Source organism: Dipteris shenzhenensis, chromosome 5 (genome assembly GCF_047967505.1).
Source record: "Dipteris shenzhenensis isolate YYH24624 ecotype China chromosome 5, Dip_SZ_1.0, whole genome shotgun sequence".
In the NCBI taxonomy this organism is placed as follows: domain Eukaryota; kingdom Viridiplantae; phylum Streptophyta; class Polypodiopsida; order Gleicheniales; family Dipteridaceae; genus Dipteris; species Dipteris shenzhenensis.
This window is the reverse complement of record NC_141600.1, coordinates 47,504,627-47,576,715: the sequence shown is the minus strand read 5'-3', so window position 1 is coordinate 47,576,715 and position 72,089 is coordinate 47,504,627. Positions and strand designations below refer to the sequence as shown.

The 72,089-nt window shown below is 41.3% G+C and overlaps 2 protein-coding genes across 3 annotated transcripts; one reads left to right on the top strand and one right to left on the bottom strand.

Moving 5' to 3' along the window:
- The first annotated feature begins 16,882 nt into the window (after window positions 1-16,882).
- LOC147902109 (Nucleic acid-binding, OB-fold-like protein) lies at window positions 16,883-36,209 on the top strand. 2 transcript variants are annotated; one of them, XM_087375082.1, is made up of 6 exons: window positions 16,883-17,193; window positions 17,278-17,352; window positions 17,656-17,744; window positions 18,271-18,355; window positions 24,898-24,979; window positions 36,026-36,209. In XM_087375082.1, the coding sequence occupies exons 1-6, from the start codon at window positions 17,044-17,046 to the stop codon at window positions 36,082-36,084; spliced, it is 540 nt and encodes a 179-aa protein (XP_087231208.1). In that variant the 5' UTR covers window positions 16,883-17,043; the 3' UTR covers window positions 36,085-36,209. The 2 variants fall into 2 exon arrangements, with proteins under 2 accessions (XP_087231208.1, XP_087231209.1); XM_087375083.1 differs by lacking the exon at window positions 36,026-36,209 and adding an exon at window positions 35,628-36,011 and having other exon boundaries at window positions 17,006-17,193.
- Window positions 36,210-53,248: 17,039 nt separating this feature from the next.
- Window positions 53,249-55,244, bottom strand: LOC147902108 (putative L-type lectin-domain containing receptor kinase S.5). Its single transcript, XM_087374423.1, has one exon. The coding sequence runs from the start codon at window positions 55,202-55,204 to the stop codon at window positions 53,249-53,251; it is 1,956 nt and encodes a 651-aa protein (XP_087230549.1). The 5' UTR covers window positions 55,205-55,244.
- Window positions 55,245-72,089: the final 16,845 nt, after the last annotated feature.

Below are 72,089 nucleotides of genomic sequence, written 5' to 3'. Positions count from 1 at the left end.
CCTTTACCCCGGTTATGTACAATACTCAAACACATATATAAATGAATGAAAAAGAAGATTAGGGTGGTTCTGCACCCACCAAAACTTGTGTGGCTCTCTGTCTCTCTCTCTCTCCTTCTTCTGTTCTTGCTTCCATTGAGAGCACTCTCAACTGGTATCAGAGCCCGGGTGATCTAGCTGAGCGTGCGTGAATGCTTGAAGCTCAGCAGCTCTGTGGGAAGAAGGAGGCTCTGTGGGAAGCTTTGTGGGTGACTTTACTTGCATCTGAGTGTGCAGAGATTGTAAAGGAACCTTTGGAAAAGTCACTTTGGCTTTGTGAAGTGGTTTTGAGAGCCTGTTAAGAGTTTTTTCAAAGAAAAAGTCGTTTTTTGAGCTTTTTCCTGTTCCGTTCAATGAAAGAGACTCCATATTGACTTGTAGAGGCAACTATTGCTTGCTTTTGGTATCCACTTCACTTCAAGAGCTTGGAAACACCTTCATTCTTAAATCTGGGATCATTTCATTGGATTTCTGACTCACTGTGTCAGTTTTTGCGTTTTTTGCCCGGGTGTTGGAACTCAAGTTTGGAGCAACCATTTGCAGATCTGTCAGTTCCAGTGGACTCAGGAGTCCTAAAACTTCTATGTTGCTCATCATTTGCACTTCGGTGGAGTTTACAAATAGCTCTATTTCCAAAAACGTTTTTCAGTCCGTGTGTTGGACCCAGTGATTGAGACCACGGTTTCTAAAACCGTCTGTCCCATTGCGTTCCGGACGCCCAAAAACCCTACCTATCAGTCCTTGTGCGATTCGATGGAGGATTTTCAGAGTTATAGATCTCTGTGTATTCGATTTCGTCTCTCTGTTATGCATTTTTCATTCTAAGGTTTTGAAACCTTAGATTTATGCCACATGGCAGTGGATAAGTGTTGACTCCCATTTCTCACTCATCGGTTGGGATTTTGGAGTTCTGGCAGAAGAGAGATATTTGCAGATTTTCTTGCTGAGTCCGATTATGCAATGGCGCCCATGTTTTAAGCCATCTCAGGTTCTATTTTCAGTAGCGGTCATTACCATAGGACTATGATTTCTTGAGCATACCTTATGCAGATCACTTTGGTTGCAGTTTGAGCAGTGTGCGCTCATTTGTGGTATGCATTGGGTTGCAGTGGATGATTTATACGCCATTTGGATGCATTGCAGTCCTTATTCGATGCACTGATAGGCCCAAATTGCCTTGTGGGATGCTATTTTTATGGATGCTTTGCACATGGATGCTATTTTATGATGAGGGACAGCTTTGACACATTGCAGGTGATGCACTGATAGTGCTATGCTCTCTTGGATGAGATATTATTGATGCATATGCCAGTGGACGGTGTTTATGCTTGAGTCATTTGGCACTTATTGGCATTTTCTTTTGGGCCAGATTTGCTCATATGGATGCATAGTATATGCACATGAGTCAGATGCTTTGAGACATGAGTTTCGGTGATATTTCACTCTATTGTGGCATACACATTTGGGTGCACTTAGTATTTGGTGTGATTCTCTCTTGTATGCACTAGCATTTGGGATTTTTGTTTTATTTGCATTATGGCATCCTCTTCCATGTCTGAAAAGGAGCTTTTCAACATTAAAAAGTTTGATGGGACAAACTTTTCTCTGTGGAAAGAACAGATAAGGGATGTGCTTATTCAAAAGAAGCAGATTAAACCCTTGGCAGGGATTGAAGCTAAGCCTGCAAATATGTCTGAGGATGATTGGAATGAGTTGGATGCATTAGCAAAGTCTACTATTAGACTTCATCTTGCAGAGTCAGTTTATTTCACAGTAGTAAATGAGCAGACTACGGAAGATTTGTGGAAGAAACTGTGTGCCACTTATGAGAAGGAAACTGCCTCTAATAAAGTTTACCTCATGAAGAGGTTGTTTGAGCTCTGCAGATGAAGGAAGGGGTCTCCATTGCTTCTCATTTGAATGAATTCAATATTATTTTCAGCCAGCTTCAGGCTCAGAAGATGAATTTTGATGTGGAGACTAAGGCAATATTTCTCTTATGTTCATTGCCATCCTCATGGGATACCTTTCATATAGCTGTCAGTAACTCTGCACCTGGTGGAGTACTGAAATTTGATGATGTTGTGGGTAGCTTGTTGGCCGAGGAGATTAGACAGAAGTTTATGGATGGCAACAAGCAGGATGCAGCCTTAAATGTGCAAAGGGGCAGATCACAGTTTAGGGGGAAGTCCCAAGAAAGAGGAAAGTCTTGTAGCAAATCCAGGGCACGGAACATTGAGTGTTACCACTGTGGCAAGAAGGGCCATATGAAAAAGGATTGCTACAAGCTGAAAAGAGAGCAAAAGGATAAGAAAAAGAATGCAAATTGGGGTGCAAATCAAAAGGAAGAGAGTCCAAGGGAGGACAAAGGAAAAGTGAAGATCGAGGAGATCAATGCAGTCACACATGATAGTGACAATGATGTTCTCTTCATGTCTACTTCATCTGCAGAGTTGCTTACCACTTCAGATGATGCATATTCCCAAGATTGGATTTTGGATTCTGGTGCTTCATTCCATGTTACTCCCCATAGGGAATGGTTCTCCACATGACAAGTGGAAAGACATGTTGTGTGCATCTTGGAAATAACTATGCATGTGACATAGTGGGAGCAGGTGACATAAAGTTTTCTTTTGCAAATGGGTCTGCATTTATTTTGAAACATGTGAGACATGTGCCTAAGCTGACCAAGAGTCTTATTTCAGTGGGTCAGCTAGATGATGCTGGTTTTCACACCACTTTTGGCTTTCAGAGTTGGAAAATTTAGAAGGGCTCTATGCTTTTGGCCAGGGGTGCCAAGTGTGGAACTTTGTATTCCTTACATGTATCAGGGGTATTTGATCATGTTGTTGCAATAATCGAGCAGCCAAGCACTTCTTTGTGGCATTGCAGGTTGGGGCACATGAGCCAGAATGGAATGAAACTCTTATGCCGTTTGGGTTATGTACCGCATTTGAGTTTCTCTGATTTTGAATTTTGTGAGCATTGTCTCTATGGGAAGCAGACTAAATCAGCCCATAAAAGAAGGGGAAAGAAAGAGTTTGAAATGCTTGATTTGGTGCATTCAGACGTATGTGGTCCCATGCCTACATGGTCATTAGGCGGGGCTGAATACTATGTGACATTCATTGATGATGCAACTAGGAAAGTGTGGGCTTATGCTATAGCTCGGAAGAGTGATGTGTTCTAGGTATTTCAAAAATGGCTAGCCTTGGTTGAGAATCAGTCAGGTAGAACGCTTAAATGCCTATGGACTGACAATGGTGGAGAGTATCTCTCTCATGACTTTCAGCATTTCTGTGATACACATGGGATTAAGAGGGAGCTCACATCCCCTCATACTCCAGAGCAAAATCCAGTTGCAGAAAAGATGAACCGTATTATTCAAGAAAGGTTGCAATGCATGCTTTCCAATGCAAGTATTTCTGGTGGTTTTTGGGCTAAGGCAATGAAGACTGCAGTGCATGTGATCAATAGATCACCTAGTAAGAGTTTGGATGGTGGTATTCCTGAAGAGGCATGCAGTGGCAAGAAGCTCTCTTACTCTCATTTGCGCATATTTGGGTGTGAGGCATATGCACATGTGCCAAAAGAGCTTCGAAAGAAGCTAGATCCTAAGTCTAGGAAATGCATCTTTCTAGGTTATGGTGAAAGTGGAGAGATGGGCTATTGTCTCTGGGATCCAGAAGCAAAGAAGATCATATGCAGCCATGATGTAGTCTTCAATGAGAAGAAGATGCATAAGTCACCCATGAGGGATGTGGAAATGAGGAGAATCACTTTCCAGGATGTGAATCCACTTGCATATGTTGATAGACAGCAAGCTGTCCATGCACCAAATGTGCAAGAAATGGTACCACCAAGTACTCCCACAGGTATACAATCAAGGGTAGATGATGAATCATCTATTGGTGGAAATAATGAGCCAAATGTGGCTGATATGCAAATGGGACAGAAAGCTGAAATGCCTTTGAGAAAATCATCTAGAGTGTCTAGACCACCTGATAGGTTTGTTCCAGGGGTAGACTATGTGATGCTTACTGATTGCGGGGAGCCTTCTTGCTACAGAGAGGCTATGATGCGTGAGGATCAACGCAAGTGGGAGTATGCTATGCAATCAGAGATGAGTTCACTTATGAAGAATAAGACTTGGGACTTGGTTTCTTTGCCACATGGAAAGAAAGCATTGCCATGTAAATGGGTCTACAAAATGGTCACAGGTGATGACGTGCCTAGGTACAAGGCCCGTTTGGTCGCTAAAGGATTCAAACAAGAGAAGGGTGTGGACTTTGATGAGATATTCTCTCCGGTTGTGAAGATGACCACACTTAGATGCATGCTTGGACTAGTGGCAGCAGAGGATATGGAGCTTATGCAGATGGATGTCAAGACAGCTTTCTTGCATGGGGATTTGCATGAGGAAATTTACATGGTTCAGCCGGAAGGCTTTGAAGAAAAGGGCAAAGAGCATTTAGTTTGCAAGCTGAAGAAAAGTCTGTATGGTCTTAAGCAAGCACCTAGAGAATGGTATCAGAAGTTTGATGCTTTCATTCGGTCCCAGGGTTTTAGAAGGAGTGAAATTGATCACTGCCTCTACACTAAAAGGGCTAAGGATAATAGCCTAATAATCTTGGCACTATATGTGGATAATATGCTATTGGCTAGTAAGAATACTTATGAGCTAGATGCATTAAAGGCCAAGTTGCATGAGGCCTTTGATATGAAGGATTTGGGATTTGCAGGTCATATTCTTGGTATGTGCATCACGCGTGATCGGAGTAGGAAACTCCTTTGGCTTTCACAAAAAGAGTATGTTACAAAAGTATTGCAGTGTTTCAATATGGAGGGGGGGAAGGTAGTGAGTACTCCATTGCCTCCATATGTGAAACTGAGTCATACAGATAGCCCAAATCAGATGAGGAAAGGGCCATGATGGCCAAGGTTCCTTATGCATCAGCAGTTGGGAGTCTTATGTATGCTATGATAGCTACTAGACCAGACATTGCATTTGCAGTGGGAGTTGTTAGCCGGTATATGGCTAATCCAGGAAAGAGGCATTGGGAGGCAGTTAAGTGCATCATGAGGTACATGAAGGGTACTAAGGAGATGTGCATCTGTTTTGGTAGAGGAGACATGCGTGTACTTAGGTACACAGATTCAGACTATGCAGGGCATGTGGATAGTAGGAGATCCACTTCTGGTTATGTGTTCACCTTTGCAGGTGGTGCAGTGTCGTGGACGTCTCGCGCACAGAAGTGCATTGCTTTGTCTACCATAGAGGCTGAGTATGTTGCAGCCATAGAGGGTTGCAAGGAGGCTATATGGCTTGATCGGCTAGTGGGAGATTTGGGGATTCATACAGGTGTACCGACATTGCATAGTGATTCCATGAGTGCTATTCAGCTAGCACGGAATCCGGTCTTTCATGCATAGACCAAACACATTGAGGTCAGGTACCATTTCATCAGGGAGGTACTTGAGGACAAGCGCATAGAGCTTGTCAAGGTTCATACAGATGATAATCCTGTAGATATGCTGACGAAGAGTCTACCTAGTCAGTGGTTTGAGTATTGTCGTGTATTGATGGGCATTGGATAGTATGCTCATTGGTTGTTCTCCCTTAAAGGCACATTGTCCTTTAAGTGGGAGGTTGTGGGGGTTAAAGGTCACTGTACCTTTACTCCGGTTATGTACAATACCTTTTGCTGTACCAATTTATGCTAAGTTGATGTATTAGCTTGAATTAGTTTTCGGTATGAGCACTATATGCTTTATGGGTTTGAGCAGTGTTTTCATTAATTTTTCAACAAGGAATTTCGGAAAGGATCTTGTCTATACCTCCTTCCCTTCTTATATGCTTATTACCCTTCATAATTTTCTTATAGGATTCACTTTTCTCCCCTTAACCACTCCCTAGTCTTACCTACCCTTTACTTAACCACTCCCTAGTCTTACCTACCCACCTACTAGTTGCTCTGATACCCACTGCCACCCTAGTCTTACATACCCACCTACCACTTGCTCAGTTACCCACCGCCACCCTACCTTATTGGTCGTGATTGCTCCCAACGTGCTTACATTTCCTCCTTAAGTGCTTGTTTCTCATCCTTAAGTGCTTGCATCTTCTCACTTGTGGCTTGACTCCCTTGCCTCTCCTCTATTCATTTTTCTTGTGCTTGCCTTGCCTTGCCTTTCCTCATGACTCCCTACCTTACTCTACTACCCTTCGTAGCTACGTGAAGACTAAGTTGGCTGGTCGTACCTTACTTGCGCCCATAAGCTCGCCGCCTACCTTCCTTGTATTCGACTCCCTTTTACTTATAGCAAAGGTGCCTCTTAATTTCTTGCTTTTTCATTTCCTTCGTTGCTCCCTCTCTGCAGTTAAACTGTGTGCTCTCAAGTTCTCAAGGTAGCTTCAACTGTAATTGTTGCGCTTTTTGTTCAGCTCAGGCCTGCATAAGCTTTGGAGTGTTGCAACTGTGCCTCCATATTCAATCTCATAACTAAAGCTCACAAGAAAGTGTATTTTAAGGCACACCTCTAAGTGTTTTCTTTGCCTTTATTGTTACGTTACAAGACCTAGAGCTTCTCCCTCAAGCTCAGGTTGCCTATGACACTCCCTATTTAAGAGCTTGCTACTGTATTCTTTCTTCTCTTTTTGATTGGTAGATGATATGCTTCCTCTTCGTCTTTCAAGCTACCTTCATGGCTACTTGTTTAATATTCTTGTATTATTTTCAATTGCTTCTCTTTCGGTTAAGATGGATTTACTTCTCTCTGTCTAGCTCCATTATTTGTTTAAAGCATTGGCTACATGTTTTCTTGGGCTCTCTTTAACTTGCGGCTCTTTTATTTACTCCGTGACGTCGAGGCAACTCCCTGCTCCTAGAGCTAGCTACACTTCATTCTAGCTTTTGTTGACTCTCTTGATTGATCTCCCACAGGCAACTTTGCAGCTATTTGATCATTCATTTTGCTTGATCAGTTACAGAGCCCCCTCTTCTTTGTTCCAGCAATCTCTTCATGCTCCTTAAGGGAGTCTCCAATCAACCTACCGTCCCATAAGCCGCGCAGCTCTCCTTTTGCGGGGTTACTCAGTCAGGATGCAACGCCACTCTAATTGCTTTTACTTTGTTTTTCAACGTGTTGGGTCGCAATGCCACTCTATTTACTGTCGCTTGATCTCTTGTCCAAGTTCTTGACTTTATTCAGTTAGAGAACTTGACGTACATAAGCAAGCTTGTTTCACAGCATATCATCCATGACAAAGCCTCCAACATGGTTATTCTATGGTGGACTACTTCTATGTTTCGGTGGCTTATTCTATGGTAATGATGTGACTTGGAGTCTTATGTTTTAGTGGCTTATTCTATGGTGGACTGCTTCTTTTTATTACCTCTCTACAAGTCGAATTGGACCTTGTTCCTAAGTGATTTTTATGCACTCCTTCTTCTAGAAGTATAGAGGCATTGGCTAATGATTACGCTTCTTATCTAGTCCATTGGTTGATAATGGTTTTTTGTGACCCTGTGCGAAATACATACCAGTAGTTTACTATGGGCAATTCATCATTGATGTAAGTAGCTTTGACCATTATGGGGGTCCCTTTGGAGTGCCTAGAGATGGATTTAGGCTCTGACGTATCATGTCTTCTGCATGAACATCTCTTGCTACCTAGTGGCTTGACAATGGCCTGCATTACCTTTCAATAGGTCCACATGCTTAGGACATATGAGATGTTTCTTCCTTATTGACTAGATATTTTGAGGTCCACTTCATAGGCTTGAAGTACACTTCCACCTTATAGAGACATTTATTATCTCCTACACCTTATGATCTAACCACAAAGATGACATGGCCTCTTAACTAATTTATTTTCTCAGTAAGGGGACCTTCTTAATAAATCTAGGCAATGTGACTCCCCTAGTGATGCTCTTATCCTTAATAGCCTTTTAACTTTAATATTTTCCATCATAATGTAATGGTACTTATAATTGTTTATGAGCTCTTTCTATTTTAGCTAACAACTTCTACCCATGACAACTGTGTTTTCTTTTTATAACTTTTTTCTTATAGGCTCTCTCATATTAGTGATGATCTGATCATATTTAGGGCATTATTGGCTACATGCTTCCTACTAAGCACAAAGCCCTTCCAACCCTCAATGTTTTTATGTGTTACTAATATTTTTTGAACAATGTTCTATGGTAATATGTCCTTTACATGATCCTAATATGGAGTTGGATTACCCTCCCAAGAATAATCTTTCACACGGCAATGGATTTTACTCTAAGACACTTATAATTTCTTACACATTTCATTTTATTACTTCAAAATCAAGATGGTGGTTTGGTTCTTTGGTAAAAGCGATAACAAGCTGGGGTAAACATGCATTACCTATCTACCCAATTGAAACTATGTTGTTCTAACACATAATTTCTCTTGGATGGTGGCAGGCAAGTGAACCTTGACCTTGGAGCCTGGACTACCGGATGGATCTACACTTTTGTAAACCTACCTTGTTTGGTTGTAATACCTTCAAAATAAAATTATATCTCATTTCTTTTAAATGTTTAAATCTTTATATTTGAATTATTTTTAAATTTAATTGTTTAGTTTAAGGCCAATCTATGATTGAATCGATTGTATGGTTCAATTATTGAGGGGATAATGAATTCTAAACACACACACTGCTCTCCCTACTAGCCTTTGGTCAGGCTAGTATCATACAATTGTTTTAATTAAGTAATGGCTTCTCTTTGCTTTGGTATCTTGTAGTTTCTCTTGTCCTTTTTGTACAGGGTCGGAATCATCTTCTTACCAAGAGATATTTAGTTGATTCTCCTGTCCCCTTATTTAGGGTTGTAGTTGTCTCCTAACCAAAAGGTATCTGGATAACTCTCCTGTGTAATAATATAATTCTTAATGATTGTTTAATAGTTTGAATTCCCTTATTGGGTTAGTCATATGACATCTTATGGTGATTTTTATTACTTGATTTACTAACTATTGAATTTGATGCACAAAGCTTAGATGAAAGTACACTTCGGATACCCTTCTATCAAGCCCACTTATGACACTTACTTCATCATCTCCTACAAAACACTTCTATTATACTAGGAAATGTCTTGTAATTTCTCTTGTATTGATTTCTTTGGTGGGGAGCAAGTCCACATGGTGGGCTTACTCCCCACCATGTGGTCTTACCCTCTGGTGGGTTGGGGGGCGGCCACACAGACACACACACACACACACACACACACATTTTTCTGATAAGAAATTTCCACCCCCTTTCCCCTTTTTTTCGCATCTATGTTTAGTTCTTGTTTCAAAGTTTTTTAAACGTAAATTATTAATTTTATTATTCCCCCCAACCCCCCCACACCCTTGTCAAATGTTACACAAATTATCCCCCTTTCTTCCCTCCCCTTATTTTCTTTTCTTATACTGTACCAATTTATGCTTTAACACGCACACACACACACACACACACACACACACACACACACACATACACACACACACACACACACACACACACATGCACACACACACACACTCTTTAACTTTGTCTCTATATGTTGAGCTTTCTCTTTCTTTCTTTAACTTTTACCTGCTTTCCCTTAATTTCCTAACTACCTTATCTCTTGTCGCACTTATCAAAAATTTAGGCACTTTTGTTCTATCTTTGTTGTGACCTCTTATGGTGCCATGGAGCTTTCCCCCAAAAATATTTGGGGGAAATTGGCCATTTTGGCCCCATGTGCATATGGGCATGCAAATCGGCCAAATGGCATTGTAATTTGTTTTGGGGGGGAATCGCCAAAGTTTCTCTTTGTCTCTTATAAGTTAATTGAATTCTTATATATTTATTTTGGTCACAATTTTTACAAGTTAAAAAATACAAATCTACTAGCACATGTTGCAAAGCCATTGATATGTAAGAATTCAAAATGCTTCCCAAACCAATCCATAGTCTAGCTTAATAGTCCACATAGTGCATAGTTTATTTTATCGTTCAAATCCTCTCTCTCTCTCTCTCTCTCTTTCTACTCTCTCTCTCTCTCTACCATTGCATAACATATAAATTCATAATTGAAAAAAACAATATTTGTGACTCATAGTAATCCCAATTTTTTAATTCATGAAGAACAGATACATTTTTTGTCAGATATATCTTAATGCCTTTGAAATGGTGTCAATACAATCTATAATGATGGGTTGCAAATGCAAAATTTCACTTTCTCTCAATGAAAAGGTAATTCTACTAATCAAGCCTCCACTACCTCTTTATTTTCTTGGGGGTGTACATTTCTTACAAAGGATCATTGTCTCCTCCCTATGTCTGGCCTAAATATGGAATAGTACATGTTTGTTGCTTTCTCAAAATGCCATATAAAAAAAAGAACATCCTTCTTAAGTTAACCTTACAACTATCAAGTTTGATTAGTCTTGTGGGGGGGTTATTTTCACCACATCCACTTCTTGTTGTATGAATCATAGGGTCCAACCCTCTTCCACATCCAACATTAGGTCTATATGCCCATTACTTGAAATAATTACATGTACTAATGGAGTATGGCTCCCATATTGCAAGTCATCATCCATAGCTTCCCATGAAAGGCTTTTCCATAGCCACCTTGCAAAAAATTTGGCTTCCAATGAAGTACCTAGTCCCATGCAAATTTATTAACACTTGTCATCATAAATCATTGATGTATTGTACGAATAATCGATTACTTATAACTAAATCTCATTTGAATCTTATATCTATATGCTTGCTCAACATTCTATCAAGTCTTTTGCATTAAGGATTCTAATTTTCCATCCTTCGTCAAACAACTCACTTAGCCAATCCTCATATATGCCCTTGCAAGGGAATGTTATTCTTATTTCTCTTGATTGCTTACATTTGGCAAAAGAATCTACAAAGAATGGGGATGGTAGGGGCCAACTCAGCCAAACATTTCTCCCACCAATGCTTGGTTTCATGGCAAATCACACATCGTGTAATATTTGGGTTCTATAAGCTTCACTCATCTATGTACTAGGAAGTGGCCATTTAGGACTATCAAAGATAGGCAAGGGAACTTGTTGTGATAAAATAAAATCCATTTTTCTTCAATTCTAATGGAATAAGATCTTCAAAATGAAGCTTCCCTAGCTCAACATGAGTACATGCAATAAAATAGTTAGGCATCCTCCAAGTTCCCACCCTAAATTTTTTGGCAAATATAGATCTATAACACACCACACCATTCATTGCTAGCAATAAGAACAAAAGAAGAGACACGCTCAATCATTACCATCTTAAATATTATAGTTGGGTCTGCAATATGGAAGGGCTTCATTAGGAGAAAAATAAATATCTGAATGTGAGAAGACGTGCTAAATATAAACCTTGTTTAGTATAAATATCTTTATGTGAGAAGACGTGCTAAACATAAACCTTGTTTAGTATTTTGTCTCCTAAATTCATCTCAAAGTCTAGAATTCTCCCCTTCCAATGCATTAAGGTGTTATCTGAATCCTTTTTCTTAACTTTATAATAGCTTCAAGTAGTGGGTTTCATTGTGACCCATGAATACTTTTTGTATACTTGGGTAATCCATTCATCATTGTCATTTTTATATATTGTTCAACACAATAGATTGCAAGCTACCTCCATATTGCTCATTTTTAAATTCCATATTACTTACTCCTTAAAAAACAAGAAAGAAGGGGGACACAGTTGAGAGAGCTAACTAAGAGTTCCAGGGTTTAGAGGGGGTTGCAAGGTTTAGGAGGAGTCCAAGTTTGAGGAGTGGAGAGCTAGTCTCCTTCAAAGATTCAAGGGGTAAGGGTTGAGGAGGAGGGACAAGGAAGGAGGAGGAGGAGGAGGGAGGAGGAGGAGGAGGGAGAAAGAGGAGGGAGGAAGGAGGACGAAGGAGGAGGAAGAGGGAGTAAGAGGAGGAAGGAGGAGGAGGAGGGAGGAATCCTTCACGGATTCGAGGGATAAGGGTTGAGGAGGAGGGACAAGGAAGGAGGAGGAAGAGAGAGGAGAGTGGAGGAGGAGGGAGGGAGGAGGAGGAGGAGGAGGGAGGAGGAGGAGGAGGAGGGAGGAAGGAGGAGGAGGAGGAGGAGGCGGAGGGAGGAGGAGGAGGAGGAGGAGGAAGGAGGAGGAAGAAGAGGGAGGAGGAGGAGGAGGAGGAGGGAGGAGGAGGAGATGGAGGAGAAGGATGAGGGAGGAGGAAGAGGAGGAGGGAGGAGGGAGGAGGGAGAAGGAGGCGGGAGTACAAGGGTAGAGAGTGCAAGGGTAAGGGCATGCTAGAACACGATAGTGTAAGAGAGCATGGACGCAATGGAGATCAATCACATGAACACAATAGTGAGCTTGAACACTGAACCCCAAAGAGTGGGAGCTTCATTCCATTGAGAGATATTTATACATGTTGGTCTCTACACAATCCGTAGGTATCTCCGTGGTGGGACCTCTTGGAGACCTTTTGGACAGGAGTCCCTCCACTTTTGGGGGGGACCTTTTGGGTCTCTACACAAAGTGGGGGGACCTTTTGGGTCTCTACACAAAGTGAAAGTGTAGGCTTTTAGTCTTTCTCTCTCTAGATCCTGATTTTGCAAGATTGGATCTTTTCTAGAGAGGATTTTGGCTATCCTCATCCTTTAAGATTTATCATACCATCTTTCAGGCTCAAGATATTACAAGCGGAGCTTTGCCGCTACTCTACACACACAATGCTCTCATAGTTGTTGTCCTAGATTGCACTTCTGGTTTTTGTTGCCCCACAGGGTTAACAATGGATTAAAACGTGATGACTTTTATTAAATATGAGGGCTTGTAGGTCTAAATATGAGGGTATGCATTAAAATGTGGTGACATCTATTAAATATGAGGGCTTGTAGGTCTATATGGGACCAAAATCCATATGATACTTGTTTGCATGCCTTATAGGTACTTACAAAGTTTTGTTCCATTTGGATCAATATAGCCCAACTTGCCCTTGATGCACCCCAATTGCGAGATATGGATTAAAAAGCGATATTTATTAAAGTGTAAGACTTTGTTAGTCTAAATAGGACAAAACTCACTAGGATATGTGGTTGAAGTATCTTCTCTATCTTTAAGAAGTTTCATTCCATTTGGAACAATGTAGTCCAACTTGCCCCTGGTGCACCATAATTCAGTACCTAGGCAGGGTATGGATTAAGAAGTCACCACATCTATTAAAATTTGAGACTTTGTAGGTATGAATGGGAGAAAAGTTAGTAGGTTCTTCGTTGAACTATATTCTACATTCTTACCAAGGTTGGATCAATGCCCAACTTATTATTGATGCACCCCAATTTAGTACCCAAGCAAGGCATGGAATTTGGATTAAAAAGTGATGCCATCTATTAAAATGTGAGGCTTTGTAGGTCTAAATGGAACCAAACTTGGTAGGATATTGTTTTATACTATATTGTATATTCTTATCAAGTTTTTCTCCATTTGGATTGATGTAGCCCAACTTGCCTTTGATGAACCCCAATTTAGCAACAAGCTGGGCCAGCGGCAATACAGTGTTGAACACATTTCCTCTTGCTCAATGAGGCTCATGACCACTTGACAATGGCTGGATGTAATCTTTTGGCCTTCTAGATGTAATGTTTTGGTCTCTAAGGCTCTCCGCAATTGCTAAGTTTTTATTACATTTATGTAATCTCTTTTTGAACTTTACTAAAATGCGACCAAAAATAGTATGAGGCTTGGTTGCACTATCTTCTAGATACTTGACAAGTTTTGTTCCATTTGGGTTAATATGCCAATGATGCACCCCAATTTAGTGCCTAGGTGGGGTTGATTAAAATATAGCCAAAATTGGAAAGATGGTATAGGTAAAAAAGGCTGCACCCCTATCCAAATAAGCACCCATCACATAATCATTACCATGATCTTTGTGCTCTAACTTTAGGAGTCAATTTTCAAGGTATACCTACAGTAATCATGGTGAGATATTGGATTAGTTGGCATGGAGCTTTGCCTTCCAAAGGAAGCATTTATGTTTTGACTTATTGTATGGGGGATAAATTGTATGCAATTTGGCTCTTTACTCCTCTTTGATGCACCCTTTTTGCACTAGTTCTACTCTATTCCATTGGTGAAATGCTGGCACTCATAAAGAACCACTGTTTGTACTAGCATTGTATATAAAACCTTTCTCATCTCCCACTTTTTTCATTTGTTTTAGTGGGGAAAGAAACCTTCATGGCTTTCAGGATTGTCTTCTCAACAATAGATATGTTCCATTTGTAATTAAATTTGAATTGTAGGTGAATATATATTGTATAATAAAATGTTCTCCAAATTTTGATTTATTCATGACCATGATCTTGTTTTTGTAATGTTTACTTGCATGCTAGAAAAGTGGAAGCACTTGCTTAAAATATATAAGTATTTATCTAGACCATGTTCGCCCTTTCTAAAGAAGACATATCATTTGCATGTAACTTCAAAAGAATTGTAATAGCTCCTTGATTTTGTAACATAATCAATGCATCTAGTTCTTTTATAAATGAATTAAGAGAGAGAGAGAGAGAGAGAGAGAGAGAGAGAGAGAGAGAGAGAGAGATAGAGAGAGAGAGAGAGAGTATATTAACGTCCATGGAAGACCAATAGGTCTATAGGACAAAAAAGCCTCTCTAATACATTTGCTTAGGGAGGGCACACGGCAGCTCCTAGAGAGTGCAAAGAGCAGCTCCAATTATTTAGACTACTTACGTTATAACTTGAAACACATAATCAACCATACATCAATTTAAGATTGAGAGTCTTTTGGATTAGATATAAATTCCTTAATGATTGCTATGCCTCTACGATATACTGCCCGTTTTCCATCCTTCCTAGCAGCCTTGACCTTAGCTAATTTTGTTGCCTTATTTTCTAGTTGAGCTCGGGTAAGTTCCTCAGCTATCCATATCTTAGTCCCTCTCAATTTATAAGATTGTCAAAGAAGCTTGATACGTAGACTGTGAGATTTGAGTTGGTCTGGCTTCATCATCATTATCAACATCATCACCCTTGTCAACCATCCAATCAATGTTAGGGATGGTTGCTTTGACATGTGCTAAAGTGTCACCGAAAGAGTCCTCTTCTTTATACCATCCTTCAGGAAGTCCCCCTATTCTTATCTTCAAGGCATTATCACGTCTAGTTATGTGTTCTTTAATCTCTTCTTGAATGTTAGCTTTATTTACTTTGGTATCAAACTCCACATTCACTTCCTTCTTAGCGGTCTATACTTCAGTGCGAACTAGATCTTTGATTGTAGAGACTAGCTGGGGTAAGGGGGGGAAGCCTTGCAAAACTTTACATCCTCATCTTATTGCCTGCTTTGCCAGGTCCTTCAAGAACTTGAATTCTAGCTATTGCATCTGCCAGTTGCATCTTTAACTCTAGGACTTGCTGCTATAGATAAAAAACTTGTTCATGGTGCCCAATTATGGGTCGATCCAGACCTCCTCATACGTATGTGTGAGCATACGGTGAGGGTGTCTTGGATGTGGCATATCCAGCTTGCACATAGGGCCTTCCTGGCTGATGCTATTGGGGTTGAGGGAGGGGATTTCGAGGAGAGGCTCGGCCATTCCTTGCTGGCCATGTCTACTGCTACATCGGGCTAAACTAACCCCCCGGTTGGGCTAGGGGTTCAACCCAGTTGGGGTTAGACACCTCTCAGAACTATTGGTTGCTACAACCTGTTAGGTGTACGGAGGACTAACTAATGGGTGGAGAAGAAGGTATGTACGAGCTGTCCGAAGGTTTGACGGGGGATGTACTGAGGTTTGACGGGAATGTATGGCGAATTGTACGGACGATGGATGACGAGCTTTACGGACAACAAGTCGAGAGGACCGTACAAACGATGCTCACCCATCACCAGACTACAGTGAGCAACCCAAATGTGCTACGCCGTGATACTGGCTACTACCTCCCACACGCTATCCTCCAGAGGAGAATGAGGATTTGGGGCTCCATCCCTACTTCTTTTGAGTGTTAGTGCATGGTGAGATGGGAATATACCTTTTTACAATTCCCATCCTATTTTCCTAAGACCCTTAGCTACTATACTAATACAAATGCTTCCAATACTTGCTACTAAACTCTCAACGAGTGCTTGTGAGCCATCCTAGAGTAGAGCTTTAGCTTGGTGTGATATTCCCCATCTTTTTTGTTACCACTGCCTCATAAGAGGTAGCCCTCTAATGGAGAATTGGATTCTTCTTTGTGAATTTCTTTGTGATATAGGAGGCACTGACCATGCACACTTGTGCACTCTAGTGTATTTTAGTCTTCACTATTTGATCGGTTTCATCCTCTCTCTCTCTCTCTCTCTCTCTCTCTCTTGCAGGATATCATCTACGCCCTACGCTCCACCTGGAATCATGGGACCTCGGGCTTTAGGGCGACTGTCGTGAGGCGCACACGTTTCTGCAAGGCTTGGCCTGCAGGGGTTTTCTACATATTCACTCCGCGAGGGATTTGCTAGTTGTATAGACCCCCCACCGGGCTGTCAGTCCCTGTACCAAAGATCCCCTAGGCAGTGAGCTGAGTTTCTTTGGAGCGGGCTGGTTTTTTCTTCTTTCAACCTTTATCCAGTTTTTCCATACTCAGCACCTTTGGGATCGCTGTTTTGTATGAAGTCTTTTAAGCATTAATACAAAGTTCCTTTCTTTGCAAAAAAAAGTAGGGATGGAGATTTCATGTGTTTAAGAATTGGGGACAAGGACATGTCATCATTCCATGTTTGGAAAGGGGATCCCGTTTTGGTCTCGTGACATGGTCCCACGATGAAAGAAAGGCCAATTCCCATCCTGAACCAATACTAAACACCAATATATAGCCTTGGCAAATGGACGCTGATGGAGAGATGGTTATAGTAGGGGACATCAAATCTTTCGACGCTTTGCCCTGGTTAAGAATGATTGCTTGACCTTGGTGGAGTTGTGCGTCCTTTAAAGCTTGTCAGGATGGATTCCTACAAGACGCCTGGAGAGGTTCTTGGCCGAGCTTCCGACTATTTAGCCGGCTCTGGAACCTACGTTTGGCAAAACAAGATTTATGCTTCTCTTGTTGGTGTCCAGAGGCTTTTGGAGCCTCCCCAAAATACGCAAGATAAGGTTTCGAAATATTTCAGCTGCTTTTAAAGTTTCTCGACTCCATTAATTAGCATTGAGGAAACTGAGGATTTAGTATGCTTCCAGAGACCGACTATCGAGGTAACTCGAGAGAAGCAACACGGAGCAGTTCCAGAGCCAGGTCTTCTTGTTACAGCAAAGGTATCTTCGTAGTTCATTTAGCGTTGCCTTGATGTGAAATTTGTGGGACTTGATAGAAGCTTCGTTTTATTGAAAAAGAACGTAAAAAAAGATCTGTAAGATCAATAGAGTGCTTCCTCAGAATTTCTTATATGCCAAAGCTTTAAAATGGCATGATCGGGAGTTCCTTTTCTTGGGTGGTTTTGTTTTGGAGCATATTCAAATCGGCTTTAAGCGTTTACTATGTCTTTGACTGCTAAGGTCCCCCCATTTTTGAGGGTCTCCCCTTCCTCTGCCTCAATGCTAAGCTGAATCTTCATGCAGGTTGCAAAAGTCATGCAGAAAATGGCACAAGTTGACATAATATGTGTTGGATCAAGGGCAGTGAAGGAGAAATTCTCAGGATTAGTAAGGTATTTGGTTTTCAGGGAACTCATTTGCTTTGCATCCCTTGCTCTAGATTGAGGGTATTGGATATGTGAATGTATGTAAATGCCTACATATGTAGATATTATATTTTTTATTGTCTTACCTTGAAGTTTACCCTTTCGACTTTTCATGAGTTAGCATGTGATCAGCTTCTGTCATCTCCCGTTCACCTCCAAGTACATGATAGAAACTTAGCTTCTTGGTCAATGTTTATGTGATGTATAGTGAAGTCGACTTGTTTAATGCATATCACGTGGTCTATCTTGTTGACAGATTTTATAGCATGTGTTCACATTATGTATTGGTGAAGTTTTATGATTTGAATCCTTGTGAATGATCCCTCACACTGTAGACTTTGTTTGTTTTTGTGAATTTGAAATTAGCTGGCGCTGCTCATAGATATCTATATGCATACAAGAAAAACTAGAATGTAAAGCACTAGTCTAAGTTTAGTGGTTTCTTTTGCAAGTGGCTACCGGTTTCTTATTTCACCTTTGTGTTTCATGCAAGACAACAAGATGTCCGGGCAACCGAAATCGATAAAGTTGATATGTTTTCTTCGTACCGAGCAGGAGACATAATCAGGGCGGAAGTAGTAATATTCTGAGCTTCCCTTTTTCACATACATATCATTGATTTTTTTTCCTTTTCTTTTTTTTTGGCAAGAAATAGACTTTATTAAGTATGAATAAAACCCGCAAGAGCAAGCTCAAGGTGGAAATACACCATGCAATGCATGAGAAAAAACTCCTCAAAAAGAGGTAGAAAATAACCAAGGTTGAGGCTGAAAATGCCACCTCAAACTTGTGGAAGTCTCAGAGAAGAAGGGGGAGCTCCTCCATTCCATGAGGAAAATAGCCCTCCTAGCAAAAGCTACGTGACAGGATCTCTGCATAATCGTCCATATGGCCATCAATGTATGTATAGTGTCTGTCCATACACTGGCCAAAGTGTGGGAGGGGTGAACGTGGAATCCATCCAAATGCTGTGGAAGTCTCAGAGGAGAAGGGGGAGCTTCTCCATTCCCTGAGGAAAATAGCCCTCCTAGTAAAAGCTACGTGACAGGATCTCTGCATAATCGTCCATATGGCCATCAGTGTATGTATAGTGTCTGTCCATTTACTGGCCAATGTGTGGGAGGGGTGGACGTGGAATCTGTCCAAAGCCTTTGTGCATCTGGCTCTCCAAATATGCCATATTGATATGCTCACCAGTATCTCCTAAGAAGAGTCCATCGAGGCATGCACAGTCCTGAAGGGTAAACTAAGAACGTTGTCCAGAGAACATGATTCGACCAAGCGTCGTCTAATTGCTAGGGCCCAAGATGAGTCATGTCTCTCAAAAAAGACCTGAGGCCCCGAAAGAGAGAGCCAAGCAACTGAGTAAGAAGGGGGATAGAGCAAAAGAGCTGAAAATCCTAGCAATCCCCTCCCAAATAATCCTCACCTGTTTGCAATCCCATAAGCAATGCTGAATTGTCTCCATGGCAAAGATGCAACAAGGACAGGTATGATCTATGAAGTTCCAAGCTTTTCAAGAATGCAAATGTGTGCAATCATGCAAAATTTAAATGCCGATCGACCCTCCAATGGGGAAGAGCGTCCTCGTGAGAGTACTTGTTTCTCTTTCGATCTACATGCAAGGTGGGAGAGAGAAGGTGGATGAATGCAATGTGGTAGAGAGAAGGTGGATGAATGCAATGATCACAATGAAGGGGAGTACCCCTTTATTGATGTCCTTTGAGATCACTCAAGTTCCATCTTCCCATTTAGACCTACCCTTAACCTATGACTCTTGCACCTACCATTTAATGCACTCTAATGCACCCTTCCCTTTCCTATTGCCCCTAGGACATAGACATGTGTGTGTACATCTTTATTACTAATCATTGGCCAATGTTACATAGTTTTGCGGTACTATTTACACCGCTTGATCAATCATAAATACAAATATATAACTGCACCATCAAATTGGTGTCTAGCAATAATAAGGTTCCAATGACTATTTTTTAACTAAATAATCATTTCTCGTCATGACACTCCTTCTGCTTGGATGATCAGACGTCCTCTTTTGGATCATTGCTTGTCTCTTCCTCTTGCGTCATGCACTTTCTCTTATTACTTCTGCAATTGCATCGCCTCTTTATAATCAGCGAATATCTATGGAAAATCTGTAAAGAACTCTTCTTCCATCCATTGTGCATCACTAGTTGGCTGGTTTTTAAACTTCAGTAAATACATATCTCTCTTCTTTCCATGCACGGGTAATCTTCTCGTTATGGTTTACAATCTGTTCTAGAGTAAGACTTCAGTCCCATCTTCAAGTTCAGGTTCTTCTTGATGCTAAATGTAGAAGTATTGCCATGGTATCTCTTCAAATTGTTCTCATGAAAGATATTCTTCATGCGCCAGTGGGCTGGTAACTCATACGCTCTGGATCCTTCTTCTGGATATAAAGCTGCTGAAATCTGAAATGGACCATAAAACTTCGGTGCTAACTTGACATATTTTGTACTTCCTCTCACTGACTTGATTCTTCTTTTATCAATCTTCAGTAAAACCCAGTCATCCTCCTTGTACAAAATTTATTTTCTTTTCTTATTGGCTGCCTTGGATTGTTGAACCTGGGCCTTCTTAATATGTTCTTTTACCTGCTCAATAACCTGTGACATATCCTCAACAAACTGGTCAGCAGCAAAAATTCGCTCCCCCAATTGTGTTATTGGAGTGGGTAAACATTGCCCATACATGATTTCGAGGTGGAAGTATGTACAGTGTTATTATAAGCAAACTCTAACAATGGTAAGAATGTTGGCTACCTTCTAGGTTGGCCATGGACATAAGCTCGAACTTTTTTCCATCACCTTGAGGATGGAAGGCTGTAGTAAATTTCTGTTTGGTCCCGAGATTCTCTAATAGGGATGTCCAAAAGTTGCTAATGAAACGGCCATCATTATCAGATACAAGACATTTTGGTAACCCCTGTATTCCCTAATGAATAACTTTGCTGTTTCAAGAGCAGACAACCTTTTTGCAGGGAATAAAATGAGCCTGTTTACTCAGCCTATCTATAACAGTGAAAATCTGCTCAAACTGACCAACCTTGGGGAAACTTGACACGAAATCCATTGTAATGTGTTCCCAGCTTTGAGAGGGAACATGCAAAGGCTGCAAAAGACCAGCAGTCTTATTGGTGTTAGATTTAATGCACTGACATATGTCACATTGTTGAATGAAGGCTGAAACTTCTTGGCGAAGTTTAGGCCAATGGAAGTACCTCTCAATATAATCAATTGTCCCACTAATGCCTCTATGTCTAGGATATGGACTGGCATGTAACTCACTCATGACTAGATACCAAAATGTTTTGGGTACACATATGGCACGTCCCAACAATAGGTATCCATCCAATAGGCCTCTCATTCCCCAACCTCGTTACGCTGAATCTTCCCATAAATTTCAGCGAAGTCCTCATCTATATGATAAGCTTCAACCATCACTCCTAGTGATTTCTCCTTAATCATAGAAATGTGATTAACTTGGGGCCGTCTACTCAAAGCATGAGCTAGTTGATATTCAATAATTGGTTGCCCAAAGGATTGAATATATTCAGCCCATTTGATTTGTCTTGAATGTATTCAGTCCATTTGATTTGTCTTGAAGAAACAATGGGTTGAGAAAACAACTTCTTGATACTTTGATGGTCAGTCTTAATGTTGAAAGCAGAACCATATAGATAATGCTTCCATAACTTCAAAGCATGAATGACTGCTAGTAACTCCTTCTTGTACGTGATATATTTCAATTCAGCCCCTCAAAGCTTTCTACTCACATAAGCAATGGGTTGTCCTCCTTGCATCAACACTGCCCCAATCGAGGTACTCGCATGCGTACATACAACAAAGAACTCCTTGTCCATATCCGGAAGTGTTAATACTAGTGCAGTGACTGATGTTCTCTTAAGCTCTTTAAAAGCTACTCGGTGAACCTCTTCCCACACTTACAAGGAATGCTTCTTCAGCAAATCTGTTAGTGGAGAAGCAAGACGTATAAAATTTTTAATGAATCTGCGATAATACTACACATCCCTAGGAAGGATCTCAACTCATGTATATTTTTGGGTATTGGCCATTCAATTATGGCCTTGACCTTTTTGGGGTCAACCTGCCTCAGCAGACACAATTTGTCCCAAATACTCTATTTCTATCTTGAAGAACTCACTCTTCTTGGTATGTAGGACAATCGATCCTTCCATCACCTTAGCATGGTGATCCTTATGCTCTTCCTCAGTCGGGCTGAAAAACTAAAATGTTGTTAAAGAAGACTATGAATTTTTCCAAGTAGGGTCGCAAAACCCTTCTCATCAACCTACTAAAAGTGGTTGGAGCATTAGTTAGGCCAAAGGGCATGACCAAAAAATTATAATGTCCATTGAGAGTGTGAAAAGCAGTCTTATGCTCATCTCCAGCTTTCATCCGAAGTTGATGATAACCAGATTTCAAATCCTATTTGCTAAAAACTTTAGCACCTTGAAGCATATCCAATAAATCATCCACTCTTGGAATCGGATATCGGTTCTTAATCATAAGTTTATTCAAAGCACGGTAATCTATACACATACGACATGATCCATCTTCTTCTTGACCAATAATACAGGGCTCTAAATGGAGAATCGCTTGGTCGAATCAGGTCTTTTTGCAATCGATCTTCAATTTGTTCCTCTATCTCTCTCATGTTTCATCCTGTATGGGGCTCTACATGGAGGAGAAGTTACCGATTCTAAGTTTATGGCATGATCATCTTCTCTCTCCATAGGTAATTTGAATGAGTCATCTTTTTGAAAATCAATCCTCATAAGCTCTAAGGAACTCATTTCTCTCCTGATCTTCTTTTGAGATATGAAGATCTGGTGAATCTCGTATATACACAAGATTACAATCTACCCCTCTTTTTACCAATCTTTTTGCTTGGGTAGGAGTAATCAATGGAATCGTATACACGTCTCGATCCCCTATGATCCTTATGTACAAAGCAACGATGATGAGTATGAGGATGAATAGTAGTGTTAAAATCATACAGCCATGGTTTACCTAGAATCATGTCAACGTCTTGTAAAAGAGCTACTAGAAAATCCATTCGATCTCTATATTTTTGTATATGAAAAGGGATATTCCGTACTATGGATGTGTCTTCTTCATTATGTCACCTAAAAGCTCCTGAGAGTGACATGTTTTTTATAGGTTCTGGTTTAAGATGGAGTAATTTTTACGAATCTATCACTCACTAAGTCATAATTACATCCATCATCTAGGAGAACCACTATTCTCTGTCCATACGAACCCATACATCTTAAAAAGATCATGAGGTCCAAAGGTATTGGCTGAATGGACAACATTCACTATTGGCTCAATAGTCACTGTAGATTTCAAGGATTACGAGATAGAAGCCTCACCCTCCTGCTTGGATGCCTTGGCTTTTCCTTTTATCGAATTCATCTTGGCAATTTTAGCCAAGAGAATAGGACACTTATGCCATACATGCCCCGGCTTAGGTTTCTTACACCCGAAACATTTTCCTTCCTTAATCAACTTCTTCTTCTCTTCATCTGTCATTAGAAGGAAATGGCATCCATCCAGGGCGTGATTGGCTGTTCACATTCCTTACAAGAGCTTTACCTTTCCCTTTATTATTCTTAAATCGGTTTGGTTTCCTAAAAGTGGGTATGTTGTTGGTCTTAGATGTTGACCCACTGTCCTTATTGAAGGGTTTACAAGGATTCAATTTTCTCTTAGCTATTTCAGCCAGCTTAGTGAGGTCCTTAAGCATGGTTGGGTTAAACATTTCAACCTCATATCTTACTTTTGGGCTTAAGGCTGCTAAATACTTTTTCCTTCTATCTTCCTCACTCTTTTCAGGTAACTCTAGAGAGAGTTTCCAAAACCTGGCTATAAAATCCACATTACTCTCATTATCGAATTGCCTAAACCTTTCCCAATGAAAGGTTAGATTCTTTTCATGCCTCAGTGGCATGAAAGTGGCTTTCAATTGCTTCACAAACTTAGCCCATTCACGAATAGGCTCTTTTCCTATTTGTGACAAAGACCACCACATTAGAGCATTCTTTTGCAGATGCAGTGTGGCAAGAGCAAGCTTCTCTTGCTTGGTCTTGTCTTGATGGGCAAAGTATAGCTCAAAATATTGAGGATTTGTCAGCCTCCCTTGCCCCATCATATTTGGGGAACTCGATTCTCTGCTGCGGTTGGAATTTGGATCTTTTAGAAGGGGTACTCAACTCTTCATGCCCAAAGTTACGTTTTGGGTTTGCCCTGAAACGTTTTCGAAACCCCAAAACACGTTTCGAAACTCCTTGCCTACTATGGCGATGTGATAGAATAGCCCTGGAGCACTTTTCCAGCTTGTGACTTGCCTCTCCCTCTTCTTCTATGGTCCAAAAACAAGCCTCAAAGCCAATTTTGACTTTTTGCCTTGTCCCACAAGCCAACTTGCCAAACGTTGCCATAGGAGCCCAACTTGCCAAACGTTGCTCTTGGAGCTATTTTTAGTTAAAGGGAATTTTACCCCTGTCTAACCTTCAGTTCCCTTGCCTTGGCGCCCATGGAATTAATTGCACTGAAGTGTCCTTTGGGAATTGTTTTAATCAGTTGGAGGCTAGGGTAGTCACCATAAATTCCTAAAGCTTAGAAATTCACGTCCCCGTGACAGTTGGCAGTTGCTAGTCTAGACTCTAGGATGTAAACTCTAGAGACTTTTCAATTGTTAAGTGTCAAACTTTGTGTAAAAATGTGCAAGTCTTGAAAATATCTGTACCATCCTTAACATATTTTTAAAGCACTTATCACTCGTTTTAAACCAAACATTACAACTTTTATAGATTAAAAAAAAATTTTCCATTTGGCAGTAATGGTGTTGAATCGAGGATCCAGGCCTATGCAATGGAAGTAATTTCTTTTGCAAGGCTTGTTGCTTGAAGCTCTTCCCATACTTCCATGTATGCAATTTTGCCTTTCAACTTTTAAATTCTGTTTCCTTTTTGGCTCCGATTCAGGTTTCTTAGAGCAACAGAAGTTTGAATAGAGAGAGAAGGATACACTATTTACAAGTCTTTTTGCTTCCATAGTTATCACTTGGAGATGCAAGGTCGTACTATTTATCAACTGCAAAGAATGAACTTGGAGTTGTTTCTGCGATAAGTGTAGCTGGTAAGTGTCTCTCACATTGCTGATCATGAGAAAGTTTCATATATGCATTTGTTTTGAGGATTCGATGACTGCTTTGTAAGGCTTGTTGGCTTGTATTTACTACTCAACTACTGAATGTGCTTCAGAATCTTATGACTTAATGCGAAGAGAATATTCCATTAGTTTTCTGATTAGGTGCTAGCCATCATCATGACTGAATTTCTCCTTCACTCTGAAGCTTTGCTAAAGGCCCTTGACAGAAGCTTGCTGCAAAGACTTGTGTGTTATATGAGCAGTTTATGGATGACATTAGTGTGAAGACCTTGGCAGTTTTCCAAGATGAAGGCGGTGGTTTCACCTAGGAGTAAAAGATGAAGTGTATAATAAACAAGCAGGATAAAACATGAATCAGAACACACATTTGAAGATTCGAGTCTGTTAGAACTTATTGTTGAAGATAGTTTGGTGTTTTTCTTCTACAATCTATGAGGGATTGGCCCTGGTTTGTATAAAGCTACCAGCCTTACCTTTGGGAAGATTCTAGAGTCTAGACTTTGCATGCTCAGATGGTTGAGCACCTTGCTACTTGCTTCAGCTATTGCGCGTAAGCAATGTGAGTGAAGAATGTTGAGATGAGTGCTCAGCAATCACACCTTGGTGGAATGACTGAATGCGTGACACTCGTTAGCACCTCATTTTACTCGGCAGAACTTACAGATAACCAATATTTTGATGCTCTTGAGGAAACTGGGCGTGCAAAGAACGAGGAGCTTGGAATAGTAGAGCCAAGGAACTTAGTAGAGAGAGAGATATCCGTTATCATTCCTGTATCATGGTGGTGATGATCAAAATTTATAGGTGCGTCAGTAGTTGGGATTTGTCAGTTGGCCAGGCTTGATGCAGCAATATGTATTGTCTGAAAGATGGACCAAAACCAAATACAAAATGTGTGCGCAGTGTGCCACTATCTAGCAGCAGGGTGCTGTCTAGATATGGACCCTTCTGACTCCAGGACTGTTCTTGTACCTCCTTGTGGCACCTACAAAACTTTCTCAGCCTGTATACTCTCCTAGAGCTTCAGTGTGCTGCGTACTGATGCCCCCTGGACACTCCTTGCCATAGTTGTCAGATACTTCAGGTACGAAACGTTAGGTATGTTTTAGGAATGAGTACCTAAACTTTAGAAGCTTTAGAAACGTATAAATAAATAAATAAATAAATATAAATATATATATATATATAAGATATCTTATTAGTTATTAGTAATTTATAGTAGATACTGAGATGCATCATGCTGCATGTGCCATGGCCCATGCACATTGCACTTATTATTAGAACATACATGATACATCATACAATATACTACATGGAAAATTTTAAATTTCAGTCCTTTTTACAAATTAAATTTAGAACTTCAAAGTATTGCAACTGATAACTGAAGTCTCATAGAAATAATGAATGATGAATCATAAATCTACTTAGTACTTACTACTTACAAGTTACAACTATCAACATTCAAAGTTAAAACTTAAAACTGAAAAGTAAATAGATATTAGATATTATACTGTAGTACCAAGAATCATACATGCAGCATGCTGCATGATTCATAATAAAGAGTAAAGTTAAAAGTATCAATACGAATCATGACTTAGAACTTAAAAGACATGTGTTAGAGACTCGGGTCCTAACAATGAAAAGAGAAGGGCTAAGGCTGAAGCGTTGAAATCAGACACAGCTAGTAGAAGATTGCGTTGAAATTGACGTAGCTTGTAGGGCTCTCCAGCAGGGCTCCACAAACTCCAAGGCAGGTACTCAAAAATTTGCTGAGGGCAGGCTGAAAAGCACACAGGGCTCCAAGATCGACACAAGCGATTGCAGATTTCATGCCTGTACCAGCTCGAGGCGTTGGAAATGGCGCTGTACGACGTACGGCCGTTGACCTTACCCTAGATGCAAAATTTGGGCAAAAGCCCTAAACTTTAAGGTAGGTTTCTAAGGTCTCTAAAGCTTCTAAAATATCTAAACGTTTCTAACGTTTCTAACCTTTAGATACGCGTATCTATCCAACCCTGCTCCTTGCTGATGCTCTTCTCGATGAAGACCTATAGATGAATGCTCCAACGAACCTCATATGTGTGCTGCTTTGGAACTGCAGCCAACCTGAGAACTTGTAAATCCAAGTGTAGGGTACTGCTTTTCCACCCTGTAGGTGATTTGCAGAGTGTACACCTTCTAGGTAATCCTCAACCTCTCTGGTGCCTTGGTCGACAGCCAACAATAGAGGCTTCGTAGAATAGATACACCCAAGGATAGGGGTCCTTTTACAAGGCTGGAATGCCCCATGCCCTGGAAAACACGCGACCAAGTCTGTTGACTGCCCAACCAGTCTGCATTGGCCCGGCCACTTACTTTGCCCAAATTTGCTGCTGTGATGTCTGTGTCGTGTTTTCGCATGCCTCCGACCAGAGCTTTTACCCTGACCAATGTTTGTTCTTTGCGCAGTCTGTTGCTGCTAGTTGCAGCCTTCTTGAGGGCATGTTAATTGGTGTTTAAACATAGCTTGATAATAGCACCAAATCCATCATGTTCACCCTGCCATGGCTAGACTAAAAGTAATTCCACATCATGTCTAGACCGGTTAGGGATTTGAACCTTGAGACAAAGTAGAATCTACGGGCTGATTTAAATTGAGAGGCAGCACCATCTGACCACACCCTATGTTGTTTTATATTTTCTGCATTGGGAGTTTCTTTTTCAGCCATTCCCAATGCAGTAGAAAACCATGCTGCACAAATAAGGTGTCATGTTTCATGTGAAATATAGAAATGGTATGTGCGTTGCACTGAACTGGGCATCAATCGTAGAAGAATCAAGCAAATGATTATACGTGATATGCACAAGAATCGTTATCTGCTTGTCGTACCATTGAGTACTTTGTATCTCATCTTGTTCTTGAAATGAATAATTTTCAGCGAAATCTATATGATAGAGACAATAGTGTCATGAGGAAAATTGGCAAGGCACATCTTGATTTACTTATCTTGCCAACTGGCGGTGAAATTGTGATGTACATATTTTGGGATGGATTGAACCATGTGACCTATAAGCTCCCTCGGCTGAGTGCTCTTATATGATAGTAGCCATCTCGTTTTATCGGATCCTTCAACATTGGTAGGTCCAATCTTTCCCACCTTTGAGTAGCCTTTGCTGCTGGCCCTGGTCATAGCTCTTGCACCATTTGTGGGTCCTTCTATCCATAGTTCAGGGCTTGTGCTACCCTCTGACAGTAGCCAGGTATTGCTTCTTATGCTGCCTACATGGCAGCTTGCATGCTGCTCATGTGGTAGCTCTGTATATGCCTTCAGATCTGTCCGTGGCATATCTAAACCCCTATTGGTACACCTTTCTAATGTCCTCGTCCTTTCGCGGGCTCATAGGTGGGGAGATGACATCGATAAAGGCAACAAGTATGATCATCTTTGTAGGTCAATCTGATTTTGGAAGACATGCTGAGAGCATATGTCTCCCAAAGGCAGTTTGATAAGGAAGAGTCCCTCCATTGATGGAGTTTGCTTACAATTGTGCTAAGCATTCAGCCACTTGAATCAATTCACTCATGCTGATGTATGGATACTAGCCTAGAGCCCCATGGTAGTTGGCTTGCAGAATGTGACGGTGGCACTTAAGCAGATTGATTGAAATAGCACCAAGATGTGTTGTAGTTTGCTAGAGAAGCATAAATAGTGCTCAAGATAGAGCACAATTTTGTGCCAACTAAAAAGGGTCACCCTGAGTTCTCTTAGAGGACCAATGGGATTACTTGAGAATCCCAAATGATTATCAGGAATGATACTTGGCTAGGTTTATATGTCTTCAAATTTGTGATATGATTTCGATCCTTTGAAAGATCAGCGATGTGGCTTACAATGTAGTCACCCAATGGAATTTGGGTACCCCTAGTCTTTTATGTCAGTAGATTGAAAGAGAGCCTAGGCACGAGATAGTTTGGTCTCTGAGAAAAAGTTTGTTAGACGATATATCCATTATGTGCATCATGATCTAGAATGTCTTCTAGATTATGGGGATTGATAGTTTGGGAATAAGACTGCTTCAGAGTTGAAGGTCAAGCGGAAGGATTGCTTAGAAGAGAATAGCACTTGTGAAGTCTTGATTCTCTTCGAGTCTAAATATTAGAGTTTATATCTCAAACCTTCTTTGAATAAAAGGGAGAGTGTGTTACTTTCACGTTTGGACACAACATGGTTACAATTTGGGGAGGCGAGGTGTAGAAAAGGGGTAGGGGGCAGATTAGAGAAAGTTGATAGGAGAGTGAGAGAACGAGGGGAAGAGATAGGGAAGAGGTAGGGGAGAGAGAGAGAGAGAGAGAGAGAGAGAGAGAGAGAGAGAGAGAGTAGGCTGCAAGTAGGAGGAAGGAGGAGGGAGAGTAGATAGGATTAGATGTCACATCAAACGTACATTGCACATGAGAGGAGGGCAGTGTATAGAGTAGGCTGCAAGTAGGAGGAAGGAGGAGGGAGCACAGATAGGATTAGATGTCACATCAAAGGTACATTGCACATGAGAGGAGGGTGCTTAAACAGTACTTCTTATTCCCTTTTATCCCCTTTGACCTCTCTATCTTGCAAACCCCCCAAGTACTAATAATTGTAAGCCCACTAACTTGACCAACTTTTGGCCTTCATTACAATTATCCCTGCATAATATAATTTCGCCCTCAAAATTGCAAGTGATGGTGGTTAAACTCCAAAATTCTTTTTGTAGAATAAACATGCTCCAACATACAGGACCCAGGTCACGTGGGTCAAAAGGAAAAGTAGGATAGTTCTTTGCCCTAGATGTTGTGGGGCCTCCTGGGTCATGTAAGCGTTGATCCCACCTAGCATGCTCATCATCAAGCTCCACAATCACATAGCCATTTCTTGTCTCCATGGAGCCTACTTTGCACACCTCTTCTATGCCTTGCTATTGGCTTTAACCTACATTGGGATCATTCATTGCTTTTCCATATATCCACTGCATCTCTGGCTATGTTGTCTTGCCCAAATGCAGTAGATTGAAAATCATCTTCATTATTATTCAGGCCAAGACAAATGCAATAGACTGAAAATCATCTTCATTAATTCAGGCTTAAACAGTTTAAAAAATTCTTCAACATTCCAGGGATCTTTAGTCTTCACAGCCTTCAACCCTGGGCTGTACCGCTGTAATTTCCTTCTAACCACCATGACACCCATGAGGTCTTTGAGCTGTGCATGTGTAGGGCTTGCAAGATGAAATCCTCATCTTCAGCCAGATGGTGGCATGGTGCATGCCATCATAAAGAATCTGAAATTCCATTCGAAATGTGGGAGCCATTCTTGCAGCTTATGGTTTCTCTTTCGAATTTGTGGTTCGTCAAAATATTTCTTACGTGTCTACCACACTCTTGTCCAACCAGGCCCCTAGCATAATGCAAGAAAGAAAAATTATCTGACCTCAGATGGCAGGCACATGTAAGCATCGTGCAGATTTGACAAGGGAGCATCAATGTCGTCCGCAAACCCATGTGCATATTGGGCATATGCACATAAATCTGCTCAGGCTGCATTTGAGGTGCCCTAGACTCCCTCCTGTCTGATTGAGATTGAGGCCAACTCCTCTTATAGGCATTGTGCTGACACAGAGATGAGAAATAAATAAATGCTAGAGGCACAGGCTCTTCCAAAAGCATCCACACGAGGCAATAGTGAAGAATGGCCTCTAGGATATCACCCCTGGGAAGAGTCACTGGTGGAAGCCTCTGGCTGAAAATTCCCATGGGCAAGATCTTAATGGACTGCTCACTAATAGGCTTCCCATAGATGGAAGGATCTGCCTGGTTGTTTAATAAATACTCTACCCAAAATGCACCTTGTGTGGGTCGCTGTAAAATCCCCATGCATTAGTGTACATTGGTGCTCTACTGACAAAGGATGTAGCATTATCATTCCCTATGAGATCACGAAGGAAGCTGATTGCTTCATGATTCTCAACTTCTGTTGTGGCAAGTTTGCCTCATCCCCAACTATAGACTTACCTTGGTCTCCTGCAATAGCACTTCCATGTGCACCTTTTCCATCAAGTTGCATATCTGCATTATCTTGCTGCTGTGCACTAATGTACCGCTGAGGACAGTAACTACTTAGACCAGTGTGGTTGTACAAGGGCTCCTCGCCATTTTTTAAAGTGTCATAACAGCCATCTTCCTTCTGCTGTCAATTGTCATACTCCTGAATGTGTTGTGACGCAGCTTTTGGATTAAAACTATCATGCATATCTTGTTCTTGCTGCACAAGCTACTGCTCCTCATTGTGTGTAAGGTTACTTTGACATCCTTTGCTATCATCTGTGTGGTCTTCGATATTTTCTTCCTGTACAGAGACTGTCACGGGCATCCACAGCCCGTGGATGCTTCCTACAAGATGCAACGCCACCAGGAAAGACATAACTAGTAAAAAAATAAGCCAGAGTTGACATGTGTTGACTTTTGACCAACCTAGTCAACGGTCAGCGTTGAGCAGGCGACCAGGTCAGTCAATCTGCCCTAAAAGCCTTTTAGTTGGTCCTCATTCGGTTCAGTCCGGCACATCAGTATTTAGTTCTCTCTTTTGTCATAAGGGTTCTCCCTCCGTACAATACTTGTTTCTTCATAGCTGTATTCAGCTCTCTAGGCCAGACATTGTTCAGTATTTATGTTAACGAGAGCGTAGTGCTATGGAGGAGAAGGAAGAATGGGATCGGCAACTCCTCATTTCTCTACTCCGACCACATGGGGAGGAAAGGGAGAGAGTCCAACCACGTGTCAAACTTTCTTTTCCTGGGAAGCTCAACTTCACTCAGTACGATGGTAAGCAAGAACCTTTAGTGTTGACTTCGTGGCTCAATCAGTTTGAAAGTTACTTTTCAGTTGTGCTTACGAACGACGACGAGCGGTTCATCCTAGCATCCATGCACCTCATAGGGGAGGTGGTCACCTACTGGTGGCTGACGTAGACGAGGAGGCACCTCTTTAAAAATGGGTGGAATTCGTGAACATCTGATCACAGTTTTTGCCACCCTAGTACTTAGACATGCTTCAGAGTCAGTTCTACGAGCTACGCCAGGGGGACACTGAGACGGTGAATCATTACGCCAACATGTTCACTCAAGTGTTCATATAGTTGTAGCTGGAGGAAAGTCAGAAGATGAGCAAGTTTCTCCATGGGCTGTATTCTGACATCTGGTGGTACATACGTAGTTTTCGGCCACAGGATTACGAGTGTGCATACGAGCTTGTTGAGAAACTCGAGCTCATGCACAAGGGTTAAGGATCCAAGCAAGTCAAGAGTAAGGAGCCCTAGGATTCCACGTTAAGAGATGGTGGAAAAAAGTTCGGCAGTGGATCATAGAACTGGACATCGTAGGACAATGGCTATGATGCGTACTTGGATGGAGTAACTCGAGCTACCTATGTCTATAAAAGCCGATGCTTCCATTGTCATGTGCAAGGCCACATCAAGCATGATTGCCTGCACTTTAAGAAGCTCCAGGCAGAGGGGGCCACACTAGGTGGTCATCTAAAGCTTTGACTCCTGCCAAGACCATCTTAGTGGTTATAGAGGAGATCGAAGTTCAGTAGAAGTGCAAACCTCAGCAGTTTCCCACTATTTCAGTTCTACAGCCAGATCGATTGCTAGAATGTCCCTATTTTCGCAGATTCGGGGAGTTCTGAGGACATCATTTCCACCAAAGCGCTTAGCAAGCCAAGTTGACTCTCACTCCCACAAATACCATTGCCCTGAATGGGGCATTCACGAGATGGCAAGTAGGAGGCAACATGGTGGCCGTAGGAGCCACTCTGAAGATAGCAGAGTGGGCAGATACCCGAATGTTTAGAGTTGCAATGACTCAGTTAGGGGACATCGTATTGGAAGCGCGATGGTTGCAAGTTCGACCCGACTCTATGAACCAGGGTTTGGACCTCAACATTTCATACCATGGGGATAAGTTTATCTCTTGGCTCAAGGGCACTTTGCCTCACCCTTTGATTTCTGCAATCCAAATGGCATGAGAGATTCGTCGGGGAGGTGAGGTGTGCATAGTCTGTTGGGATATGTGTGATTAAGGGCTTGCTAGGTGCATGTGTGCATCTACTAGCAGTCATATGGTTGTGTGTGTGTGTGTATAGAAGAGGCACACTTAGTGCCATAGACTATGACACACGTGATGATGTAATGCAAAGGCCCCCACATGGGATGGTGCCTATGATTGTGGAGTTCCTATGATTTAGGAGTTACCTCCTTTGATGTAGGAGAGGTGCCATTGATTTAGGCCACCCTCTCTCCATTTCTATAAAAGAGGGACTTCCCTCTCAAATCAATAGAACACTCATTTCAGTATCTTATGTGTTCTCATTGAGTCTTGCCACAATGCATCTATCCTTCCCCAAGTTCCAACATGTGGTATCAGAGCCATGGAAGCCACCATAGCTCGGGAATTCTAGCTAGGTCGTGCTGCCACGTGGCATCATCCCTACCAAACTCACCTTCTTCCTCATCTTCTTCTTTCCCAATTCGTGCTGATCTTGTCAAGCTCCATACACACACTCAGGGCGACATTTCTCCAAGCCCTCCTGGCCAGAGATAGCTCTCATATAGGCGACCTTTGAGCCCAGAGCACTCTCCAACATTTCGTCCCTGCTGCCCACCATTGCGACTTCTCTACCTGTGACCTCTTCACGAAATTCGTCATGTGTGGGGCACATGTCAACATTTGCTTCTAGCTTTGCTTTAGCAATAGTATGAGCAAGCTGCTCATGAATTCTGAGCTCAAATCGTGAAGAAATTGTCACTTTTTCACTCAGGAATGGCACATCTTTGACGGACTGCTGCGGGCTTCATTTCGCCCATCGTCTCTGGTGGACCTTGGCTACAGTAAGGGCATTGCTTTGCCTCCAAAAGCCCTCTCCAGGTGTGCTCGTAACTCCTCAATTCTGCCCTACAGCTTTCAGCTTCTCAAATTGGGGGAAATTGGAGAAGTTCAGTCAAAGTTTGACTATTCAGATTTCAAGTCTCCAAGTGTCACTAACACTTTGGAAATTATGCTTATCATGATGTATGAGATGAATTTACATTTCAATAATTTCTTTTTGCCATACATTTATGAGATATATGAGCTTCAATGTACAAGAGTAGACACTGCCCTTGTTTTATCAACAAGTGGTAAGACCCTCTTCAAATTTGGTTGCTTTGAAGGTATATGGTATGCATTTGAGCTTCTATCCTAGAGGCATATCTCATGGAGACTAAGGAGATTGATCAAGGTGATTACATCATCTTGGCAATCTATGCAAATAACGTAGTGATTTTAAAGACTAGAGAACTAGAAGCTGAGTACATTAGAAAGGAACCTTGCAAATTTTGTGGTTTGACTGTACACACTATGGAGAACTATTACTTAAGAAAGCTATCCCTTGATATGCTTGCTAAGAGACAAGCTGAAGAAGATGCCATGAAGGACAAGGCCTTGCGGGAAAAGGAATGCAAGCATTGTGGAAAGACCAAGATTGCTACAAGATCAATCCTTGCACTTATTGTGGCAAGAAAAATCATTCAGAGAAGTTTTGCAATGAGAAGAATAAAAACATGGTAAATCTGGTTGAAGAGAGAACTCCATCAACAAATGAAGAATCAAACTTTGTGGTAGAAGATGAAGACTTTGCCTTTTGAGCACATTGAGGTTCTTTGCTTGGAATAGTACTCAAAAAAGAATGTTATGTGTTTGTCTTTTGTAAATCACCTGTGGTCACCATATGATGTAGGTCATGTGATATGTGTTTACTCCCATGGTACCTCTTGCAGACATGAGAAACTAGGTTCACACAAAGGCCTAAGATTCATCCTTGTACATGCAAGGGAGATAACCATTTGAGGGGGTCTATCTCATTTTTGTAAACCTTGACCCTTGGACACCCTTGCTAGCATGAGATCCTAGCCATAGATTTATCCTTGACTAGATGTATCCTTGACATAGCAAGAGGCTAACCCTTGAGGGGGTATGTTGGGATATGTGTGATCAAGGGCTTGCTAGGTGCATGTGTGTATCCACTAGGCTCTAGTAGTCATACGGTTGTATGTGTGTTTAGAAGAGGCACACTTAGTGCCATAGACTATGACACAGGTGATGATGTAATGTAAAGGTAATGCAAAGGTCCCCACATGGGGTGGTGCCTATGATTGTGGAGTTCCTATGATTTAGGAGTTAACCTCCTTTGATGTAGGAGAGGTGCCATTGATTTAGACCACCCTCTCTCCATTTCTATAAAAGAGGGACTTCCCTCTCAAATCAATAGAACACTCATTTCAGTATCTTATGTATTCTCACGACATCTGATGCATGTTTAAGAGAAATTGTTTGGCGGCTTGTACCCTTTCCTTTTCAAGCCCTTTAGATGGTGGAGTTTTTGTGGATCTCGACGTAGTCAAGTGAAACTATAGATTAATTGATAGTCTCTACATTCTCTCTAGTTGCAATTAGGGGTATTCCTAAAGTTAATTTGACATGTGGTATAAGCTTTTTTAAATCTTTGACTTATTGAGGTGGTCTTTGAGTATCTGCTCCTATTTATTTTTTTTGTGTTGCCTTTTAACAGGTGTGAAAATGATTCCGATCAGTTGGCAAGAAATGCTATGTCCACTTACAAATCAAAAAGAGCTCCGTAAAGTAGCCAAGGTTATTTCTAGTTGAAACAACCTTGGCTTTGCGAAATTTTTAATGGCCAAGTAGGATTTAGAATATGGATGGTAGCCTTAAATTTTTGTAGCCCTTAGTTTCTTAAAGTGCTAGAAACTATTTGATTCATCAAGTTGGTAAAAAAAAAGTAATGCTTATTTTGAAAAACTTTTTACGTTAGGGTAGGTTGTGTGAGCTTAGTTGTCTTTTTACAATCACTTTTCTTTTAAGCTTTGTATTGTCTTTGAAGAAAGAATAGTGTAAAGCTGCAATAGCCACTCTTTGGGGTGGTCCTAAGAAATGATGCTTTGTGGATAGAGGATGTGCAAAGGAAATCTTCTATTTGGATGCAACTCCTTGATGTTGCACACATGTGATTGTTTTCCTCCCCTTTTAAAAAATTGTAGACATGTAGGTGGACATGCCAATTTCCTCCCCTTGAGGGGAATTGTTTTTTGAACTTCTATGAAGTACAATCAAAATATAGAGTCAAGAAAAAAACTTGTGAACATGTCATGAATCGCTAGTGAGCTCCCATGATTAAAACCAAGCTAAGTGGATTGCATAAAAGAGCGTCGCGTGTACAAATGAAAGCGATTTGACGTTTTTAGGGTCTTCGGGGGTTCGTTTTTGTAGGGTCAAAAGTCTTTCTAAGAGTTTTACTCACTCTGGATGTGTCGGTGATGTCAGAAATACCAAATTCTGCACTGTATGTTAGATATAATAAAGTAGCTCAAGTATCATCATTGAATGCTAATGATACTTTATTATCATCATAAAGTAGCTCTAGACCACTTTATCATGGAATCAGAGTATTAGGTGCTCCCAAGCCCTTGCTTCTTATTAAGGCATTAAGCCCTCCTTGTGCGAGGCATCTTTCATCTTCGAGTGAGAGTTTAGTGGCTCTCCAAACACACGACTCAGCGGTTTCATGAGCAGCTCCGCCATCACAAATGACTCCTAGCTTCGACTTTCAACTTTCACGAATGACAAGGCTCAGTAGTGCTGGAGTTGCTAACTCTAACGATGCTCCGAATGACGGAGTAACCATCTTCACAGATTCGCCTCCACACTGTAAAACGCCTTCATCGACTTAGAAGACAATGGAATCTCGGAGCACTTAGAACATTTCGGTCAATTATGGAATATTTCGATAGCTTCTCTCCAACCAAGGATTGGCCACGCATGCGACACGTGGCACTTAGACACACCTTATCTTATCCTACCATGCAATTTGAGCCATGTGGCATGCCACATCATTACTCCTTGGATGTTATGCCATTCTTGACCTATGCTACCACATCATCACACTTGGCCCTACTTGCCACGTCAGCATGTATACATCATCAACACCGGCCTACTGTCATGTCATCATGCTACAAGCTCAGCCCTAGGTGCCACGTCACCTAGTACAATCAGCAACTTGCCATGCATCTGCATAGTTAGATGCCACATCAACAGTGACTCCTAAGCACTGAGTGCCACATTGGCACACCTTTTGCAAACACCATGTGAACAAATAGTGTCATGTCACCATGTGCCACCTAAGCACATAGTGCCACATAGGCTTACTGCCGTGACCATTTATTGGAGATCCATTGTCACATCATCATGTGCCATATTATCATTTTGATCACCCTCTTGGAATCAAAGTTTGGCCATCCTTTTAGGAGCCATAACTTTTGATCCATGTGGAATTTGCAGGTAATCCAAAAAGCAAAAATGATCGCCAACATATCATGCTCTATGCGCAATGCACCCTACATAAAAAATGAATTAAGATAAAATTCCTTTGCTGCATTTCGCACTTCGATGTGTAGTGTAGCTATAGACTAGCACCGCCATAGAGGAGATCCGACTCCACCAAGCCAAGTAAGCCATTTTCATATACCTGATTAGTTCCCAGTGGTGTCATTCCCATTGGATCTATTATCGGTGTACACATTCATACATTTGACACCAGTTTAGTACTCTCGGCATTCGGCAATTCATTAGTTCAATGTGACACTTGGTAGAGTGATCTTCCTCAGATTTAGGATTGTTGCACATTTGCGCACCCACATGCCACCCATGTAATTGTTGACTATTTTTTGGCATTGGTTTGTACATGGATACACATCAGCCTTGTACGGCCTCTTGGCTACTCTTGACATATAGTTGTCACCATTATACTATAGGCTTAATCCTTGGCACACAACTGTTCTCAGATGACTTGGTTTTGACCATTTAGTGTAAGGCCCCGAGTGGCAGCTCTCACACAGTGTTCTCATGTGTAGACACTCTTGTCGGTACACGGGTAAGCCTTTTGCACAGAGCACGAGACCACCTCCATCATGGAGTTATCCACATCACATAGTTGATGATACACCAGTCATGACTCTAGCCTCGATCTGTGAGTGGAAAAAGAGAACCTACTTCGATCATTCATTGCCACAGGGTATGTACCAGTTTACGACATTGACTCGAGCCTCGTTGGTCTCGAGAGATTAGATGCAGATGTTCTAGATATTAGCATGGATCAGCCCACACTTTTGATCATGCATATTTGTCGGTAAGCCTTCAGCACGAGGCACATTTGATGGGAAGTCCTCAAAATGAGGCACATTTCTTGATAAGCCCTCAGCATGAGGCACATTTGATGGTAGGTCCTCAACATGAGGTAGTCCCATCTACGTCTGCACAGTTTGATTCCAGTGATGTACAACCATCACATTAATGCATGGATCCGACTCCGGTGGTCAAGTACAAAAATATCATGAGAACAAGATCGGAGTGCCGACATTTGGCAAAGTAGGAAAATGCTATAAGAGTGAGCTCAAGGTGGGTCTGGCAAGAGGAGAATGACCTAAGCAGAGGGTGTGGGTAGAGGAGGTAGGGGTCATGGGACATGCCAAAGGGAAAAACCCCCGTTCAAGGCACATGGCTCCAACCTTCAATTCAAAATTCCAATCCCCCTATCCTCAAGTCTCTTGCCACACGTTAGCCTCATCTGCCCACCACATGGCAGTTCCAAATAAGAAAGATAAGAAGATGAGATGGTAAGATCTGCAAGATCAGCCCAACTTTGGAACTCTTCATAGCTTACTACCTGTGAGCAAAAGTGAAGGTTTGTGCAAGCCCCGATGGACAAGGAGGAATGATTTCCAAGGACTATCACCCACAAACAAAGTGACAAAAGAGTCTTCAAAGGCATGCCATTTCATGAGAGCTTGAGTAAGAGTCATGTCTAGATTGATACCCTTGTCATCCTCTCCATATCGCATGTGGGCTTTGGTTGTTCCACCAAAGGGGAGAGCACATTCACAACATGGATCATGTCGGGGTGTTAGTAAGACTCTAAAGCTACACAATGGTTGGTTATTTTGGCTGTTGTGCAGATGCTTTGGGTGGGTCTCATCACCACCTCCAATGCAAAATCTATCGATGCCTCCTTATTTACCATCAATCGATAGAACTAAGCTAACCAAATGCATACTTTCTTCAAGTTGACTCTCCTCCAATTCCTTGCAGCCAACCATGAGCTCTGTGAGTACCACCTAAGCTATACACATTTCAATTCATGAAGTTTTAGGGGCAGTACTCCGGGTACCCAAGTGATGATCATAGATGGGTTTAAGAAGAATAGAAGCTATTTAGTGTCACAATGACAATAATCAACCAAAGATGAAAGTGAAGGAGCAATCCGTGATCCTTGGTTAATGGGTAGGCACAGAAGCATCCAACCTATGTAATTCAAACATGGTTGCAACCTTTCGCATGAAAGCACCATACAAATGGGAAACAATACATGTAGGTGGTGGGTCCTCCTGCAATAGCAGCTCAATCGAACTATTCCAATCCTTCGTCCATGCACACCCATGCTTTCGCAAGCTTCACGATGCTAGCTTTTCTTGTGGTTCATTCATCCTTGCTCTCGATAATGCAAATCTTGTTGTTACAACTTAGAACCCTAATCACATTAATACTGAGATTAATATGATCCAAAAACCCAAAAACTCACCATTTAGTCACAAACCAAGGCAATCTAATTTCAATATATACCTCACTTGGAAGCTAGAACAATAAGATCAAACAATCAAAATGATCTGCACATTCAACACTTACTAGTTGCAAGCCAAAACAATAAGATCAAACAATCAAAATGATCTGCACATCATCTAAAGTTGCAGACAAGAACAATGGCTCAAAAATTCCAAACATTCCACATTTTGGGCCCACATACAGTGTTGCACTGGAGACCTAGTAGCACTGGAAGTGGCAACACCCACAAATGTATAGGGATGAAACAATCCATCAGGCTCCAACTCGACAAAGATGTGGTGGTAGTAGGTGGGAAGTTTGCAAATTTGCAAGGGGCTTTGAGTCATTGGTAGAAGGATTTAAAGCCAAAGAAGGTAGTGTATTTTGGTGCCAGTAATGGCTAGGGGAGGGAGGCTGGGAGTTCAAGAAGGGAGGGCATATGTGCAAGGGGGCAAGGAGAGGCCAGGGGAGGGAGCATTTGGACAACTCAAGAGACATTAAGTAGGAAATGGTGCAGGTTTTTGGAAGCAAGACTATTGGTCAAAAAAATAGTAGCCTTTGAGAGAGCACAATCGACGAGACATCCAAGGGATTGATGTGTGGGGATTTTTGTGACTCAGGAGGCGAATGGACGAGTGCTATAGAGGCATGCCACATGGGAGGAGTGCAAAGAAGAGTTGCCATGTGGCATAGGCCTTTGAGCACCACATGGCACCTTTGAAATAAGTAAACATAGATAAATAGATAGATAGATATAGAAGAGATAGGTCACTTAGTCTAGCCCAATTTCTCAACATAAACCTTTCCAATGTCAAGAAATTAGCATCAAAGGGAAGCATAGATTGCATGACAATCAAGTGGAGAGTATGCAATCCCATGAAATAATGGATGGCCTCGCGAGCCATCTTATAAACAATCTCTGGTATCACTTTGATATGAAATGTTTTCAAGGTGGTAAGTGTATCAGCTATTGCCAAAGTCTTAAGGATACAAGAATGCCATAGCATACCTTCCATGCGAAGGTCTTTTCACACCACATATGGGGCAATTGCCAATCCACAGGTGTCAAGAATCAAAGTTAACACAAACCCATGGTGATTATAGTAATGTCATCTACAATCAGACATATTTATGTTTATACCTCCCTTATTACCAAGGAATTATCATTCCATCTCTTTTCAAATATGGAAAAAATCCCAATAATGTTTTCAAGAGTCATCAAAGAGTTGACAAAAGAAAGGATGCAAGGGTCCCTAAGGGGATGACCGTGTGTTGAACACGATTCAAAGTAATCTGGGGCAAGGGGATCAATGGGAGATGGTCGAGTGGAGGGGGGAAGGGAGGTGCCAAGGGGAAGGGGGGGAGGGGGAGGGGGAAGGGTGGAGGGGGAAGAGGTAGAGGTGGAGGGAAAAATGTAGGTGGCTAGGGGAAGGGCGGAGGTTGGAGGTAGGGGAGTGGATGAGGATGTGGAGGGGGGGACAATGGAGGTGGGGGTGGGGGTGGGGGTGGAGGTGGAGGTGGGATGTAGAGGTGGAGGTGGATCAGTGGTGGCAGTGCGAGCTCTAGCTCTAGAGGCTCTCTTGCACTCGCGAGTCTTCCGCTTGCGCTCCTCATCAATGAGATTTGGGGGGGGGGTTCCTACATCTTTCACATCTACTAGCTCTATGGCTTTGAGAACCCATTCTCAATGAAAGTAGGATGGAAGGTGTGACAAAGTGATGGGGAGGCAAGAATGGCTAAGAATGGGTGAAATGTACCAAAACGTGGTGTCTTATAAAGAGCCTGAACTCATCCACTAGATTGCTCTTGATTATTATTGGTGGAGAAGGTGCTAGCTAAGATTGAAAATAATTGGCTACTAAAATTCCATTTGATTTTGTTTTGAAACTAATTTTTGTGGTCTACTCAAATAAGTTGATTTTAATCATATTATATATACATGGAATCCAATGTTAATTTTGAATATTTGCATCGTTTGATTTTATTTCACTTTAATATTCACATAACATATGTGCCTATCTTGATTAATATTTTCGTTAATGCAATTTGAGAATAACCTATGTGATAAACCATGATAATTTGATTATTTTGCCACTTCCAAATATCTCCAAATACCTCGATCGTGGTCATAAACCATGACAATTTGATTATTTTGCCACTTTTGGATACCTCCAAATACCTCAATCGTGGTCATCAACCATGATAATTTGATTATTTTGCGATGTCCAACGTGGCATGGTGGCAAGGCAAAAATAGACGACTCAGCCTTCCACATGGGTAGCATGCACACTCCAAAGGCTTGCCACTAGGGTCGGTGATGCTCCTAGCCTACCTCACCAATCCTAATACCAAGCCTACCTTGTCTTGGTATTAGGCTTGGGTGGCCCTTTTTCCCCCACAAAAGGGAGATTTCACTCTTGGAGGCCATATTGTACGTTTCCCTTACTTAAATTTAACCAAAATTTTTTCCTCTTATTCATCATGCGGAGGACTAAAAATATTGACATTTTTGAAGTGTTTGGTCATGTTTGAGAATTGCTAGATTTATTTTTATTATTCTTTGTTGATCCTCTAAGGAGTAAAAGTAAAAATTAAACTTCAATCTTCCTAAATCTAACCGTTGGATTTGGGATTTGATGATTGAACCACACACCCTTATGTGCCTACTTACCTTCCACTGAATTGGATTTGCTTAATTATTCAAAATACTAAAAAAATCTGGTGTGCTACTAAAATGCATGTATTTTATGACTTTATTTATTATAAATAATTAGATAAATCATTCAAATAATTACCAATAAATCAAGTTAAGCTCTACATATAATGTAAAGAGACCACGTACAAAGTTTTAATAACATTTAATCTCAAATGAGTGAGAAATTTAGAATTTAATATGACACTCTCTGTTCGTGACAAAGGTGTGACTGCCTTGGAACCATGTCATGTGACATAAAGAAATTTTTTGTGTGTGCATCAAATTTTCAATAAGACTATACCATTGTGTGCACAATACCATGTGTGATGTTGTGTCTGAAGACTTCAAAGACTAGATCCATAGGGAAGGAGGTGAGATTTGCATTTTTGTGTGCTAAAAAGCTTGTTTTTCCACCTCCTAAGGATTGGGAAGTGAAACAAAAGTGGATCTAAGAAGAATAGGGACTTGTTCCTATGCCATGGCAGATAGGGGCTACCCCTCAACCTTATATGACTTCTACAACTCACAGTAGCCGCCATCATCTATGAGTAGACAGCCCCCATCAACGAAGGATCAACCTCACAAAGATGCTCTTAGACAACACCCTCAAGTTGGTGCCAAGATACAATGATCGGCAACTAAAGAGCAACAGCAGCAAGCCTAATGACTACAACAACAGACTTGACAAAAGGCGCCTCGACCTCCAAATGTAGTCTCTAAGGACCTAAGCTCCATATAGTCGGACTGCAACAAGAGTAGCAACTCACCAAGCTCCTCACATAGCGTTGAACTAACTCAGGCCACCACAAATGCTCTCCAATCGACAATTAGCAGTGTCTTTAAGCCTATGCGATTGCCTCCAACCCACTAGCTCTAACGCTCCAAACGAGCAGCTGCCCATCAACCAAAAGCTCACATCGTAGCAAACTCCAGCAAGCTAGCCTCCTGCAATTAAAGCTTCAATGACCCCTTGGATCTCGAGCTAGCCGCAACGACGTTCCATTGCCATCAGCTTCAAAGCGCGCACACAATGATCCTCCAATGAGCTCGCCTCCACATCGGACTGCAGCACTTTCAACGAAAGCCTCCAAATGTAACCAGCTAGTGACACGAGCCACTGAGCCCTGCTCCACAAAGCGATCTTCTACAAACCGACGGAAGAGCACATCGGAATTAGCATCATCGATGGAATCTTCAGTAGATTTTGATGCCCCAGCAGTTGACACGTGGAGGATAACACACACACCCAGCAAGTGCCACATCAGCAAGTGCCACATCAGCCTTATCTCACACATCAACAGGCCCCTCATTGTGCCACATCATCTTATCCTCGTGCCATGTGTCACCACGTGTCACCCCAATCCTTGTGCCACATCAACAAACCCTATCCTAATGCCATGTCATCACCTCATCTGCCACGTCACCTATGCCACATCATCTGGCTACATCATCTACCACATCATCAATGCCATGTCATGTGCCATGTCACCTGGTCCACGTCATCTGATGTTTAGTGATTGTTGGGCAAACAATCGATGTTGAGTCATCACTTGTGCCACATTATCACTGCCACGTCAGCATTGCCACATCATCTGCCATGTCATCATTGCCACATCATCTACTGACATCATCATCTGTGCCATCTCAGCACAGGGCTCTACTGGCACCCCTCTTGCTAGGCACAATGCCATATCATCACTGCATGTTACCCACAGTGACATCATCATTGAGCACCATTTGCACTCCTTTTGCCCCTCCACCTAGATCAAGTCGTATCTCTTGATCTAGGAAGAATTTTAGGATGCTCCAAAAGGAAAGTCGCTCGTTTTTTTGTCCTCTACGAGCTCGTCACATCACCCGAACATTTTGGTGCAAGTTACACTCACATTTGAGCCTCGCCAACAAAACCACTTCTTTCACACACATTCGCCTCTACATCGATGCATCTGACCCAGCACTTAAAAAGAGCAAAAGAAAAGGAATTATTTGTTGTTCTTTCATCGATCGATGGTTGGTATAGATCTAGATCAGAGTAGACTAGATTGCCATAGAGGGGACGCTTTGAATTTCCCCAAGTTGCCAATCTAAGCCATGCCCGAAATTCCCGACTAGTACCTACTCGGAGTCAGTCCATACGCTTACATATGGTTTCACATCATTACATTACTTGAAACCTTACGTTCATCAGTTCAGTGAGTAGACTTCGGAGAGTATAGAGGCATTGCAAATTGTTTTAGTGGGCAGATAGCACTTGATTTCACACACACATGCCACCATTGTAAAGCCTATTTGGCTATCTCACAGCATCATGTACATCATTTCAGCCTTGTAAAGCCTCTTGGCTATTCTTGGCATCATTGCCACAAGCCTTGTAATACAGATCAGATTTTATATATTGCAGTTCTATCTTCATCGACGGTTCAAAGATTTCACTTGGCACAATCAGTGTATTTGCAGTTGATTCATACAGAGATTTTCACGACACTTTTGAGTACATTTCTTACACCATGTCTATGACTAGCAACCTCAATCTGGAGGCATCTGCTAAGTTAGACAACTCCAATTATGGTACATGGAAATACCAAATGGAGACCATTCTTGTACTTCAGGACAAATGGGAGTATGTCAATGGGTCTACACCTAGACCATTGGCCGATCCAGCCACAAGTAGCTCTACTCCATCTGTTGTCACAGCACCAGCAACGGGATCTACAATGGCATCTACAACTACACAAATAGTTTTCGCACCTATAGCAGATCCTGCCATTGCCCGAGCTTAGGCATAATAGGATAAGAAAGACAAGTATGTCTATCATTTGATCAAGTAGAATGTGCAAGATGTCATGCTAGGACAGCTCAACACAGTCAAGACATTGAAAGAAGCATGGGATATGTTCGTAGCTCTCTACGAGTTGAAGAACACATCTAGGATTCTCACCCTGAGCAACCAGATCAACTAGAGTTTCTGCAACAACAGTGAAATTGGTCATGCTTATGTACTCTGCATAAAAGACTATAACAATCAACTTGTAGCATGAGAAGAGACTATGAACCCCGCAGAAATGGTTCGAGTCATTTTGAATGGACTAGAAGAGGTATACGGGAATATAGTCTAGAGTATTGCCATCCAATGGCAAATTCCAACACTGGAAGAACTTTAGTCAGTCCTACTTGGTGAAGAACTCAGGACTCAGGCAATCCAAGCATGTAAAGGTCATTCTAATGATAAGGCATTCACAACTTCAGACAGAAGAAGAGGCAGAGGCAAAGGCAGAGGTAGATCATATAAAAAAAGTAGTCATCATCAACAATAATATCATCAACAAAATCAAAATCAACATCACCATCAGCATCATCCTCAGCAACATCAGAATCAACAAAGAGGAAATCATTCTAACCGAGGAAGATTTCAAGGACGAGGGAATGCATCCACCAATGTGTCAAACATCCAGTGCAACTACTGTCACAAGTTTGGATACTATGAAAGAGATTGCCGCAAGAAGCAATACGACCAAGGCGGTCAATCCAACAGTAATCGAGGGAATTCCCAAGGCAGAGGAAATCATTGTGGTGGACATTCTAGCACAGTCATTTTGCAAATGAACATGGTAATATGTTTGTTGCAAGCGACTGATACAGAAGTGTACCCAGACACTGATTTCAATCTCAAAGAGGATTATAGCTATCAAGTTGACCAAGTGGAATAGAATCCTTGGTACATCGATAGCGGTGCATCATCTCAGATGACAAATCATCAGGAATGGTTCACAGAAATGAAGCCATTAGAAGGTCAGAAAAATGTCATCTACACAGCAGACAATACACCGAATCTAGTTCAAGGGACATGCATTATCCCTATGAACAATTTCACTGGTACGAAAGGATTAGTGAAAGATGTGCTCTATGTTCCGAAGCTCAGTAAGAACTTCTTGTCAGTAGGTCAACTGACGGAACATAATTATAGAGTCATCTTCGATGGTGATGAATGCACTATCAGAGACAAATCTAAAGATGTCAGCTAGTAGCAAAAGGTGTCAAGGAAGGATGCTTATGTAGAATGCTAGCTATGGTACCAGATAAGCATGCCATGTAAGCTCAACCATAACAAATGTCACTATCTATAAAATGGCACAAGAGATATGGTCATGTCAACTTCAAGTACTTGTTAGATCTCAGGAATCAGAATATGGCAATTGGGATTCCGAAGCTACAGTTTCTTGGAAAGGTACAAAAGCAAACCAACTTTGTCAGAAGTACCTCTCATGCTCGAGGTATTCTTGATTAAATTCATACAGATGTATGGGGTTATGCCTAGACCCGGAACATCAATGGTTCACTTTACTAGAGCTTTACTACTTGACTTTCATCGATGACTACAGTAGATATTGTTGGGTCTACTTTCTGAAAGAGAAATCTGAAGTGTTTTCCAGATTTTAAGAATTCAAAGCCATGGTAGAAAACCAGACAGGCAGAAAGATCAAGGTCATGAGATTAGATAGAGGAGGTGAATATATGTCTTCAGCATTCATGAACTTTTGCAGAAGTCATGGCATTCGAAGACAATTCACATGTGCAGATACTCCTCACCAGAATGCAAGAGCTGAAAGGAAGAATGGGACTTTAGCAGGCAATGCTAGAGCAATGCTTAGTGAAAAGCATCTTCTAAATCAGTATTGGGCAGAAGCAATAGCTACAGCAAACTACCTACTTAATCGGCTTCTTACCGAACCGATACAAGGTATGACTCCTTATGAAGCATTCACTGGACACAAGCCACACATTGGGCATCTCCGCATATTTGGTTGCATAACATATGCCCACATACATGATGATCATTGCAGGAAATTAGATGCGAAGTCATGCAAATGCATCATGGTTGGCTATAGTGAAGAAAGCAAAGCATACAAATTGTATGATCCCATCAACCGCAAAGTCATTATCTCCAGATATGTAATCTTTGATGAGGAATTAGAATGGAAAACCTCACCTACATAGGAGATAGAGGCATCGACTTCCAGTCATCTACAAAACAAGTTGATGAAGAAGAGCAAGAATTGCCAGCAACACCCTAAGCAGAGCCACAGCAACTCAGACAGTCTACTAGGAAAAGCGGACCTCCAGCCAGATTGACATATGCTTAGAAAGGCGAACCAATTCAGGTGGAAACCACCAACTACGCTCTTATGACTACCATCATGGCTACATAAGAGCTAGTGTACTTCAAAGATGCAGTAGAGAAGCCAGAATGGCAAACTACTATGAATGAAGACATGGATGCTTTGTATAAGAATAATACTTAGGAATTATGTGACCTTCCACCAGGAAAGAAGGCCATAGCAAACAAATGGGTATACAAAGTGAAGCACAATCCAGATGGTTGTATACAACGATACAAAGCCAGACTAGTTGCAAAAGGATTTGCACAGCAATATGGTCAAGATTATGATGAGACTTATGCTCCAGTAGCAAAGATGGATTCCATACAGTCCTTGATATCACTAGTGACACTCAGCAGATGGAATGTGTATCAGCTTGATGTCAAGAATGCATTTCTCAATGGTTATCTAGACGAGGAAGTCTACATGCAACAACCAGCAGGTTATGTTGAACCAGGAAAGGAGAATAAGGTTTGCCATCTCAAGAAAAGTCTCTACGGCTTAAAGCAAGCACCTAGAAGTTGGTACAATAGAATTGACAAGTATTTTGCTGATCTGGGATACATGAAATCCAATGCAAATCATACTTCTACAAAGTTCAAGTTGAAGACATTACTATTGCACTTTTGTACGTAGATGATCTGATTATGATAGGAAGCAAGGATAGCTTCATCAGAAAATTGAAACAAGAATTATCTGCAGAGTTCGACATGAAAGATCTTGGACTTATGTACTATTGTCTTGGAATTGAGTTCTGGAGAGATTCAAATAGCACATTCATGAGTGAGCTCAAGTATGTTGACAGTCTCCTGAAGAAGTTTCATATGGAAGATTGCAAGATTGTAGCCACTCCCATGGAATAGAGTTTGAAACTTACTAAAGATTCAGAAAAGCCTACAGCCAATGACAGATACTATAGGCAGCTCATCGGATCTCTTATATATCTGACAATCACACGGCCAAATATTTGTTATGCAGTAAGCTCATTAGCACAGTTTATGGTAAATCCAAAACAGTCTCATTGGAATGCAGCCAAAAGAGTCTTGAGATACATCAGAGGTACAAGACAGTTTGGGATAGAATACAAAGGAAGTCATCCACAGTTGCATGGATACTGTGACAGTGACTATGCTAGAGATCATGAGACTAGGAAATCGACATAGGGATATGCATTTTTCCTTGGTCAAGGTGCTATATCATGGTTGTCAAACAAACAGCCCATTGTTTCTTTGTCTTCGACTGAAGCAGAATGTAGAGCACTCACTACAAGTGCATGTGAGGCTATATGGCTCATAAGATATTGTCAGAAATAGATTACTTTGATGAGTAAAAGCCAACAACAATATACTGTGATAATTAATCGGAAGCATTGGCCAAGAATCTAGTATATCACTCCAGGACAAAGCACATTGATGTCAGAGAGCATTTCATCAGAGAAAGATTGTTACTTGGTGACATCACACTACAGCATTATGATAGCAAAGAGAATGTTGCAGACATCTTTGCCAAACAACTCGGTAAAGAGCTATTCGAGAAACAGCAACTAGCTCTTGGTTTGACGCAGAGGAAGGACATTCCCATTAAAGGGGTGTGATGGAATGTAATGCTCAGTCCTTCTTCGATTCCTCAGAATCATCATCTTGAGAACCTCTTAAAGTTATCATTTGTTGGAATAGTAGTTCTTTGTATTTTGTATATTTTGTTTAAAACCTTCGTTATTGTATATGAAAGTTCCAAAGCACAATTAAAGAAAAGAGAAGCTATTTCTTTTGCAATTACTGTTGGATTTTTTTGAAGTAGTTCTTCTAGTTTAGCTTCATCTATGATAGACCATACTTAGTATGTGCGCTTTCCTTTTAAATGGAGCAATGATGTTATTGTTGGATAGTTAGTCGATTCCTCCAAGAACAAAGTATTGATAATTTTTCCCTTGCTTTCACCTATTGAGATTTTTGAGAACATCTTGTAGCCATCGTAGCAAAGCAATGCAAAAGAAGATCCAAACATTGAATAGAAGCATTGAAGAATGTCCACAATCAATGCACAAGAAGCAAAGGATGTTTCAGCTAGGTTATGAACATCTTTTATAGATAGTTGTGTTTTTGTAGTAGTTAATGCTAACAAGTGCCAAGGACTATTTTGAATTTCTTAGTGCTTGTAATATTCATAAACATGGTTTCAAGAAGCTGTTGATAAGACATGGTTAGGAAGAATTCTTGAAGGCAAAAAAGTATATTTCTATTGTTTGGTCTTTTACCAATGAAATGTTCGTTTATTGATGATAAATGTCTACTACTTAGAAGTTCAATAATATTCATTGTAGTTAGATGTTTCTTTTCACTTATAGAATGAGTGGCTTACAATAAATCAAAGTGGAGCACAAATAAAATTATTTTGTACGAATGAGCAAAAGTTACAAGTGCATTCAAATTCAGGAAGGAGATTACATATTTGGCTCACATGCAATCACAAACCCAAAGCTATCAATAGTGAATCTCCGACTAGGTTTGCAAGTTTTGAGTCTACCACGTGCTACCATAAGATCTTCTTCATATAGTTGGAGGAACGGAACTTAAAAAGAAAGTACAATGTCTACATAAGGCCCTCTGACATGAATAGGAATAGCTTCTCCGCCACATTGCACAACATCTCTAGTCAAGGAAGGGACTTGTGCAATAGGCTGAGGCCCTTTGCAAGTGTAACAAAATGGATGCAATGGATCGTGGCTAACTCGAAACCCACCACAGGTCTCGCAGATGTGTTCCAAAAAGTCAGCATTGACTTGTGTGAAATGCAAAATGCCAAGTAAGATACATGTACATGACAACACCTTCTTCATTGCATTCTTGGACTAGTTGAGTGAGAGTGTGTTTTCTTTCGATGACGAAAGAGAGCTGCAAGATTTGAGAACAAATTTTAAAATGTTTCAAATTGGAAAACAAAACCAAATCAATAAGTATGATTTAAGAACTCCAATTTACCATAGCTCTATCTTCATCAGCCTGATGGACTATCTCTCTTCAACTCCCTGAGCACGATGTGGCAGAAGGAACTAGAATCCATGGACCGACGTGGTCCCTCTGCTATGATGATCCGCCATACCTTCATTGCTTGGCACTTTGATTGTAACCATTGCAATTGTCCCCATGACATTGGGAACATTAATTTCCCAAAGTTTATCATCTTTACTGACCAAGGAACATATTTGCAAATTGAATGGTCAGGTAGCAAGTGAAGATTTCCTTCGAAAGGTTCTCCTCAAATGATGCAAGTTGTTGCATCAACTAGAAGAGAAAACTTTGAAGTTCCACCATCGGTTATACCTCTTGGAACCATAGTAGCACCCTTAATTCTATAAAACTCACCAAATTGCAAGAAATCCACAAATTGGTGAATATATGCTAAGGGGACAAGTAGTGTCACTATGTGAGAACAAAACTTTTCCGTGAAGTCATCTTTCAAAAAGGTTGGGTATTTCGGATTTGCAACTTTGTATGTACCATACTTACAAAAAGCAATTTCCACTCAAAAAAATCTATGAGGAGTACAATCACATAGATTTGTAATCCTTAACAATACTAATGAATTCCCACCAGCTATTAAATGTTCTTTAATGTTCTTTGGAAGGAATAACTTGCTTTAGCAATGGAGGGATAATTATGGGGAGATGGTTGGAAACTTTTCCCATCATTTGGGCCATTGTAAGAGTTTACTTCGTCATTGGTCTCAATCGGTGCATATTGCTTTCTTGCTGCATATACAAATTTCAAGTTTACTAAAATTTCACATTTTTTTGGAAAATTTATGTCAAAGTACTTGTACTTAAGAAGTGTAATTGTAAATGTAGTTAAAATTTTTGTGTTATTAAAAACAAGAACATAGAATTGATTCTATGAAAAAGTTATCATATAAAACTAATTACATAATAAGGAAGTAAATGTTTTTCTTTGATTACGAAGTTTAAAGTAAATTGCAATGATAATACTTCATATTCAAATAATGAAAATCATCTTTCATACTAAAAATTTAAGTTTTACTTGGGCTTGGAATACAGTCCTAAGTTTAAAAAGCATGTTCAATAATACAATAAGTTTCAATCAATAATTGACCTAGTCAGAGTCAATATTATTTATGTCCACAACATCTCCCTTATGTGAGGATTTTTTTTGCACTTGAATAATGTGCATGGGTTGGTCTACTTGCTCGTTGAATTTGTGTAGTGATTGTGGATTTAAAGTTTACATACTCTGGATATTTCCATATGATCTTCTTCGCTGAATACAAGAGAGCAACACAAATTTGACATAAAACAAATCAAACTGACTTGCGAAAAGACAATGTATGATGAGAGCACGCCTTCCACGTAAGCCTCCTCCACGACCTCCTTGAAACAATTTTTCAAGGTGCGACGAGTTGGTTTCTTTATAGATAATTTTTCAGCAAATTTTCTTTGGGAGGCCTGCTTGGGGAAGCAAGTACAAACGCACTTCGTTTGGGACTAGATGGAGATGTATTTTGCATGTAACAACATGCAGAAATTGCAGTACCTCCTACAAATAATTGTTGAAATTTTAGTTGTGCATAAAAGCATTATAGGTAAAGAGATATTTTCATTTAATGGTCACCTAAACAAATTGGAAAAGACAGACACTGTAAATGAAATGACAGTGTTTACAAAGGAAAAACTGAGTCGTTTCAAAGAAGCAACCCCCTGCAGGTTGACCGTGCTCTTCAAGGCTTCTTTAATACAACTTACTGCTGCTTGCAGGCTGTCACAGCCAATCCCATAGCCAGTGGAGTTTTTGGGCCAATAAGAAGCTTTGGGCATTGCAAGTGCTCTAAGGATACCCCCCGGGCATGCCAAAAAACGATAAGGACCACTTCATACCTATTTTTGTTGTCATTGTTAATGTCGTTTGGATGGGCCCGGAGCGATTGTCATTGGGTGACCAAATGGGGCCGAGTCAATGTCTAAATCTCATATTCGCTGGAAACCAAAAAATTAAAACGTTTACGTTCGGAATCTTTATCGATAGATTATAGATTATACAGGAACGTGGACAGACTGTTCAACTTCTGTAGCCGTGACTTTGTCCTGCAGGCTGCATGTATAGATTTGTACAAATGGTACTTTGTCTACACGTTCGCAATCTTTTATAAGAACGTGGACAAAGAGTGAAACCTACGCAACGAAAAAAGCGGGCCTGACTTGTTTCTATACACAAATGGCAGCCTACAGGCTGTCTTTGGCTTGGCCCAACTTGACGCGCGTCACAAATCGAGTGTAATGGAATCGGAGAGTGGAGCCGCTAGAACCCAAGTAGCACGCGTCTGAGATACAAGATGAGCCTTGGTCGACGGAGACGGCGGAGGAAGAACCGATAAATGGTGCTTACTGCAGCTCTTATTTCGAGATTCAGCTGCTAGATTCCGAAGCTGGTGAAAGAGAACTACCCAAGCACGGGTCTGGACTCTGATGCAAGGTGAATAAGCCTCGCCTGGGCCGAAGGAGGTGGCGGAGGCAAGAAACGATAAAAGGTGAGATCCTTTTGCCCAGGTGGCACCGCCACAACAGTGCTCTTTATACTATCGTGCAGGAAGGACCTGGGTGGAGGAGAAGGCGAAGGCAAGTTTCAGTGAATGGTCCTCACTGCTCATTTCTCAATAATATTATCGTGCGGTATGGATCTGGGTGGAGGAGAAGGCGGCGGCGGAGGAGGAGGGGGAGGAGGAAACTGAAGAGGAGAACAAGGAGGAGGGGAGCTCGGCGGGGGAGGGGGGGAGGGGGAGGAGAGGGGGGAGGGGGGAGGAGGGGGAGGAGAGGGAGTGGAGGACGAGGCGGATGGGGGGGCGGGAGGGGGGGAGGGGGTGGCAGCAAGCGAGGCTGAGGAGGAGGAGGCGCTGCATTTGGGCAGGATCAAAGGAAACGAGTCTGGGATCGGCAGCCTCAAGAAGGCGATCTTCTTCAAAAAGCTGGCGAAGCTGGCGAAGAAGGGCGTAGGAGGGGCGGCGCCCTGTTGCCACCTCCATAGCCACCGCTCCAAAGCTATATACATCAGCTTCCCTTGTTACTACGCCTGTATCCATACACTCCGGCGCCATATACCCTGGCGTCCCCGCTATATTCCTCGTCTCCGCTCCCTCCCCCCCCCCCTCTATCAACCTCGCCAGCCCAAAATCCCCTAGCCTCGCATTCTCCTCTCCATCCAACATCACATTGCTCGGCTTCACATCCCTGTGTACCACCCCCTTCTCCCACTCCTCGTGTAAATACATTAACCCCGCCGCTATCCCCCCCATCACCTTGTACCTCCCCTCCCACCCCATCGTCCCCTCCCCGCTCAGCCTCTTGTCTAAACTCCCCTTCTCCATGTACTCGTACACCAGAAGTAGCCTCCCCTTGCTGTCGTGACACCACCCCAGTAGCTGCACCACGTTCTTGTGGCGTAGCCGCCCTATTGTCGTCACCTCCGCCACGAACTCCCGCTCCCCCTGCGTTGACCTCGGGGAGATTCGCTTCACGGCCACTACGGAGTTGTCCGACGGCAGGGTGCCTTTGTACACCGCCCCGAAGCCGCCTTGCCCCAGCAGGCAGTCGTCGCTGAAGTTCCGGGTCGCTTTGCTCAGTTCGCTGTACGTGAACTTGCGAGGGCCGTAGTTGAGATCGGGCCACTTTGGCAACAGAGGCTTCTTCTTCCTCTGCCTGTTTGTAATCGCCACACTTAGCAAAATAATAACCAGGAGAACTAGCACAGCAGATGCTACACTCACACCGACAATAAGTGCTATCCTGCTTTTGCCAGGCGCAGGAAGGAAGCCCTGGAACGCGAAGTTCCACTGGACAACACAATGTGTTTCCAAAGAAGTTCCAGAAGAACCGGAAAATCCCACATATACTGTCTCTGGAAGATGATTTCTGAGATCGATAGGGTACGAGAGCACAGGAGTTTCTGGCTTGATCGTTGATTGGTTCGAGACGAAGACGTAAAGCCATTTGCCATGTCCGTCATAGTCGATCCAGGCGCTGGTATTCGTCGCAGTGGTGCTGAGAAAGACGGACCTTGAGGTGAGCATTGCGGTTATGATCGATACAGGGCTATTCAAATCGATCCCTACATGGTTATCATCCGGATCAAAGCTATCCTTGAAGGTGTCAAACTCTACCGCCACAAGCTGCCGAGTTCTATCAGGACTTGCATCCGTGCTCGAATTGAAAAGGCCAAGCCACATGCCAGAGCTACCTGGAACCCAAGTGTCTGCCGCGTTATGCGAAGAAAGAACAAAGGTCATTCCGCCTCCTGTAGTGTTCCTCGGGCCCGATGGCTCCATGTTGAGGTTGAAGGACGTGTTAAAGGACGCAGTGTAGTTGGATCGGGCATCCCAAAGCTGGAGAGATTTGTTGTAAGTGAGGACTCCAGAGCTATTGGCTTTCTTGGGGTTGTTGGACTCAGTATCGAAAGTGAGCTGGAGGGCACCACCCTGGAGAGTGCTATCAGGACTGCCGGGTGTGAAATCTGAAGAGTGCTGATAGCCGAAAGAAGGGAATGAAAGCGTGAGATCTTGAGAGAAGGCGGGGAAGGAGGGGAGGAGGAAGACGAGGAGGAAGGAGAGCCAAGGCCGAGCCATGTTGTGTAGAAGGAAAGAATGTAAGGCTTTCGCTGCAGAATTTGAGCAGTGAGTTCAATAGCATTTTAAGGGTAGGGAAGACGAGAGGCCTTCGTTTCCACGAAGCTCTTCACCATTGACCAAATCTCACCCGTGACTTTCTTGGACGTTCTAAATCTCTACGGCTTTTCTTCTCCAATCCTAAATATTCATTTACCCAAAAATACATCAGAATATTTACTTTTTATAGACAAATTTGGAAAATATTCTTCCAAAAAATACATCATATATGATGTATGAAAAAATGGAGAAATCTCTCCATTTATCCATTTTCATTTGACATGGAATTTTGAAGCATTGGCAATTGACAAAGAAACAGCCCGGTGATAGGTCAATAGGCATTATGAAAAAATGCACCCTGGAAAATAAAAAAGAAATCCAAGTTGACACGGTTGCTCCACGGTTGGAGGTGTTATACATAAATGAGCTTGTTTTTGGGTACTGTCTCCCTTATCATTGATGACATGTGAACTACAAAATGATGTTAGTAGTTGGTCCCACATCCCATAAGACCTCATGCACATGTCTAATCTGATCAATAGTAGTTGTGCTTTGAATGACAAAACAATCATACAAGTATAGAATCAAAATCAACTTCCCCAACAAGGCATAGAAATCAACATGAATAGGCAAGAATGCATTTTTGACGTAAAGCATCATGAATCTATTCTTACAGACATGACACCTTCAAACAATACTACGACAATGATGACCAAGATATTTATACTCACACTCGCCTCTCATGCACTATTAGATTACACAACATACTCTCATTACAAGTTGAATCAATTTAGGAACTCCTTGAAATCCATGGCAAAAAGAGGATGTTTCTAATGACAATATTCTTTCTTAGTATATTATGCATGCATGTATGTGGATTCTAGGAAACCCCCTTTTAGGGGGCTAGTAATTTGAGAGTGTGAACATCTATCTTGCCTTGCACCACCTTCCACATAGAAAGACAAGTTGATCTAAATTAATTCTCTAATGGTAGATTCTTCACTTTGTATGAGAAAAGAAATGGGGCTCATGGAAATTATGCTTGCTGCCAACTTGAAGCCTCATGAATACATTTCATAGTGATTTGAAGAAACTAAAGGATGGTAAAACTATCACTTCATGTGAAACTTTGTGTGTGCATGTGCATGTGTGTGTGTGTGTGTGTGTGTGTGTGTGTGTGTGTGTGTGTGTGTGAGAGAGAGAGAGAGAGAGAGAGAGAGAGAAGGGGAGGTGAGTGAGCCCAATAACAACAAGTATCTTGCATGGCAATGATGCTTCCACACGTCGTGGCATTGGGGAAAGCCCAAAATATCCTAATTGACAATGGCTCAAGATATGCATGCATTTGGAGTAAGCCCAAAGTAACTTGCATGAAAATGACTTTTCCAGATGTCTTCTTATTGGGACAAGCCCAAATCATTTTTAAGTATCATTCTTTACAATGAACTCTATTTTAAAGGTGCCATGTGAAGGATGACCTAAATTTTTTGTTTCTAGGAGGTATTAGCAATCCCTGACTTCTTTACAACTCTATAAAAAAGGGCATTTGTCCTTCTAAAAACTAAAAGTTTGCCTCTAATTCTAGAAGGGGTTCCAAGTCTATGGTGTTGATTTGTGAGAGCAATACCAACATGCTCCATGACTAGAGCACATTAGGATGTATACTAGGCTATTAAGTGAAAAGTAAATGGAAGTTAGAATGCGGCTTAGGCATTAAAAATTCTAGAAAATATCTTGAGAGGAAGTATATTTCCATATTCTTTTGTGAGAGTCATCAAATTTAGATTCTACCCCATAATGCTTACTATTAGTGAATTGGCAAACAATTGTTTTAGTTGTTAGATGGTGTGTGGCCAGACTATCTTGCTTTTATCATGGATGCCAAAGATTAGTTTTTGAGGGCTTCTCTAATTTAGTGATTGTTAATGATACTATATTAGCTTTGCAAGAGTTCTATGAAGACGATGGAGTGTCACACTATACTCTTTGTATGCAGTAGTTTGTACGCAAAAATTAAAAGATGCATGTGATACTATCCTTGCAACACAATTACATCACTTAGGTTGGTGCGCTCTCACATCATCACATTGTTGCATGCACCTCATTTTTCGGATCCAACTGGGCTTTTGCCTCATGCACTTTGTGTCACTTTCTATCCCATTGATATTATCTTTGGGATTAAGATTGCCACTTAAGGGACCACAAATTTGGGTTTTCCTGCTCCGCCTTACACAATATAATTTCCCCAAAAAAAGAGGAGAGAAAAGAGAGGAAAAGAGAGGAGGGAAAGAGGAGAGAAAGAGAGAAAGAAGGGAGGGAAATAAGAGAGGAAAGAAAGAGACAAAAAACAAATTTTAAAAGGATCTTGAGAAGGCCTTTTACTATTCAAGTGGCCCTCAATTCCTTCTCCTAACCTTTTTGTCTCTTTCTTAAGATCACTTCATTTCCTATATTGACTTCCTTGAGACTCAACATGGATGTTTCCTTGCTCTTGCAGAAATCTTCATTGAATCACACCACAAAGTCATTGCCTTAAGAATCCTCAAAGCCTCCACCTAGAACATGACATTCTTACTTTCCTTGATCTTTCCATTCTTTCCAAGTAAAATCACACTCCATTGATAATTCAATATGCAAGACAGCATGTATGCATGTCTCCGCATGCTTTCTAGAACCATAACAAATATGACCATTTTTCAAATTGATGAAGTTGGAATAAAAATCAATAAATTGTCCTAAAATTGGTGTTAATTTTACCACCCATTTTTTATTTTGTTCATTTCTGTCTTTTTTGGGGGACATAGGGGGGTGGGGGGGGAGGAGAGAAAGAAAATCGAGGCTCTAATTTTGTGCACATTTTTTCTAGCAAAACTTTGCATGGAAGTCCATGGGTTTCCATTAGCTCATCTTCATCAATACGTTATAAGTCTTGGCTCAATGAAAGTCTCAAAGAAAATCGAGGCTCTAATTTTGTGCACATTTTTTCTAGCAAAACTTTGCATGGAAGTCCATGGGTTTCCATTAGCTCATCTTCATCAATATGTTATAAGTCTTGGCTCAATGAAAGTCTCACATGTGACCAATGGAAGTGATACATTTGCACATACTTGCCTCAATGGAAGTCCTACATCAGCACACCTTTCCCGTCTCCCTCCTTCTTCTCCTTCTTCTTCATTTTTATCTTAATCTTCATCTTCATCTATGAGTTTCTTTTTCTTCTCATCTTACCTCATTGTCCTCCCTATGCTATCATGTCCAATGAAACCATATGCATAGTCAACTCCACCCCCATGATCACGTCCATGAAGTGGATTTTTATGTCACCACTCTCATTGCTTGGGTAAAACATGATTGCGTGCAGCTAGTGACAAAGCTAGTTTGGGGACATGCAGCAATGAGCACTGGCAAGTGGGATTACAAAATCAATGGCAAACTCATGTTTGTTTGTAGTAGCCAAACACTTGTCAAAACTTTTCGAAGTATGGTATTTTACTATTGGTCCAAAAATTTTACCAATCAAACCAGTCACCTCTCTGCATACTCATAAATGACACTATGTGCTAATGTCATTAGACCAACTATGCCATGTAGAGGTTGCATATTTGTGTTGCAGCCATTACCTTAGTTTTGTGTGTGTGTGCGCACGCGCACACACACAGACGAATAGATATAGCTCTATATATATTTTCGTATCCACAATAAAGGAAAATGTATGTAAATAAAGCAACCCAAAACGAGAAGTGAAACTCCAAAGAAAAAACTTAAAGAGAACTGCAGCGCGCATCAATAACCAATGCCAGAGTAGGCTATGCTAAGAGGAAGCAAGATCAGAGAGCACCATGAGCAGCTGAGATTGGCCATGCTATAGAGCAAGGGTGCACGCTTTGTGAGGGAGAGCCGCAGAGAGTACACGGTGGCAAGTCAAAGGAAAAGACAGAGCTGCTGAGGGTCCAAGAAGGTGGCCATTAGGAAAAAAGGGAGCTCATTTTGGGGCCTTGAGAGAAATTCACAATTTCTTCATTTTTATTTCCTCCAAAACACTAAAATACGACATAACTCCACTAATGCATAGTGCAAAATTCGGTACAGAAAACACTGGCACGTCCGGATCGGGCCAAAACCCTCGAAACGATATTTAAAACACTGAAAATGAGAACCCAGAGGCCCGCAAAGAAAGTGTACTGATGAAAGAGATTTGACAGGTTGGCAGGGGGGCCAACCTGTCAAATCACTTTCAGTAGTACACTTTCTTTGCAGGGCCTTTTTTGGGCCTCCGGGTTCCCGTTTTCAGTGTTTCAAATGTCGTTCCGGGGGTTTTGGCCCGATCCGAATGCTCCGGTGATGCCAGAAGTACCAAATTTCCCACCACACATCAGATATAATAAAGTAGCTCAAGTATCCTCATTGAATGCAAACTTGACAATATTTCTTTTATCTTCCTTTTTTGTATTTTTTCAATGTTACGTTGGCCTTCCTTTGATTGGTGGAGGGCTATTTTCCTTCCAGGCTAAAAGGCCCCAAAATGAGTTTCCTTTTTTCCTAATGAAACCATGCAAGGAAATAGAGTAACTTCGAGGCTTGAATTCTCACTCCACATATCTTCAAATTTGGGGCTTTGCAAGCTAGAATGAAAGCCTTATTCCAAAGAGTAAGCACAACAGAGGAGAGGCAAAATAGTGTGCCACATTGCCTGTGAGAGTCTCTCTAAGGTCGACTGTTCTTTTGCTGATTTCTTTGCAACTAGTGGACCATATAGGCTAAGCGGCCAAGGGCCAAGTTGTGAGTTGCCAAGACGGCTAATAATAGCTCGAGCTAGTTGTGGGACGTCATGAATGGTAGAGATGAAGTGGTAAAGCTGTGGGACACCATGAAAGGTAATAATCTCGAAGCAAGCTAGGACCATGCCAGTTTCTAGAGGGTAGTAATACATCCAAAGTTCCATCACTGCAAGCACGATGCTATCACATGTAACATAAGCGAATTGGTGTTTCTTGGGAAATGGGCTTCACGTACGCCAGCTGTAGCAGGAAATGCTCTGAGACGAGCTTACTATTGCAAAGTAGCAAAGAAATGTAGAAAAAAATTCCTAGGGACAAAAAGAAGTGAGCATAGTGAAGAGCAAGAACTAGGAACCATAACACTGAGTAACACAATGGCATCAAACCAAGTAGGCAAGAACCCGAGACCATGAGCGCTTGGGACGGCTAAATTGGAGAAACATGAAGGCAGACGGCCATGGGTGAAGGATATACATAAGGGTTTAGTAGCGAGGTAGAGTTATGAAGCAATCAAGGTGAGATAGCTAGTGAGTATAGGTCAATGCGGAGAGAATACGTAAGGAAGGAAAACAACCAAGCAAAGTGAATAGTAGACTATCACAAGGACAAGCCATTCAAGCCATAATAGCACAAGAGCAATATGGAAAAGCTACGTAGTGCAAGGAGGAAGGCCCTCATACATGAGCCACTCTCAACTAGAGGAGTGATTGTAAAAAGAAGGTTATGGTTACGTAAGAACAGTTTGTAGGTCGTAGTTACATAAAGGGCAGTTTGTCATCACGATAGAGATGCTTGAGGCAAACCGTGAGGGAAGACCATGTAAGCGGGGAATCCATAGAAGGGTAGAAGGCAAAGAGAAACTGAGGGAGCCACAAAGAAGGGTGTGTGTTAAAGAAAGGATCTCGTAGTCAATTAACTGCACCTCACTCTTTTGCAGCTACCAAACAAGGCGCCAGTAGTGAAAGATTGTGGAGAAGAAAGTAGGAAACATCATGAAGAGGAGTAACACAAGGAGGTGACTAGGAAGGGAAAGGAAGTTCCATGAGAAGGGTAAGAGGGTGACAAAGGAAAGGAGGAAGAATCTACGAGTTGGCCAAGGGAATATAGAGTACGAAGGGAGAGAAAAGGAGGTATCACACTGGTTAAACATTCAAAAGAGAAGCCACGGAAAAAGCCATAAGCCAACCTTGTAACTATAAAAGCGAAACCAAAGAGTAATGACCCATCAAGAATTTAAGGGTGGTGGTGGATGTTAGGTGGATCATGGGAGGAAAAAGGGCCACAGGCTTATTTTACCAAATAATTAGTGGTGGTGAAAGACTTTAAAAATAGGGGGGGTGGAAAAAAATTAAGCATTTTATCATTAAAGGCAAGGGAAACGATAGGGGGTTGGGGGTGTGGGGGGGAGAGAGAGATAATGCAAATAACTAATAGTTAGGTGAAGCATCTACTTATTTAATTAAGAAACAAGCCTAACAATAAATTCAATACTAATTTATAGTGTAAAAATAAAGAAAGAGGGGAGGGACTAAAAATTTAGAAAAGAGTGCGGGACAAAAAGTTTAGTTAAAAGTTAAAAAAACATTAAAAATAAAAAAAGGGGAATTGGTCAATAAAATGGGGTTGCAAGGGTTTATTAACTAGGAGATAAATAGTACTTAAAATAAAAATATTAAGGAGGGGAAATTTTATTGACTAGGGATTGGTTAGGGTGAAGTTTAAAAGGGGGAGGAACAAAGTTGGGGGGGGGGGATGTGCTTGAGTAAGAAAACTTTTTAACTTAGAAAATTGTGTGTGTGTGTGAAAAATTAGTCTAAATGATTTTTTGGGGGGGGAAATACTAGGGTAATTTGCATAGACATCATGAGTGTATGCATATATGAGACGTGGGAAGTGTGTGTGTGTGTGTGTGTGTGTGTGTGTGTGTGTGTGTGTGTGTGTGTGGAAGACAAGACAACAACCCCCTTTGCATAGTGAAAAGTGAAAAGAGACAATGTGAAGAATAGAAAGAGAACATTATAGAATTAAGGAAGAGTTTGAGTATGTAGGTAAAGCACCTGCGAAATTGCATAAAAAGTATATCAAAGCTTTGATAAGAAATGACAATAATGTTTTTGCAAAAAACTTTTTTGCAAAAAAAAAAGAGCTTGGTGAAGTCTTGATAAGCATCTCTTTTATTCAAGAGGAGAGTCTGCATACCTTGCACCATCCAACAAGAAAACATGGTAAGAACCAGCTTAATTTTAATTGGGAAGACAGGTGTCATAAACACCCCTCCCTTGTTATCAAGGTCACAATAAAATAGTAGCTTAAACAGGTCAATGTGGAAAAAAAGGGCCTAAAAAGAATTTGAAAAAAAGGAAAAAGGATTTAAAAAGTTAGTTTTAAAACATTAATAAAAATAATTGGGGGGAAATCAAGTGAAATGAGGGAAAATTATGGGGAAGGAAGAGGAAAAATTAGGGAAGAAAATAGGAGAAATTTGGTTAAAGATGCGAGAGAGAGAGGGAGGGAGAGAGAGAGAAAGAGAGACAAACAGACAGACAGACAGATAGAGAGAGAGAATTTTAGAGCTTCAAGAAAGAAATTGAAAAAAATAGAAGGAATCAGTAAAAATTAGGGAGTGTTTGTGAGATAGAAGGAAAATGAATTATAAAAAATAAGAAAAGGGAAATTTTAAATGCAAAAGAAAAAAGAGAATAGTAAGTGTGTGTGTGTGTGTGTGTGTACCCACTTTTGTCCTAGTAGGATACAACACACTAGGTGAGACAGTAGGTCATCACCTACCCGGAAAGGACTAGTAATGTTTTACAAGTGTCAAATAAGCAATGGAAAAAGAGTAAAAGAAGTGCTTGAGTAAGACATGCGATTTGGGAGCAATGGGAGTTGTTGGTTTTACAAGTAACCAAGGCAAAAAAGAGTTTATATGACAGCCATAACAGGGATGGAGTGGACTAATCTGGGAATTGTTTGGGGTGGAAGACTTATTAGAAAGAAGAAAACACAAAAGAAAGAGAAAATTGCTCGGCGAGCAATGAAGTGAGTCAAAAGGCAACGCCATGATGACTTAAATGTAATAAGTGCAACGATCCAAAGATGCTTGGGATGAGGGAGAAGGAGCTAGAAGAGGGTTGTCAAGAGCTTCTAATTGAAGCAAAACATCCCCTTAAAAATTCTGAAAGAAAAATAGGAAGTTAGAGAAAGGAGTCAAGAAGCCAAAAAAGGCCTTAATGACTTAAGTGTAGTATGTGCAACTGTCCAAAGTTGTAGGGGAAAGTACATGTGTGCAAAAGACAAGACAACAACCAAGTTTTGCATAGTGAAAAGACAAAAGAGTCAGGGTGAAGGATAGAAAGAGAACATTAGAGAATTTAGGAAGAGTTTGAGTATGTAGGTGAAGCACTTACAGAATTGCATAAAAAGTATATAAGAGCTTTGATAAGAAATGACAATAATGTTTTTGCCTAAAACATTTTTGCGAAAAAAATAAGAGCTTGGTGAAGTCGTGATAAGCATCTCTTTTATTGAAGAGGAGAGTCTGCATACCTGCCACCATCCAACAAGAAAACATGGTAAGAATGAGCTTAACTTTTATTGGGAAGACAGGTGTCATAAACACCCCTCCCTTGTTATTAGGGTCACAATAAAATAGTAGCTTAAACACAAACTTAAATAGCTCGATGTGGAAAAAAAAGGGCCTAGAGAGAATTTGAAAAAAAGGAAAAAGGATTTTAAAAGTTATTTTTTAAACATTAATAAAAATAATTAGGGGGAAATCAAGTGAATTTAGGGGAAATTATGGGGAAAGAAGAGGAAAAAATAGGGAAGAAAATTGGTTAAAGATGCGAGAGAGAGATAGATACAAAGAGAGAGATTTAGAGCGTTAAGAAATAAATTGAAAAAAATAGAAGGAATCGGGAAAAATTAGGGGGTGTTTGTGAGATAGAAGGAAAAGGAATTAGAAAAAATAGGAAAAGGAAAATTTTAAGAATTAAATGGATGCAAAAGAAAAGGGAGAATAGTAAGTGTGTGTGTGTGTGTGTGTGTGTGTGTGTGTGTATGTGTGTGTGTGTGTACCCACCTTTGCCCAAGTAGGATACAACACACTAGGTGAGATAGTAGGTCATCACCTAGTGTAATGAAGAATGCTAAGTGTGTGTGTGTGTATGTGTGTGTGTGTGTGTGTGTGTGTGTGTGTGTGTGGGTCTATATTTATGTATATATAAATGTATAGATAGACACATAGATAGATAGATAGACATGATAAATTTTTACTTTAAATGAGAATCAATTTCAATAAAATGAGAGTTTTTGTTTCTTCCAAACATTTTCCTACTTTCTTACATTTCCCTTTAAGCAAAAAAGTCAAAAAGCCTGTTTTTTCTTATGTGAAAACTCTTATGTCCCATTAGCCTACATGCTTTCAGCATCAGTATCATTCTTTACTAAGGCATATTCAGAATATGTGATGAGAAGGGTTGATGGCAACCACCCCATATCAACACTCATTATAAGGGCCTGTAATGCAAAGATTTTCTTGGCCAAGATCACCTTGAGAGTTTTTCTTTGCAACAATGGTTTTACCATTTAGCACCTTTGCACTACAAGATGCTTTTTTATTTTTTACGCTAACCTATCGATGTTTTACTGGCCTTAGAATTTTTTTAACGCCACGGCTTCAGTAAATTTTTGAGTCCAAAAACCATCAATATTTCCCTCAGTACACGATTGGCAATACTAACGGTAATACCAACGACAATATCAATGTCATTACTGACACTAGTAAAACATTTATCAACTAATATTTCAATGGGAATAATGTAGCATTCCCCAGTAGAATTCATAGAACGTTGTTTGCAATAGGATCCAAAATTATTTTCCACTACAAACATTGTAACATCTAATTCGAGAACTATAACCTCAAAATGAGAACTCTAGGGGAATCTTTCAAAGATTCCCTTCTTTTCATGTGAATTTTACATATTTTGTAAAACGATGGCCATTTTGCACAATGTCTTTTGACAAAAGACATAAACACCATTTTTTTTTGAAAAAAATTTGACAACGGTATTTTAGAAAACATGCATGAAAACCTTTACTTAGAATACAAAATCCACATAACATACAATAATGTCTCAAAGCCATTACAATATGGACCTATGTATTTCAAAAGTCTAACATTTTAGAAATTGCGTTGCTTCACAAATATACATGCCATTGATTCTACAAAGAATAGTACTCATCCTCGGATTGACAAAATATGAAGAGGGGAGAGGAGAAGAGTGGAGATGAGGAGAGAGGGCACAGCTAGAGAGCACACCACAAATGACTAACTGTATACTAGATTTACTTGAAAAAATAGAATATATACAAACCCATTTAGGGTTAGGGTTAGGGGATCTAACCCTTTCCTTTATAGCACTCTATTGGATTAGTGCTATGCACATATAATCATGTGATAGTGCTATGCACACATGATCACATGATGTTGAGCATGAACTCTCAACACCTTCCCTCAAGATCAACATCATGAAGTAGGCCTTCCCTCAAGATGATGATTCTGGGGAATCGAAGAAGGACTGAGCATTACATTCCATCACACCCCTTTGATGGGAATGTCCTTCCTCTGCGTCAAAGCAAGAGCTAGTCGGTGTTTCTTGAATAGCTCTTTACCGAGTGGTTTGGTAAAGATTTCTGCAACATTCTCTTTGCTATCGCAATGCTGCAGTGTGATGTCACCAAGTAACACTCTTTCTCTGATGAAGTGCTCTCTGACATCAATGTGCTTTGTCCTGGAGTGATATACTGGCTTCTTGGCCAATGCTTGAGCCAATTGATTATCACAGTATATAGTTGTTGGCTTTGACTCATCAAAATAATATGTTTTTGACAATAGTCTTCTGAGCTATATAGCCTCACATGCACCTATAGTGAGTGCTCTATATTATGCTTCAGTCGAAGACAAAGAAACAGTTGGCTGTTTGTTTGACAACCATGATATATCACCTTGACCAATGAAAAATGCATATCCCTATGTCGATCTCCTAGTCTCATGATCTCCGGCATAGTCACTGTCACAGTATCCATGCAACCGTGGATGACTTCTTCTGTATTCTATCCCAAACTGTCTTGTACCTCTTATGTATCTCAAGACTCTTTTGGCTGCATTCCAGTGAGACTGTTTTGGATTTCACAACAAGACAAAGCACCCATAGGTGCACACACAAATGCGTTTACTGAACTAAATAAAAAACTTAAGGGCGTGTCTATTTTCACATCTGGAGACCCGCATCTACCAACCCGTCTATATAGCAGACACACGCGTGTATAGACGCGCATTTAGATGCTTAAATAGATGCTCTTATAAACGTGTTTATAGATGCAAAAATAGACGCTTGTCGAGCAGACAGATGCATTTATAGACGCGCTTTATAATATTATTTTTTTAATTTACAGAATGCTGTGTATGTTGTGTATGCTATATAGTTACAAGAATCCCATTTCCACATTGTGTAATTCAATTCTTACAGCCAATCACATTTTGATTACAATTCCAAATAAAACATTACAACTCCAAAACACAATAAAATTGAAAGCTCAAAAAGTGCTTATATGTACATATAGCACGAAGCTAAGCCATGTCATGTGGCTTTAAGTACAAAAAATAAGGAAGCTAAGCCACATCATGTGGCTTCAAGTACAAAAAATAAGAGGAGTGTATATACAAGAGGCACGAAGCCAAGCCAGTGGCTTTAAGTACAAAAAAGAGTAGCTAGCACTACTTCTATGACTAATCTATGTTCTCCACGTCCTCGCTCCCTTCCACGCTCCATTCTGCGCTCCCTTCTGCGCCTCCTTCCTCCTCTTCCTCATCATCTTGTGCACGGGCCTGTAAACAAGGGACAACATATATCGATGTATGAAAAATCAAATCTTTACTTATAATTTTGGCATTATTTAATTACTTTCAAATACCTCGGGGGCCACTCCAGTAGCCCAAGTATACTAATCCTCAGTAATCAACCTGTCATCATAGAAGTGCCTCCATGTATCTCCTCTGCGATGGTGGTGGTGGTAGGCTATCTCCACAGGAGTAGGGTATTCCCCTGCGCATCCATCAAGATGCCTCCTGTTTGAGTGATGTCATAGAATATTTTACCATCACCCGGAGGCATGTCTAAATCATCTGAATCATCATCGTCCCCATCGCCACCCCTCCCAAAGCACTGTGCCATGCATCCCCCACCGCTCTCCCTGCTACTACGCTTGCTACCGTGTCGTGTCGAGCTTGTACACTGGCCACTTGTAGTTGGAGACTGCATGGGACTACGCTGACCACTCGTAGCTAGAGAACCGAGTCTTGACTTCACAGGAGTACGTCGACGGCTCTGCGAGACAGAAGGACCTTCTGACGACATGGGGGAAGGGGCATAAGACGGCATGGGCGAAGGGGCATAAGACGGCATGGGCGAAGGGGCATAAGACAGCATGGGAGATGGGCCAGTGCTGTGTAGCCGGCTGGGCTATGCTGACTCCATTGGGGTGATCTCAGCTGGTGTGGGGTGGTTTGGAGTCTGTAGTGCCGACTCCTAGAGGGTCTTTAGAGTACCCGTCATATACCCGTATAACTCCGCAGGACTAGGAGGGTGCCCTAAAAGGTTATATAAGTCCCTCCAAATAAAATCCTGGGGATCAAGTGAGTTGGAAGCGCTTCCTGGCCACATGTTGAACTGGAAAAAAGAAAAAAAATCTATTACTGATGAGCTGAGAAGAAAGGGGAAGAGAAGAGAGGATTACTGTCGGAGCGCGTCTATAGATGTGTTTGATTAGCATGTCTATAGACACAGCTGTCTATGTCTGCAAACAGGCTAGATGCGCATTTAGACACGCCTTTAGATGCGGTTTTTGACGCACTCTGAGATGCACCTATAGACGCGCTCGGACAGACGAACTTTTCTAAAAAGTAGAAAAGGACATTGCGCCCGACACACAAACGTGACACTGATATCCATATCATGCATTTTTTGGATACGAGAAAGTACAAATCCAAAGAGAGCAAACTTCCAAAAAAGATCAACTGCAAAAAGACTTACCTTGGATAGAGGTATGGAAGGTTCTTCTCCTTTTTCAAAGTTGCAGCTTCTCCTCCTTGTTCGCCCTCCTCTCCTTTAAGCTTGGAAGTAAGTTTGGGTGCCTTCCTCTTGAGTGTAAGCTTGGAAGCAAGTGTGGGTGCCTTCCTCTTAAGCATCAAAACTGTGGATCTACTAATAACGAAGCATGCAAGCCGCATGAAGTATAAGTAATGTGAAGAAAAGCAAAGCGAGCACGCTAAAAGCAGGTTTAAAAGCCATGTCTATAGGCGCATCTAATAGCACGTCTATAGGCACGTCTAAATACACAGGGTAGACGCGGTTTTAGACGCGCACCACAAAACAAACAGATGCACTTTTAGATGCGCCTTTAGAGGTGCCACAGAGTTTAAAATTAAACATTTGAAGAAGAGCAAATTTTTTTTGGTTGTTTGTTTGTAGGATGTCTTCATCTTCAACAAGTAGCTCCAGTGAGGATGAATCCCTCCGTATCCACCATCGCAAAATGTGGTTGGAGCAAAAAATCAAATATATGTGTGATCGATGTCGAGGAAACATGTATCGTGCATGCAGGATTACACTCAATCACATCTCAAAGTATGGAGAATGGGATGCGACCATAAACATGGGAAGTGTTAAAGAGTTAAGGTTGATTAAGATACTTATGGGTGTTCATATGTTTGAGTTATGATCCCGTTTTAATTTGATATAGGATGCAGTGCCACACCCACATATGTTGCCCTATGCTCGCCATGAGGAGGCGAAGCATCGACGATATGAGGTGGGATCTTCAGGAGGGACTGTTACGGATGCATGGAGTGATGGTGATAGTAGCCCTCCCCCATTACCTCATGAAGCCATGGAGGAGGAGGTGTTTGATGATATGGTGCGGGATTTATATGTCCATCAAGGGAGGGATGATAGCATGGAGCAGGATGATCTTTTTACTGCAGCATCGACTCCACTGTTTGAGGGGTGCACATTCTTTGTTCTACATGCCTCCCTTGAGTTACTAAACTTGCAAACCATCCATGGATGGAGTAATGCAAGTTTGAATGCATTACTCAAGTAAGCTTTAAAGTCTATTTTGCAAACATGGTGAATTATGCTAGTGGGTCAATTACTCGAATGCTTTTCCTCATTTATGGTCTTCACGTGCAGGCTATTGTGTAAAATGCTTCCAAGGGAGAATAAATTACCGACCTCAAGAGATATGGCAAGGCAACATGTGACCTCTCTTGGAGGATTAGATTACAAGTGCATCCATGCATGTGTCAACGATTGCGTTTTGTTTCGTGGACTACATAAGGATGCAAGAGAGTGTCCTACTTGTGGAGAGGCAAGATATAGAGCAGATCTCAAAACTTTGGACATGCCTCGTAAGGTTCTGCGACATTTTCCCATAATCCCTCGCATCCAACATATGTTCAAGTGCAAATCTATTGCAGAGCTCATGTCATGGCATTCCTCCCATCGATCAACCGATGGCAAGTGGAGAACTCCCGCGAACTCTCCTGCGTGGAAGCATATTGAAGACACATGGCCAAGCTTCAAGGAAGAACCTAGGAGCTTGAGACTTGGATTGGGTATGGATGGTGTGAACCCATTTGGTCTCAAAATCACGTCTTATAGTGTATGGCCAGTGATATTGGTGAATTATAATCTTCCACCCTCTATGGCTATTAAGAAAGGACATGTTATGCTGTCCCTTCAAATTCCAGGGAAACATAAAGTCAAAAACCCTGATGTTTATTTGGAGCCTTTGATTGACGAGCTAGAGATACTTTGGAGAGGTATCGAGGTGCATGATGTGAGCAAGCCTCCCTCATCATGAGACTTCAACTGCGAAGCAGTCTTGATGTGGACGATGCATGACTTCCCAGGCTATGGCGAGTGTTCAGGTAAGCATTGCACTTCTAATTATGAATAGGCAAAGGATGTGGCACCCTAAACCCACCTTCAACTCTTAATTGCATCTATTGTTCAGGTCTCACTACATCGGGTTACCATGCATGTCCTGTTTGTGGTCCTTTGCTAGTTGCCTCACGAGCAGACGCATTGAATAAGGTCATCTATGAGAATCACCATCGATTTCTCCCACATGATCATCCTAGATATGTTGCCCCTTGGAATGAAGTCCTCCCACAATCACTCACTGCGGGAGATTGGATGAGAATTTGGGATGGTTCCATGACTCCTCCACCACATGGTATGAGCCGGTAAGGGTTTGTAACTATTGTGTGCTATATTGGCTGGAAATAAAGATTGCCCGCTAACACCAACTTTTGTTTAGATACTCCATCTTTTATCGTTTACCATATTGGTCCCACCTCAAGATCAATCACCTACTTGATCCCATGCATATCTTCAAGAATGTGGCATCTACCATTTGGGAGCATTTGAATGGGACATGAAATTCCGCAGGCATAAGGGAGGATCTATGTACCACAGGGAGGATGCATGAAGCTTGGCCACAAGAGAGACAAATGGGCATGTTTTTTTACCTCGTGCACCGTGGATGTTATCAAAGCTAGAGATGGTGACGGTGAAGCATGCTATTACTATAATTCGTACTCCCACTGGATGCATGAGGTGTTTGAAGGGAGCCTTTACAAAGAGCAAGAAAAGAGGTGTAGAGCAATTATATGGCTTGAGATGCTCCAAGTAAGTATTTTATGTGCATAATATCTTTCTCCTTTCAAATTTGTGAGTGAATAATTATAAGCAACTAATCAACCACCTCCTCGTGGGTTTAGTTCATACTACCTACTAGCATTTCACATAGTGCATCGAAGGACGTGAAAGATTGTATTTACAAGATGGATGAGCTTGTGAGGTACTTTTCATGATACAAAATATGATGCGTATCCATGCTCCATGCAAGTTTGAATGCATATTGCTAATATGCTGTACTTTATCATTTCTAGGTATGTGAGCTCAAAGGAAATAGATCCCACCATGCTTGAGAATGCTCGAGTTATGTCAGTGGAGGTGGTTTGTTTAGTGGAGGAGATATTTCCATGTTCTATTCTCACAAGCCAACTACATCTTATAGTGCATTTGGTGGATGAGATTGCTATATGTGGTACTATACATGCACGATGGTTGTTCTTTCTCGAGCCCTTCATGAAGATCTTGAAGGGCTTCATGAGACAAAATGCAAGACCCAAAGGTAGCATGGCCGAGGGTTGGTTGGTACAAGAGTCACTTGTATATATTTCTGAGTTTCTTGTTGATGTGGATAGCTCTCTCCCACGACTATGGAGAGATGATGAAGACCTAAGGATGACCTCTATTGTGCCTCAAGGGAAAGGATGCAACAAAGTAATAGACACAGAGTTGCATAATAGTATCAACCTCTTTTGCGTGCTTAATAGTGATGTGATGAAAAGATGGGTGACAAGATACGAGGATGCAAAGGCAAGAAGACAAGAAGAAAGGGCCCTCTTTCGTACACACCACGGATCTCGTGTGCCATACCCTCGGTATCTAAGAGCACTTCCAAAGGATATTCATGTGGATTGGCTACTTGATGAAATGGAAAAAGGAGAGAAAGACGAGGGGATGCATATCACAATGGAAGAATGGGAGTATGCTAGGGGATGCATGAGCAAGGTCGGTATATAGAATGTTATGCATAAGTTAGGAGCTTTCAATAATTTAGATTGCTTATTTAATTGATTTTTTCTTGGTGTAGTGCACTATGTTCAATGCTATATGGTGTGAGGGCAAGCATTTTCGAACACAACGGATTGATGATAAGAGAAACACACAAGATTGCGGCGTCATTCCTAGCTTTGAGGGAGCCAATGGAGCCATGGATGATTATTGTGGCATAATCCAAGATATTATTAAGCTTGACTTTCGACGCTTCTTTGTGTATGTTTTGGATGTAAAGTGGTTTAAGGATGTGGTGGAAAGAGGCCCTAATGCAACAATCAAATGCCATGCAAGTGGCTTTGTAACTATTGACTCCAT

Bases quoted from the DNA above. Each gene is read 5' to 3' on its own strand.
- LOC147902109 (XM_087375083.1), top strand. From the start codon at position 17,044: ATGGATTCCTACAAGACGCCTGGAGAGGTTCTTGGCCGAGCTTCCGAC. The intron at 17,194-17,277 runs GTTTCGAAATAT...GTATGCTTCCAG, and splicing joins CCCAAAATACGCAAGATAAG to AGACCGACTATCGAGGTAAC. The intron at 18,356-24,897 runs GTAATATTCTGA...TTGCTTCCATAG, and splicing joins ACATAATCAGGGCGGAAGTA to TTATCACTTGGAGATGCAAG.
- LOC147902108 (XM_087374423.1), bottom strand. From the start codon at position 55,204: ATGGCTCGGCCTTGGCTCTCCTTCCTCCTCGTCTTCCTCCTCCCCTCC.